Here is a 72089-nt window from a genome sequence, read left to right as displayed (position 1 = left end):
TGGCCATCATTAATAAATCCACAAATAACAAGTGCTGGAGGGGGTGTGGAGAAAAGGGAACCCTCCTGCACTGTTGGTGGGAATGTCAACTGGTACAGCCACTATGGAGAACAGTTTGGAGATACCTTAGAAATCTATACATAGAACTTCCATATGACCCCACAATCCCACTCTTGAGCATCTATCCAGACAAAATTCTACTTAAAAGAGACACATGCACCCACCTGTTCACTGAAGCACTATTCACAATAGCCAGGACATGGAAAAAACCCAAATGTCCATCAACAGATGATTGGGTTAGGAAGATGTGGGTATATATACACAATGGAATACTACTCAGCCATAAAAAAGAATGACATAATGCCATTTGCAGCACCATGGATGGAACTAGAGAATCTCATCCTGAGTGAAATGAGCCAGAAAGACAAAGACAAATACCATATGATATCACTTATAACTGGAATCTAATATCCAGCACGAATGAACATCTCCTCAGAAAAGTAAATCATGGACTTGGAGAAGAGACTTGTGGCTGCCTGATGGGAGGGGGAGGGAGTGGGAGGGATCGGGAGCTTGGGCTTATCAGACACTACTTAGAATAGATTTACAAGGAGATCCTTCTGAGTAGCATTGAGAACTTTGTCTAGATACTCATGTTGCAACAGAACAAAGGGTGGGGAAAAAAATGTAATTGTAATGTACATTTGTATTTGTAAGGATAACTTGATCCTCTTGCTGTACAGTGGGAAAATAAAAAATTAAAAAAATGGAAAAAAGTAATAAATCAGTAAAGAACTTTAAATAAAATAAAGTAAAATAAAATATGGCACAAATGAACTTATCTACATAAAAAAAACAGACTCATTGACATGGAAAGCAGACTTTTGGTTTCTAAGGGGTAAGGCGGAGGGAGTGAGATGGACTGGGAATTGAGGTTAGTAGATGTAAATTATTACATTAAGGATGGATAAACAATAAGGTCTTACTGGACAGCAAGGGGACTAATATCCTGGGAGAGACCATGATGGAAATAATACAAAAAAAGAATATATGTATAACACTTATATACACATAAATATATGTATGTATGACTGAGTCATTTTGCTATACAATAGAAATTGGCACAATATTGTAAACAACTATACATTAACAAAAAAAAATTTTTTAAAGACCAATATATATAAGTTAAAGCAGAGTCTTGTTTGAATGATGGAAAGAGGTGAGCTATAGCTATCATCCAACCATCTCTCTCCAATGATTCAGGGATAAAAGTGTCTCTACAGGATCACTTGGTGCTTACATTAGAATTGTTTTAGAGTCTTTAGGCCAGATTTCACGATTGTATATTTGTATACGATTTGTATATTTGTATTGTATCCCAAGGATGTATCATTTACATTTTAATTTTCTCTATATGGCAACAAATAAAAATGATTGACAGCCAAAGAAGATGTATATGTTCCACTAAAATAAAGTTAAGCCTTTAGCAGGCAGCTTATGATTAGTGTTTAGTGGGTAGATTATGTTCAATAGTTCCAATAATGTGAAACTACATTCACATTACAACACTAAGAGGAGAATGGACTGTGAAAGGAGGGTTTAGAAAGATAGCATGCATCTTTAAGCCTAAGATGATGGGTCCTATAAGAAAGTAAAGGACTTTCTTTACTAGATTATGTTCAATAGTTGCAATAATATGAAACTTACATTCACATTACAACACTAAGGAGAATGGACTGTGAAAGGAGGATTTAGAAAGATAACATGCATCTTTAAGGCTAAGATGATGGGTTCTATAAGAAAGTAAAGTAATTAGACAAGTTGATGAACTTTCTCTAATGCCTCTAGGTTTTAGTATCTCTTTTGCAGTATCTCTTTATCAGTTTTCCTTACAGTTACTGTATGACTTTTCTTTCTTCTTTAAAGTATTCAGTTAAATTGGTTTATTTGCTACCTTAAAGAGAAAAGCTTAGAAGATCGTATGAGTTTTCTGTAGCTGCTGTAATAAATTACAATAAATTTATCTTGTAATTACTTAAAAACAAATTGATTTTTGTATGGTTCTACAGATGAGAAATTCAAAATCAGTTTTAGTGGGCCAAGGTCTGTGTTAGCAGGGCAGATTCCTTTTGGAAGCTTAGGGGAGAATCTTTTTTTTTTTTTGACATTTCTACCTTCTGGTGGCCATGAGCATTTCCTCAGTTCATGACTTCTTCCTCCAATAATAATCTTTCATGGTCGCATCTCCTACTTACTCTTTTGCAGTTAAATCTTCATTTGCCTCCCTCTGGCAAGGCCTATTATGATTACATTAGGGCCCACCACAGTAATTTAGGATAATATGTCCATCTCAAGATCCTTAACTAAATTCCATATCTGCAAAGTCTCATTTGCCATATAAGGTGGTATAACCCACAGGTCCTAAGGATTAGAATGTGGACATCTTTGGGAACTATATACAGCCAACTACAATGATTTTTACCAAGGATCATGTATGTGTGTGTGTGTACGTCCTAATTAAACCAATTTTCATGTGAGGATAAAAAAAGAAGGTTGTGGTTATTTAATCAGGATAACACCCCAAATCTCCAATTTGTTTAATCATATATTTTAAGTAATATCTTCTAAGCTAAATTCCCCAGAATGTCTTATTCCAGATTTCACCATGGGTAAACTCTCTCACTCTGAGACAAATCTGGTAAGTACATGCGATGTTTGTAACAGAACTGCAAAGTGTGTGGATTGTGTTCTATTTCTTTCATTCCTCACATCCCTATATGTTTTCCTGGTTGTTGAATTGCTAACATTCCTTAAATAATTATTTTTTCCACCTTTTCTCTTCATCATAAGTTCTATCTGAGAAAGCTGCCTTTCATACTGACAACTACAACTTACTATAAGAAATAGCATTGAAAAAGAAAATAATGTGTATGTGTTTGTATGTGTTACATGCAACATTAAATACAAACATTTTGTTTTATATTTGCTGAGGATATGGGTAATTGAAATTATATCAGATTCTATTATGTAAAAATTAACAGGTGGAAAACTATCAGGGAAATACAAAGATTCTTATAGCTATAAATATTAAACAAACAAACAAACACCTGAATGAGATTAAATTGAGATTTAATGAGATTTCTTGCTCCAGATACTAGAGGCCTAGGAGTAGGGGTTGATACAGAACTTTCTACTTAGTATTAAAACTCTCAAAGTAAATTTCTTTAGGGCTAGTTTGAAACCAAGGTGGCTGTGAGATGTTCAGACCTCAAATCTCATAAATAATGCCAGAAACAGAGAACATGGAACACTTCCAGATGGTTTCTCAGTAGAGAGAGGAAGAAATTTCCCAGAGACAACAACCAAGAATCTTTCTTATCAGTCAGAGTTGTATCATGTGCCAGAACCTGAGAAATCTTTAAAAAGTGCATGATTCTGATTGTTGGAGCTACAAGATAAATCAGCCTTCACTGCTACGTGAGCTGTACTGGACAAGGGTAGATGTTTGAGCAAAATTCAGCATCTATTAGTTTGAAGAAGAGAAGGGGAAATAAATTCTACACAGTTAACCAAAAATATTCACTATGAGAGCCCCACAAATGGGAATTATTCCAATGAAGACATCTGTCAGAAAGTTTAGTTTAAAAAAGAGAAATCAAAATTATGATTTAATAGTCCAGTTGTATTAGTCAGAGTTGTCCAGATAAACAGAATCAGTAGTTATGTACATAAATAGAGGCCTGCTCATGCAATTATGGAGGATTAGAAGTTTCACAGTCTGATATCTGCAAGCTGGAGAATCAGGAAAGATGATGGTGTAATTCTGTCCATGTTTGAAAGTCTGAAAATCAGGGCTGCTAATGGTGTATGATCCAGTCCAAGTCTAAAAGCTTAGGAATGAGGGAGGAGGAGGAAGTGGGGAGACGGTAGAAGTCATGTTCTGAGTCCAAAGGCCTGGAAAACAGGAACACAAATGTCCAAGGATAGGAAAATATGGATTTTCGAGGTCAGACACAGAGAGCAAATTTTCTCTTCCTCCACCTGTTTGTTCATTTGGTCTCTGATGGATTGGATTATGCCCACCCACAAGAATGAGAACAATCTTTACTCACTCTACCAATTTAAATGCTAATATCTTCCAGAAAACCCTCACAAACACATCCAGAAACAATGTTTTTCCAGTCAGAGAGAGCCTGGGCATTCTTCCTCCCAAGTCAAGTTGAAAATTAACTATCAAAATAGTAGAATTTTATCAATACTGCATTGTTCCAGTGTCTAATATATACCAATAGCCACAGAGAGTATTTCTGTAACCACATGTTAAAAGTGAATTTCTTCAAATTTATTTTGTTAAAAGGAATATGGGGAGTTCCTGTCGTGGCTCAGTGGTTAACGAATCCGACTAGGAACCATGAGGTTGCGGGTTTGATCCCTGGCCTTGCTCAGTGGGTTGAGGATCTGTCATTGCCGTGAGCTGTGGTGTAGGTTGCAGATGCGGCTTGGATCCCACGTTGCTGTGGCTCTGGCGTAGGCTGGTGTCTACAGCTCCAATTCGACCCCTAGCCTGGGAACCTCCATATGCCGTGGGAGCGGCCCAAGAAAATGGCAAAAAGACAAAAAAAAAAAAAAAAAAAAAAAAAAAAAGAATATGGACCAGAGAGAATTGGAGATAGATAATTTAAAAAGCATCAAAGGAGAGTTCCTGTTGTGGCACAGTGAAAACAAAGAATCTGACTAGGAACGATGAAGTTAGGGGCTCAATCACTGCTGGCCTTGCTCAGTGGGTTGAGGGTCCAATGTTGCCGCGAGCTGTGGTGTAGGTCACAGATGCACCTTGATCCTGGCGTTACTGTGGCTCTGGCATAGGCTGGACGCAACAGCTACAATTAGACCCCTAGCCTGGGAACCTCGATGTGCCATGGGTGCAGCCCTAAAAGGACAAAAGACAAAAAAATAATAATAATAATTAAAAAAATAAAGTCAAAGACAGAGAATCTTGAAAGCAGCAAGAGGAAAGTGACTTGTCATGTCCAAAGGATTTCCATTATTACAAGATTTCTTAGCAGAAACCTAACAAACCAGGAGGAAATAGAATGATATATTCAGACTGCTGAAAGAAAAAAATATTGCCAACTAATAACACTATATCTGTCAAAATTGTCCTTCGAAAATGAAGAAGGGATTCTGTAAAGATGGCAGAGTAAGAAGCACAAAAATTTGTCCATCCAGAAAGAAACTGAACTGGCAGAATCCATCTGATGTAACTATTTTGGAACTCTGGAGTCCATTGAAGGCTTGAAACTTCTAGGGGAAAACTTGAACAGTAAATGGTGGTTAATTTTAGACAAGTCAGCTCAGCTCAGTAGAAGCTATTTCCCTCCTACCCACCCATCCCATGGTAGGCAGCTGTGCGTGCATTTCTGGAGCAACTTACACAGCTTGTAGCAAAGAGGGTGGGCAGACAAATTTACATACTGTGGGAGTCCCACAAAGAGAAGACAGAAGAAAAAGGCAGGGAGAATATTTTGAATATTTTGAAACAATAATGGCTGAAAACTTCACACATTTGATGAAGGGCATGAATATAAACACCCAAGATGCTCAGCAAACTCCAAATGGGATGAACTCTGTTACACACACTGTAATCAAATTATAATCAAAAGGTTGAAAGCCAAAGATAGAAAGGGAATTTTTAAAGCAGTGAGAAAGGCTATTTGTCACACCAAAATATCCTCAATATTTGATACCAAAGATCCTCAATAAGATTATAAGGAAATTTCTCATAAGAAACATGGGAGGACAGAAGGTAGTGGGCTAATATATTCAAAGTGCTAAAATTAAAAAAACAAAAAAAATTTAATCAAGAATCTTTTTATCTGGTAAAACTGTCTTCATGAGTGAGGGAGAAATTAACACATTCTCACATAAACAAAAGCTAAAGGAGTTCATCATCCCTAGGTATTCTCTGCAAGTAATGCTTTAAGGAGTCATAGTCATGCAGGTTGAAGTGAAAATACATTAGATGGTAATTAAAAGCCATATGAAAAAATAAAGATATCAGTGAAGGTAAATACAAGGCAATTATAAAGTCTAGTACTGATGTCACAATGACATTTAATTCCATCTTTTGTTTTCTACAAAATTTAAGAAACTAATGCAGAAAAAAATGCATTATGATTTTGGAAACACAATGTACAAATGTACAATGTAATTTTGTTATATCAACAATCAAAAAGGGTGGGACAGAGCTGTTAAAGCAGTAGCTTTTGCATATGTTATTAAAGCTAAACTAGTATAAATTCAAATTGGGGTGTTACAGTTTTAAGATGTTATAAGATGTCCCTGGAGTGACCACAAAAACAAAGCTAAAGAATGTACGAAGACAGAGTTCCTGTTGTGGTTAAGTGGGTTAAAGAACCAGTGTTGTCTCTGTGAGGATTTGGGTTCAACCCCTGACCTTGCTTAGCGGGTTAAGCTTCCGGCTTTGCTGCAAGCTGTGACATAGGTTATAGATAATGCTTGAATCCAGTGTTGCCATAGCTGTGGTGTAGACCTCAGGAGCAGGTCTGATTTGACGATTTGACCCCTGGCCTGGGAAATTCCATATGCTTGCAGGTGCAGACATGAAAAAAAAAAGAAGAAAAATACACACACACACCCCTACAAATAAAAAATAAAAAAATGAAATAATGTAAATATTTTACTTCAAAAAATCAACTACCTACAAAAGAAATCAGTAATTTAGGAAGTAAGGGACAAAAAGAGATATAAAGCATATAGAAAACAAATAGAAAAATAATATCATTAACACCTTCCTTAACCATAATTACTTTAAATGTCTTATGGACTAAATGTTTATGTCCCTTTCTCCAAATTCATATGTTAAAGTCTTAATACATAGGCAAATACATATGCAATTACAATGTAATAATATTTGGAGGTAGGACTTTGGGTGGGAACTTAGTTTTAAATGAGGTCATGAAGGTTGGGTCCTCGTGATAGAATTAGTGCTCTTATAGGCAGAGAACAGAGAGCTTACTTTCAATCTCTCTCCGCCATGTGAAGACATAGCCAGAAGACAGCCTTCTGCAAGGCAAAGAAAAGGATCAGGAACTGAATCAGCACTTTACACGTGGATTTCCCAGCATCCAGACCTGCGAGAAATACATTTTTGTGTAGTTACCTGGTCTACAGTATTTTGTTATAGCAACTCGAACTGACTAATGAAAAATGTAAGTGGATTAATATTTCTAATACAAAGGACAGAGATTGGCAGAATGGACAAAAACCATGATATAGCTGTATGCTGTCTACAAGAGATTCATGTTAGATACAAAGACAAGAATAGGATGAAAGTTAAAGGATGGAAATTGACATTCTATGCAAATAAGAGCCAAAAAAAGAGTACAGGTAGCTATATTAACATTAGACTTTAAATAAAAAAGCTTACTAGAGATGAAGAAGGACATGATATTTTAGTGAAAGTTTTAATAAAGCAGTAAGAAATAATAACTATAAATATTTATATGCCTAGTAAAAGACCATCAAAATACAGGAAGCTGGAGTTCCTGTCGTGGCTCAGTGGTTAATGAATCTGACTAGGAACCATGAGGTTGCGGGTTTGATCCCTGGCCTTGCTCAGTGGTTTAAGGATCTGGCATTACCGTGAGCTGTGGTGTATGTCGCAGATGTGGCTTGGATCCTGCGATGCTGCGTCTCTGGTGTAGGCCGGTGGCTGCAGTTCCTAGCCTGGGAACCTCCATATGCTGGGGGGTTCAACCCTAGAAAAGACAAAAAAAAAAAGAAAAAAAAAAAAACCATGAAGCTATAATTGACAGAATTGAAGGGAGAAATAGTTCAACAATAATAGTTGTGGAGTTCAATACCATACTCACAAAAATTCATAGAAAAACCCAACAAAAGATAAGCAAAGGGATAGAGGACATTCACAACAAAATAAACAGATCTAATAGACTTTTACAGACCACTCTACCCAACAAGAGAACACATTCATGTCAAATATATTTGGAATATTTCCCAGGATAGACCATATGTTAGGCCACAGATTAAGTCTCAGTAGATTATAATAATTGAATTTTATGCATCAAAACACACTTCTCTATCAGGAGAGTAATAAGGAAACCCACAGAATGGAAGAAAATATTTGAAAATCACATCTGATAAGCGATAATGTCTAGATACATAAAGAACTTCTAAAACTCGACAAAAAAAAAAAAATCTGATTCAAAAATGGGCAAAGCAGAGTTCCCACTGTGGCTCAGCGGGTTCTGAACCCAACTGTTGTCCATAGGATGAGAGCTTAATCCCTGGCCTCGCTCAGTGGGTTAAGGATCCGGCATTGCGGTGAGCTGCACTGTAGATCACTGACGTGGCTCAGATCCCACATGGCTGTAGCTGTGGTGTAGGCCTGGCAACTGCAGCTCCAATTCGACCCTTAGCCTGGGAACATCTGTATGTCACAGTTACAGCTGGGAAAAGAAAATAAAAGACAAGACAAGAAAGAAAAGGAAATTTGAGATACCACTTCACCCTCATTAGAATGGCTAACATCAATTAGAAAATAACAAGTATGATGAGGATATATAGGAATTGGAATCCTTGAGCACTGTTGTTGGGAATAGAAAATGGTACAGTTACTGTGGAAACAATATAATGATTCCTCAAAAGATTATAATTGGAATTTCCACAAAATCCAGCAATTCTACTTCTGGGAATGTACTCAAAAGAATTCAAAGCATAATCTGGAAGAGATGTTTGTGCACCTATGTGTACTGTGCAAGCATTATTAGCATTATTCACAGTAGCAAAAGTGCAGAAGAAACCCAAGTGTCCATGACAGGTGAATGGATAAGCAAAATGTGGTAAATAGATTACTATGGAATATTACTGAATCTTAAAAGGAAAGAAATTCTGACATATGCTGCAACATGAACCTGGAGGACATTTTGATAAGAGAAATAGTTACAAAAGAACAAACGGTTATAATTCCACTTCTATGAGGTACTCAGAGTAGCCAAAATCATAGGGACAGAAAGTAAAATGGTGGTTTCCAGAGGCTGGGGGAAAGAGGGATAGGTATGTATCGGCTATAGAGTTTCCATTTTGCAAGATGAAAAGAATTCTGAAGGTGGTCACAAAATAATATGAATGTATTTAATGCCAGTGAATTGTACATTAAAACTGATAAAGTTAGTAGATTCAATGTTATGTGCCTATTACTAAAATCAAAAAATGGAAAGAGAGAAGTAGAAGACTTTTAGGGAGAACTAAAGATTTTCCTAGATAACCAAATTCTGAGTAAGTTTATCATGACCAGGTCTATCTTATAAAACATGCTGAAGGGAGTCCTGAAAGTTGAAATGAGAGGAAGTTAGACATTTACCTGAAAGCATGTGAAAATATAAATCTCACCAGTAAAGGTAAATATATTGAGAAATCAGTAATTGTAAAATGTTTTTTTAAAAAAACCGCAAATCAACAACCTAACTTTATATCTCAGGGCACTGGAAAATGAAAACAAAAACAAAACAAAATAGAAACTAAGCCCAAAGTTATCAGAAGGAAAGAAATAATAGAGATTAGAGCAAAAGTAAAGGAAATACAGACTACAAAACAATAAGGAAAAAAATCAACAAAACTAAGAGTTGGTTTTTGTAAAAGATCAACAAAATTGGCATATTCTTAACTAGACAACTAAGAAAAAGAGAAAGAAGACTCAAGTAACTAAACTCAGAAACAAAAGAGAATGTATTATGACTTAAGTCACTTTTTTCCCACAAATTTTCCCTGACCATTCACTTCTTTTCTTAGTAGCCATATGGTGTTTGTTTCAAAACCTTTATTTCCATTCCAGATTTCTTGTGATTTTAATGTGTCCAATTGCATATTTAAGGGACCCCACCAGGAATACAGTAGGTCTCCTTTGATATTATATTCTTCAAATCTGACCCCATTTCATAACTTTCAGATCTTAATGAAAGAGAAAATATTAATATAATTGTTGACTTTGTTTTTTCTTAGCCCCTACATATAATCTCCCAGTAGATACCATTTGTTCTATTTTCTGAATTCCTCTCTTTTATGTCTAATTTCAGTCCACCGTTATCAGACAATTATCATATCTCTGAATTAAAGAAGCTTCCACACTTCTGTTACTGCTTTCATAAATCAGTCTCTATGCTGCAGCCAGAATGATTATTCTTGAGGAAAAAGCATTCCATTATCTCACCTGCTTAACACTTCAGCGGTTTTCCATTGCTTTTAAGATAAAGTCCACTCTGACATGGATTATATTGCATACAAGAGAGCCCCTTTAGCAGCATCCTCTTTCAACCACACTTTGACATCCTTTGCTTCTTCCATCCAACACCTTTCTATGATCCAACCAATCAAATTACTGTATATATTATTGGCTGTCTCTCCTGTTACCTTTTAATAAGTGGTTATGACAATCATGACCCTGCATCACCTACTCTTATTAGTCCACAAAAATTAGCAGAAATTTTAGAAGGTAGTAGAAACTAACTAAATAATTAAATCTGGGTGAATAAATATGAATATATATTTAAATTTTAAAAAGCATACCACTATTTCAGAATGCTTGAGTAATTTTGTGAAAAAAGTTTTTATAAATCTGAAGTGATATCAGTAACATATAAAGCTATGAAAAACTTGCTGAAAAAGTTTTAGACACTATTCAAACAAAATCTGATGCCTTTTATTAAGAGTTTCTCTGAGTCACATATCAGAATATGAATGTCACAGTTAAATCAAGTATATGACATATTTCATAAAAATTGTTATTTATAATATCTATATATATGTCATTTGTTTTCTTTTCCTTTCCCATGTTTGCTTCTTCAAAAAGTAGTTCATAACTCGCTGATAGAATAAGCATAGTTTTTCTGGAGGACTTTTAAGGGAGTTTCTTGAGGACTATTCTTATGTGATAAGGAAAAGAGAAAGAGAAATGATCTTTGTTTCTTGAGTAAATATGAACACATTTGTAGAATAATAAAATAAAAAACAAAATTTGTTTAATAAAACATGTAATAATTATATTGGAATTTTATATTATCTAATTTTAAGGGAAAATTGGAATAAAATTATAAAATCTAAATGTTAGCGTAAAGATTTGTTAGATGCTAAAGACTGTAAAATCACTAATATTTGTTTCAGTGAAATGGTTATTTTTTATTTCTTCATATTCAGTAGAGAATATTGCTTAATCTAGTATAGACTGTTTAAGCACTTGAGAAATATCTCAACATTAAATATATTATAAACATGATGATTATAAGTCTAAAAATAAATGCAGTATTAATGTAATTCTTATTGTATCAAACAAAAAATTAGCATAAAAATTCAACCCAATGAATGAAGATATAGAATGCTGAGGATGTTAAACAAGGAACCATTGATTTTAGGAGAATTTGAAGGCAAGCTGGATAATTTAGATAAGCATTCTCTTCAATCTCCCCTTCTCCATCTCTGTTTTATTTTTCAGAAACAAAGGTGATTTCTTCATTTTGTTTGAATCAACCATGTAATTGTTGGAATCCTTCCATTTCATTTAGCTTTCATATTGACCTGTATTGACAAACTATCTTATGTAGTTTCAACTGATACAAACACAATATGTAGGCTTCCCTTCACAAATACTGCTGTTACTTAGAGCAATGTTTATCCGTAGGGAATAACGGATAAACAGGCTGCATGGATCACAAGTTAATGTCAATTGATCCTCCTTTTTGTTATTTAAAACTGTGAAATTTTCATATGATTAAAAAAATATATAGTGCACCCAAACTACTTATTTTTATAGATATGACACTGTATCTTCCACATTATAAAGTTGGCTTCTCAATTTTTCCAGTGAAAGAGCAGCTTTAAATGCCAAGTAAACATTTTTTGTTCATAGATTCCTTCATATAAAGTTAAAAAAGATTCAGAAAGCTTATGTAATTGTGACACAATTATAACATCGAAAGTATTGTTTTCATTTTAGAAACTCTTTAGAATAGATGTATCGGTTCAAGCTTTGTTATAAAAGACAAAAAATTGCAAAAAATTCCACTTCCAGGGAAATTTTTCCCCTAAAATAAAACTCTGGTTTTCATTTTTATACTGTTTGGTAGTTTCATCATTAGTACATCAAAATTCATGGCACTTATGTTGCTCATAAATATATTATTTCAAATGCAAGTAAAATGAATTTCACGTTAGTTGTTTGTTCACATTTCACACTTTGATTACTCTTCAAAGAGAGATGGAGCTGTCACTGAAGCTAGAGATTTTCAAACCTGGAGTGAGTTAAACTGCCAGTGACCAGGAAGTTTATAGAACTTCTGTCTATTATACTGACAGATCCTCTCTAGCACAACCAGCATTTCTCTTTAGGGCATTCTGATATTTATAGTCCTGTTACAAGGCAGAATATGAAGGTGTTCCTATCTGCCTTTCCTCTCCACCTCTAGTCATATATAACTTCATCATTTCTTTGCTCAGCCATCCCAAATACTGAGAACATTAGAAGGATAAGAAAAGGTTTGGCCACAAAGCAGTTTAATGGTTCAAAATATTGAACTAATCAAAGTGAATTAATTTTTTTAAAAGTAAATTCAAATACTTACAATTAAGCTGCAATTACATTCTCTGCTAGTGATCAAAAGTGTTCAGGTAGAAAAGGACAAAATACATTTTTGAAGTGAAGAAACTTCTGAACTGTCATTGGTTAACTAGATTAATTTGGGCCTTTTTTTATCAAACATATAATAGTATTTTCCCATCATGCCATGGAAAAAGATATTATTTAAAGAAAAGTTGTTATTTTATATCTTAAAAAAATTATTTTTCCGTTACAGCAAGCACAGTATCTTGAAAAATAGGGCAAAAAATTTTGCCTCCACAAAGTAAATAGTTAAATGAAGGCATTTTTTTTCTTTTAAGTTTTCTGTTTTATACTTCTTGGGATAATTTTTTTTAATCAATTAGGAATAGGTATAATTTGCATCTTTTTCATACCACACACTTTCAATCACATACAGCATATGGCTATGAAGCAATGGGCCGCATTGGAGATTTGTTATGCTCTTGAGAGATGAGCCATGGCTTATAGTTGAAACAAGGGAGTTTGAAGTGCACACTTTTTTTTAACTAAATACACACTATATTACTGTGGAATCAGCAGTTGGTTGACGCCTAGAATGTGGAACCATAGCTACAAAGAGATCTGTCTATAAAGTTATATGTGGGTGGAATTTTAGCTGTATGGAGCACCTTTAGCCTTGTATTTTCACGTGTCAGCTGTAGTCTCATTCTGTTAGGAATGTGTGGCTTGAACCAATCGGTTGGATTCTTTTATCCTATCGCTCTGTAAACTAATGGGATTGATACTTAACCCTCCTTAGCTATTATGAGCAAAGAGATAAATGAAAGTGTGCACATAAAAAAAGAGGATACATTAAAAGTATAAGATGAGGCACAAATGCAGCCATGCTCATTTAAAAATAATTTTTGGTGACTCATGAATCAAATCCTATTTTCAGAAAATTTTAGCTTAAAAAATATAGTAAGAACCTGCAGGTCTAGCTTGATAAATTCTAAAGTACTAGTTTTTCTGCCAAATCAATGTAACTCAACCAATAGTAGAACTAGGCTACACATATCTATAACTGTGCAGACCATGGAACTGAGAAGAGACATTCTAGAAAAAGAGCTAGACATGGTTAGCCCCAAAGATCAAGCTACCCAATAGGAAGGCTGAAGTTGTCTCTTCAAGTTGCTACCACTCTCCATGGTATTTACAAGGAGATGCCTGAGATTTAGTTTCATGATAGAGCAAGTGCTATTCCATTCTAACCTCCAAGCGAACCACAGTAAAAAGTCTCTTGTAAAGTAACTTGGTTTACAATGAAAAAAATTATTGAAAAACATTATCCTCAGTTTGACTAAAGTATAGACAGACTTTTTTCTAACTCTAGGTCCCTGACCTCCAAAAGAGTATTTATTTTAGAAAATTTCTAAATTCTTACCCTATCCTTTTGAGATGTAATTTTTTTTTAAAGATTTCCTTTCAGTTTTATAATCCAGGAATTTCTTTCTCAAGGACCTGAGAGCCATCTCTTTGAAATTCAAAAAAATAATTAAGGAAGATAACACCCCCATATCTTGTTCCAAGTTGTAACACTACCTTCAGTAATGAAGATAGGAGAATATATACTAATGCTACCAACTATCAAACACAGGTGTCTCATGATCTCCCTGAACAAGCTCTGAAACTCTCTATCCTTTTGCTTCTGTAGAGTTGAGCTCAAACTAAGTTCTGGATTTTACCTCCTATTTCAATAGCCTTGAATAAAGTCTTCTTTGACTGCTTAACTTTTTGCGGTGCAACGTATGCTTTGATTCACACCTTCAGTGCTTTATAAATGAGTGTCTCCTATTTATGTTAATGTGATATTTTGGATAGGTCTATGTATGGCTGACTCTAGCAGTGAAAACAAGGGAGAAACAACTAAGGTTTACTCATTGCCCACTAATGATGAATGTAAAAAATCCAGATTGGTGATTTTAGTGTCTGGAAATTTTGGGTTAGACCAATGTATACATATCCATAACACTCGTTAGAAATGAGTGTGTTTTTTTTTCCCTTAACATATTACATATTAAAATTTTAGGTATTATAAAAATAATTTTTTTAGAAGCTCATACAGACTTCTTTTTCTGTTCCTAGATTAAATATGTACATTTATTGTGCATGGCAACTGTGAATTATGAATGAACTCATTAATTAGCATCTAAGTCATATGTGATTAGTTGCAATCAACATCTCAGATTTTTTTTAGCCTTTTAGTAAAGACAATGTTGTTTTTTTAAATTAGTTTTATTGAGATAAAATCATATGCCATAAAAGTCACCCTTTTATTTTTTTATGATTTTTTTAATAGTTATTTCCCCAATACAATTTTTTTTCTACTGTACAGCAGTGGTGACCAAGTTACCCATAACATGTACACATTCTATTTTCTCACAATATCCTGCTCCATCATAAATGACTAGACATAGTTCCCACTGCTACACACCAGGATCTCATTGCTAATCCATTCCAAAGGCAATAGTTTGTATCTATTAACCCCAACTCCCCAACCACCCCACTCCCTGCCCCTCCCCCTTGGCAACCACAAGTCTATTCTCCAAGTCCATGATTTTCTTTTCTGTGGAAAGGTTCATTTGTGCCATATATTAGATTCCAGATATAAGTGATATCATATGGTATTTGTCTTTCTCTTTCTGACTTACTTCACTCAGTATGAGAGTCTCTAGTTCCATCCATTTTGCTGCAAATGGCATTATTTTTTTCTTTTTTATGGCTGAATAGTATTTCACTGTGTATATGTACCACATCTTCCTAATCCAATCATCTGTCAATGGACATTTGGGTTGTTTCCATGTCTTGGCTATGGTGAATAGAGTTGCAGTGAACATGCGGGTGCATGTGTCTTTTTCAAGGAAAGTTTTTGTTCAGATATCTTCCCAAAAGTGGGATTGCTGGGTCATATGGTAGTTCTATGTGTAGTTTTCTAAGGTACCTCCATACTGTTTTCCATAATGGTTGTACCAGCTTACATTCCCACTAACAGTGCAGGGGGATTCCCTTTTCTCCACACCCCCTTCAGCATTTGTTATTTGTAAACTTATTAATGATGGCCATTCTGAATGGTGTGAGGTGGTATCTCATGGTAGTTTTGATTTGCATTTCTCTAATAATCAGGGATGTTGAGCATTTTTTTCAAGAGCTTGTTGGCCATCCGCACATCTTCCTTGGAGAAATGTCTCTTCATGTCTTTTGCCCATTTTTCAATTCAGTGGTTGGCTTTTTGGCTGTTGAGTTGTATTAATTGCTTATATATTTTAGAGATTAAGCCCTTGTCACTTGCATCATTTGAAACTATTTTCTCCATTCTGTAAGTTGTCTTTTTGTTTTCTTTTTGGTTTCCTTTGCTATACAAAAGTTTGTCATTTTGATTAGGTCCCATTGGTTTATTTTTGCACTTACTTCTGTTGCTTTGGGAGACTGACTTGAGAAAATATTCATAAGGTTGATGTCAGAGAATGTTTTGCCTGTGTTCTTTTCTTGGAGTTTGATGGTGTCTTGTCTTATGGTTAAGTCTTCAAGCCATTTTGTTTATTTTTGTGCATGGTATGAGGGTGTGTTCTAGTTACATTCATTTGAATACAGGTGTCCAGGTTTCCCAGCACCACTTGCTGAAAAGACTTTTTCCCATTTTATGTTCTTGCCTCCTTTGTCAAAGATTAATTGACCATAGGTGTCTGGGTTTATTTCTGAGTTCTCTATTCTCTTCCATTGGTCAGTAAGTCTATTTTGGTAATAGTACCATGCTGTCTTGATGACTGTGGCTTTGTAATACCGCTTGAGGTCTGGGAGAGAGATGTCTCCTGCTTAGCTTTTGTTCCTCAGGATTGCTTCGGCAATTCTGGGTCTTTTGTGGTTCCGTATAAATTTTTGGATTGTTTGTTCTAGTTCTCTGAAAAATGTCCCGTGTAATGATAGGGATTGCATTGAATCTGTAGATTGCTTTGGGTAGTATGGCCATTTTTACAATATTAATTTTTCCAACCCAGGAGCATGGAATATCTTTCCATTTCTATGTATCCTCTTTAATTTCCTTGACTAATGTTTTATAGTTCTCAGCATATAAGTCTTTTACCTCCTTGGTTAGGTGTATTCCCAGGTATTTGATTTTTTGGGGTGTATTTTAAAAGGTGTTGTATTTCTGTATTCCTTTTCTAATATTTCATTGTTAGTATACAGAAATGCAACCGATTTCTGAATGTTAATCTTATATCCTGCTACTTTGCTAAATTTGTTGATCAGTTCAAGTTATTTTTGGGGTGAGTCCTTAGGGTTTTCTGTATATAGCATCATGTCATCTGCATATAGTGACAGTTTTATCTCTTCTCTTCCTATTTGGATGCCTTTTATTTCTTTTGTTTTTCTGATTCCTGTGGCTAAAACTTCCAGTACTATGATGAATAACAGTGGTGAGAGTGGACATTCTTATCTTATTCCAGTTATTAGTGGGAAGGCTTTCAGCTGTTCTCCATTGAGTATTATATTTGCTGTGGGTTTGTCATAAATGGCTTTGATTATGTTAAGGAATGTTCCCTCTATACCCGTGTTGGTGAGAGTTTTTATCATGAATGGATGTTGGACTTTGTCAAATGCTTTCTCTACATCTATTGAGATGATCATGTGGTTTTTTACTTTTCTTTTGTTAATGAGGTGTATGGTGTTGATTGATTTGCATATGTTGAACCATCCTTGTGCACCTAGGATGAATCCCACCTGGTCGTAATGTATGATCTTTTTTTTATGTTGTTGGATTCAGATGGCTAAGATTTTGTTGAGAATTTTTACATCTATATTCATCCAAGATATTAGCCTATAGTTTTCTTTTTTGGTGGTATCTTTGTCTGGTTTTGGAATTAGGGTGATGGTGGCATCATAGAATGTCTTTGGGAGTGTTCCTTCTTCTTCAACATTTTCATTATCATTTGTCTCAAGGTATTTTTTAATTTTCTTCTTGATGTCCTCATTGACCCATGGGTTTTTTAGTAGCATGTTGTTTAGTCTCCATTTAGTAAGAAGAGGATATTACAACTGTCAGTATATATGCCCCTAATATAGAAACACCCAGATACCTACAACAAGTACTAACAGACATAAAAGGAGAAATTGATGGGAATATAATCATAGTAGGAGATTTTTAACACCCCACTCACAACAATGGACAGATCCTCTAGACAGAAAATCAATAAGGTAACAGAAATCCTAAAGTACACAATAGAAAAGTTAGACTTAATTGACATTTTCAGGACATTACATCCAAAAAAATCAGAATATACATTCTTCTCGAGTTCACATGGAACATTCTCAAGAATTGATCACACACTGGTGCAGAAAGCTAACCTCAACAAATTTAAGAATATAGAAATTATTTCAAGTATCTTCTTTGACCACAATGGCATGAAACTAGAAATCAACCACAGAAAAAGAAATAAGACAATATTCTTAAGTTCCACTTTCACATTAATTATGCAAATGTACTGATGATTAAACAATCATGGCTCTTGTTTTGCAGAGAAGGAAACTGAAGCCTGTAAGGATTAGATGACTCTTCCAAGTTTGTATTGTTACTTACATGCAGTGTGGGGCCTAGGGCTAAGTTTGTTTTGTTTTGTTTTATTTTGTTTTCAATTACTAGGCCAATAGTGATAAATCAAGGAAGTCAAATGTTATCAATTAATTAACGTAGTGACATGCTTGTCTTATAATCTCAGTGCAGAAAGTCACCATACTGTTTGTTTACATAGTTAGATATTTCCATATATTTAATTTACTCATCAAATCTATTTTGGTAGCAACTATTCTACTGCTAATGGAATTGGTCTAGGCTCAAAAACATTAGACAGACTCATCTGTAAAACTATAGACTACTCAAATGAAATTCTTAGCCATGTCATTTTTTTTTTTGTCAGTCTTATGATGGAATCATATTCCTTACTTAAAAACCTTTTATTGTCTTTAACCCTAGTCACTCAAAGACCTGCTAAGGTGATGAGTTTATCTAGCAAAATAATTCACATTTCAGCAGAAGTTATGTTACTCAAAACAGATTAAGAAAGTTCCTTTAGAATGTATTGTTGTGGGCCTTCAAATCTTACTGCTGCTATACAGCAGTATAATTTAAGAAAGTGAAGAGCTTGTACTAAGATGTTCATAACACTCTGAGATCAAGTAAGTGTTAAAGATAAACAGAAATAAGAATTTTCTTTTAAATTAAATGTATTCAGTGACATGTCATTTCATTTTCCTGAAACTGACTCATCCTTATACTGTAATACCAACTATGGTTTTTCTACCAGATAATAATCTATAATTTGAAATATGAATGTTGGCTATAAATAGCCATTTTCTGTATCTTTTATAAAGTTTACATTTATTGAAGTTTATTCTCCATGTAGTGGTGATGCTGGGTGATGGCTGGAGGGGAGAGAAAAATATTTCAATGTTTTTGTTTGTGAAAGGATATTGAGACTATCCATATTCTTTATTTTAAAATATCTAGTTGACTTGAGAAGAATGAAAAATTACACATTTTTTTCAATTGTAAATACATCTTTACATTTCTAATGTAATTTTATGAATAATGTGACTATTTTACAATAAGCTCCAACATTTAACAGAAGTGACATTTAAAATGAAATAAAATAGTAGTTAAGACCATGGCTATAATTTCTGTATGACTAACATTACCTTTTATTTGCCCCAGCATGTCTTTTTCACACTTGATATTATTTGTTTACTCACCTTAGTTATGAAACCAAGTGAGAGAACAAATACACAGTTATATTTATACTGATTGAATAGTTCAGGCAATATGTTTTCAGCAGAGAGGTTTTGGTAACTAGATCCTTAGGTTGCTGCAATAAAATATGAGGATTCTGGATGAAAAAAGATTTTTTGAAACACTGTAGAAATGATAAAATCTGTAGAGATTTTGAAAAGAGCCCCCAAACCCAGCCATCTGGGTCTTAATCACAATAATGTTGCTTTCCTAAATGTTCTTACTACTTACTCACTCCTCCTCTCTCCCCTTCTCCATTCTGTTCATCTTGGTCTTTGCCTATGGATCATTTTATACTTAATCTCTGTTTCGTATTTTTCTCTTAATGAAAACTTTCTCCTAATTGAATATATTAGGGATTGTTAGAAACACTCAGAGTGAACAGCTACCTTTCCTTGATTAATAAATTACCAATTTTTCTAGAGATTCTCATTCTAAGTGAAGTAAATCAGAAAGAGAAAGAGTTCCCGTCGTGGAGCAGTGGTTAACGAATCCGACTAGGAACCATGAGGTTGCGGGTTCGGTCCCTGCCCTTGCTCAGTGGGTTAACGATCCGGCATTGCCGTGAGCTGTGGTGTAGGTTGCAGACGCGGCTCGGATCCCGCGTTGCTGTGGCTCTGGCGTAGGCCGGTGGCTGCAGCTCCGATTAGACCCCTAGCCTGGGAACCTCCATATGCCGCGGGAGCGGCCCAAGAAATAGCAACAACAACAACAAAAAAAAAAAAAAAAAAAAAAAGAAAGAGAAAGACATACCATATGATATCACTTACATATGGAATCTAAAATATGGCACAAATGAACCTATCTACAAAACAGACTGACAGACATGAAGAGCAGACTTGTCATTGCCAAGGGGGAGGGGAAGGGACTGAGAGTTTAGGGTCAGTATATTATATTTAGAATAGATAAGAAATGAGGTCTTTCTGCATAGCACAGTGAACTGTACACAATCTCTTGGAATACAACATGAAGGAAGATAGTATGAGACAAAGAATGTATACATACATGTATATATGTATGACTAGGTCACTGTGCTGTACAGCAAAAATTGACACAACACTGTAAATCAACTATACTTTAATTTTAAAAATTAAAAAAATATCAATTTTTCTAAATTGTTCCATATACTAATACAGTGAGTGTATTTCCCATGAGAGTAAATTTAGTAACAAAAAGAAATCAATAAACTGCCTTCAAAAAAGTGTTAAAACTCATTTATGTTTTTTCGATTTTTTTTCCCAGTGAGAATATTTTGTAACTCACCTCTTAGCCCTGAGGTAACCTCAAACTCTTTGAATCTAAGGTCAACTATGAGCTTTTTGTAAAAATGTAAATTTGTCCATGCTTTTAACATAATAGTCCATTAGACTCAGGCTTGGTACACATCTTTAGAGTCACTCAGATCTGAGGCAGCATAAAGAAGTGTTGGGGGCGATTTTGATTTTTTTGGCACCTTAGTGTAGTCTTCCTGAAATAAGTGAAATCATTGTTAGGCATTCAAAGCACTATAAAAATGGATGAAACTTCCTGAATTTTATGCTTTTTGTGATGCATCTTTGTCAGAATGAGAACTAAGAGAACTTTGTTAATCCTCTCCCAAAATGTTGCTCACAGAAAAGACTGTAATGCAAGAAACTGAATATATTTAACAGAAGTTTTTGGCACTGTCAAAGTGAAAACTGCAGCTCGTCCTTGATTTACAATGGAGTCAGATCCTGATTAAACCTATTTGTAAATTGAAGATTTTGTAAGGTGAACTATCCCAAGACGGGGATCATCTGTACTGGACAAAATTAAACAGGCAAGGAAGACTTGATTTAAGGCCAGCTGCAGTAGGGAAGAAAGGCCATAAGGAGTCTGAATTCAGCTCTATTGAAAGTGCTGGTGTGAGCTAGTTGAAGAGCACTGGAGGATTTAGGAAGAAAGGTGATCAATAGGATATTTCCAAGCACCTTGAATTATTCCTAAGTTTGGAAGTTTGTTGTTTTTTGTTTGTTTGTTTGTTTTTTTGTGATTAGGACATCTGCATTTGCTAATTCAAATTAGAATCCTGTCCTCCCACAGAAACTACAAGATATATAACTATCTTCCTTCACAGTTATATTGTAAAAAGACAGTCCCTAGGTCCTTGAGAAAGGCACTCCTGGATTGTGATGCTGGCAAGAAGCTTTCAAAAATATTTACACCTCAACGGGATAGAGAAAGAATACAATTACAAATTTTCTAAAGTAAACGCTCAAAGAAAAGTGACGCCAGGGAAGAGAGTCTAAGTTTTAGTCAAGCTGAGGGTAAGTTAAAGCCTTCTTGGTAAGTACATTGAAATACTACAGGGCATAAAACAACATTAAGATATATGAGGATCTATTACTCCTCTAGAGACAACATCAGAAAAGGTAATAAGTCTTCTCATAAACTATCCTTTTTGGCAACCATTGTAACACAATCCTGGGCTAGATCTGGTTCTAGAGAAAGATTCCTTTGTTAAACTGAAACTCTGTGGCTTTTTTTAGGACATATCTCAGCTTTGCAGTTTAGAAGAGAGACCAGAGTCACTTAGTGGTCAAAATGCAGCTGCTCAAAGCTGGAAATGTGGTTGATTTCAACTGATAACAAGATAGCCAGAAGCTTTTAAGTCAACCAAAAATCATTTACATCTTTTTGTTATTCCGTTGTACACATGTTTAAGTATAAAAAGCCATCTTATAGTCTTTTTTGAACAAAAGGAACTTTAAGCAACTTAATATATGTAAGCATTTTAACGATATTAAAAAAAGCTTTGCTAAGAGTTTGTCTTGAAAAGCAAATTGAACTTATTTTCAAAAGTCTTATACAAGTTTAATTAGTTTTTATGGGGAAAAAAAGAGGAGGTGACTTCTACATCACTTTTGCTTAATTAATGATCCTGTTGCCCCTTTGTTTAAGTATTGTCTTCATGTAAACACAGATTTAGAGGGAATTTGGAGAAAGGATGGAAACATACCTAATTGTTGTTTTGATTTGAAATCTCTTTACACCACCTGAAGTGGAATAATGCAGTTCTTTATTTATATTCTTTGGATGCAAAGAGATAAATCCTCCTAGATTAAGTTCAGAAAATACAAGGGATCAAGATTTCATTTCAAAGAAATAAATGAAAAGCATAGATTTACAATAGCAGCCATAGAATTTCAGAGAAAACTCTGGGTAAAATTAGCTTTTTTTTTAAAAGGAGGCTAAAAATCATTCAAAGAAATAGTTTTAAATAGTGGAGAATTCAAGTGGGACTGTAATTAACTAAAATTGTCTAAAGTTAACCACCTGAACCAACAAGATCACATGAACATTTCAAATGAAATATCTGAGAGAATATAATTAACTTTCTTTAAACATTCAGATCTGAGAGAAAATAGATGTATGAATTATTATCTAAGTTTTGAAACTTATTCTTTAAATTCTTTCCATTTAGCTAACTGGGAACATTCTAATCTCATAGCATAATAAGACAGAATTTACATTTATATTATCATCAGAGCAAATTCCTTTGGTAAAATGTTGTTAAATACTTGGTAGATTTATATCTTTCTGATTCTAAAATACTGGAAACTCTCTTCTGAATCATGTTTGTAATTTGCATGACAATATTATCACATAAGTAGGTTACTTACAGAAAAAGTGAAACAGTTGCTTCAGTGAAAAAGTTGTATAACATAAGCAGGTTTTTTCATAGAGACTTTACATCTTTTGTATTAGTTTCCTATTTCTCCTGTAACAAATTAGCACAAATGTAGGGGCTTAAAAAAACATACTTTTTTTTTTCCTTTTAGGGCTGCACCTGCAGCATATGGAGGTTCACAGCCTAGGGGTCAAATTGCAGCTATAGCTGCTGGCCCATGCCACAGCCACAGAAATGCAGAATCCGAGCCGTGTCTGCAAACTACACCACAGCTCATGGCAACTCCAAGCTCATGCAATGCCAGATCCTTAACCCACTGAACAAGGCCAGGGATCAAACCGACATCCTCATGGATGCTAGTCAGATTCGTTAACCGTTGATCCATGATGGGAACTCCAAAAATGTACATTTATCATTTCACATTTCTGGAGTTCAAATGGTGTCAGCAGGCTTGCATTCCTTTCTGGATAGCAATGGCCAGTTCATTCTCTCTCACATCCCACACTCTGACAATTACTCTTTGGGCTTCATCTTCCACATTTAAAGAATCCTTATGATTACACTGGACCTACCTCAATAAACTAGGATAATCTATATTTCAAGCTCATCCAGTTAGCAACCATCTGAAACCTAATTAATTCCTAATTCCTTCTTGCCATGTAACCTAACATATGCACAGGTTCTTGTGCTTTAAAGTGTTGACATCTTTCAGGGTGTGCGGTTGGGGCCTTTATTATTTCTATTCTTCACAGATTCTTAGCTGGGCCTAATCCTACATGAACACTTCCTGTTTATAAAGGGGCTGGAGAAAGTATAACAGCTTCATTTTTCCTCAGGGAACAGATGGTTTCTAAGCAAACGGCACTGGAAGTTGACATGGGAGGTATTCTTATGTTGTACAAATTAGGAATCATTTTCCTCTTCCTAGGAAATGGATTTGTTGCGTTATCTCCATTGATACAGGTAAAGAATGACTATCTCCAATCTAGATGGTCTGGTGGGATAGTTAGTGGTGGTGGCTATTGCATGTAGTGGGCATTTACTCTTCACTTTCCAAAATGTTAGTCTTCATCTTTAATTTTGTTCTGCTTTGAGATGTGACTGAAAGTTCTTAAGATCTTGGGTTCTGATAGTGTAAATATTCATAAATCCTGATTTCCTCAGCATTTAATTTTTACCCCTTCTCCTTTCTCCTTTCTTCTTCTTAAAGATTCCATGGCTGTCCTATAACAGATACATTTCTCATATTTTTCCCATTCTCTATTTCTATTTGGGGGATAGTTGCTTAACATAGTGAAAACAAACATAAATGCACAAAGCCTCAAACAACAATAGCAACAAAAAATGCCAGGGGTTGCCACAAGCGATGACAAATAAGATATAGCCTAGATAAAACATCTATTAAAGAATGCCATAAATATTTTTAAATTCTTTGTTTCCTAAATGAGAGAATTGATGCCATTTTAAAAGTCATGTCGAAGTTCACATGGTAAAATAGCAGCCAAATCAGACTTAGACTTCAGTGTTCTTAATTATATGTAACATTCATTTGACAAAATACCAAATTTGGTGAAGTATTAAAAAAAAAAAATGGGCATGGAGAGAAGTGTTGCAAAAGCCTTTACCGTTAGTGCTGCTTCACAACAGTCAATGAAATTCCAGCAACACTGTTTCAGATCTGATGAACACCATATAAATCTGTCTGCACTTGATAAATATTACCATTTTGAAATGATTCCTTTAATGATATTTTCACAGGCTCTTAATGGTTGTGGTTGAAAGAGCCTACTTCACCTCGCCTGAAGTGTCATAATTCATGCCTTAGCCACTGTTTATTCTTCTAGTTTGATGGCCTCTTGTTGACTTTAAGTATAGCCTGCCTGCTTTTTCAAACCTTTCATTTAATATATCACACGGCATGATATGATTACACAATACTGAAAGCCTGCGGTCATAAATGCCACTTCCATAATTATATAACCTGCTGTCCTTCATACATAGGAAAGCTCCAGAAACAGAAACAGTTGAGCATTTATAAGGAATGCAGCACACGTTCCTTTCCAGCATTATTTATGTGACATAAAAGTTAGAATTTATGAAACAAGTTGCAAAATAAAAAATGGAAGGTAAAAGTTTACTGAACATATAACTCTCATGAAAATGTTGATTTACTCCTAATAAGAAAGATAATGGATTAAAATAATTATATTCTGGTTTGACAGAATTAACTCCAAAGTGAATCAATACATATATGTTTGTTATTTGGTGTAGCAATTATGAATTATTTATATAAAACATGGTAATAATTTCCATCCCTTTTGACTGTAATACAGTTTTAGCAGATTTCATTGTCACAACTGTATAATAGCAAATACTTATTTTTGTGGAGAATATTAGCACCATTTCATCATCCTTACAAAATTACTCTTTTCATACTTAACGTTAGCATTTGCTCTCGTGAACATATTGTCAGTTATTTAGTGATATTAAACATAATGCTTATTGTGTTTTTAAAATATTTCACGTCTAAATTTCTCTCCCAGTGACTACTCCATAATTTACTAAAACATTTCCCACTGACTACAAATTTAGCTAATATCTAATTTTTATTCTTATAAAAAATTCTATATTGAATATCTGCATTATTAAAACTGGTCCTTTTATATAAATAATTTCTTATGATGAATTTTCAGAAGTAGTCTACTGAGTAAAAGAGCCTGATATTTTTAACACTTTTAGATTCAGGTTTAGATATTGATTTTCTATTAGTGTTTGAAATAAATTGTTATTTGTTATAAACCCTATGACCTGTTATTCACAATTGAAAATTAGGGTAACATTAAGTTTTCAAAAGAAGAAATGTTTGCAGTTTTTGTTTTACACTTTAAGATTGAAAACATATTTATGTATTCTAGGGTAACTGTAGGAATAGAACTTGGAGCTAAATATCATCTCATTCACATGTAATTAGAGTTGATTTATTTTTGAGTTCAAATATTAATGAGCAATACATATTTTATATCACAGAATTTCTATTGTCTAATACAATTAAAAGATTATTAAAAATAAACTGCAAAGAAGGCTTAGAATAAAATGACCTTTAGGAATTATAGAGACATTAAATATTAGACCAATTTTCCAGATATTAAAAGCAAATGCTTATTTTAGTAAATTTATGAAGTAAAGCATGTATTACCTGATCACTCCACTGCTAGAAAAATCATAAGGAATTAGTCATCTTTTACATGCTCTGGGAAAACCAGGATATATGTACATAGTGTCTTGCATAATTGTGGGATTAAAATATGGACGCATTTTTCATAAAGATTGCTGTTTTTTTATTTTTGTATTCTTTCTTATTCTTCTTTACAGTTTTAAGGCCTGATCACCACAGTGGGTTGAATAGATCCACATAAAATCTCCATGGGAATTGGTAATAATGTGTGACTACATTTGTCTCTAATTTTATTTAGCTAATTTCCCTAACACCTACTTCTTTCTACTGAATAAATTACAAGCCTCCTCTGGAGCCATTAGACAAAGCTTGGAACAAATGATGGATTTTTTATCTGCCATCAATAAGTTAGTCTATGCAGATTTTTTCTTTTTATTTAAATAGAGATCTGCTGAGCTAATTACCTATATATATTCATATATATGTCTAAATATAAAGGGGGATAGGTAATTCCAAGAGAATTTGAAGTGACTCCTTGTTATTTATTGACAATGCCAAGAAAAGTTTTCTAGCTTACTTGAAATATTCAAATTCTGCCAGAGGAAATAAATAGAATAAGTCTTAAGATTATGATGATTAAAATCTAAAGGTGCCCCTAGAATTCAACTAATTTCCTCTTTGCTTGTCCATTTCCTGTTTTTAGGCATTTATCACTATCAGGTTTTGTATTAATTCTATAAGAATGATTTTAGCACTAATTATTTAAGTTAAATCCAAATCATATCAATCTGAAAATATATCAGTTTTATTCAGTGCTGGGAAAGAGTGTTCTAAGTTTCTTTTTGAATGTTTTTATGCATATATTAGGTGGAGTTTCTATTCCACTAAAATTCCTAGGTCTTATAGATTACAACTTTTAGCCCCTACCTTATATCTTTTAGCTTTTCTCTATCCTCATATAATTCTTATAGTTGCTCCTACTCTCTTCTCTACCTCTGGAAAACTATTTTAAAGAATTTGAGCCTGAGAAGGATTTAAAGTCTATATTCTGGAAACTTTGGAGATAAAGGGAAAATCTCATGTATGATTGGCAATCTGGGATGGAAGGCAGAAGATGGATGTTCTCAATACTTACTACTGAAAAATTATATTCATTTTAAAAAAGTATCTTTTGCATTTTATTAGGAGCTTTTTATTATGCATGTGGTTTGTTGTATTCATGCATTCATGAAAGGTATTCATGGTATTTACTGCTCCTTGTGCTTTGCTTTGCCTGTCTTCTCATGTAGAAAGCCAAAGCTGTGCTAAATATATTTTATTAAAAATCCCAAAGAATATTTTTTAGGAAGAGTTTCAGACAACTTTTGTTTGCCTTATTATTTCCTATCAAAATAAAGTAACAATCAGAAAAATGAAAGAATAGTTATTTGAATGTGGGCCAAAATAGTTTACATGTATTTATTTTACTAGATATATAAACCAAAAAAAAATTTTTGATTGTAAATTGCTGTGAACATAGTCTTTTTTAAACTATATTTTGAGTAAGAATGAAGCTTTGACTTATTATTCTTTAATTTGTATGTTAATAGTACTTTTATTTTGGCCATTATGATTATCAATATTTTCTAATATTAACTAATGCAGTATTGGGTATATTGGAGCCCAAAAATTGAATTGATTGCCTAGTGGGTTTTTCATATAAGCTTATCTTATAAAAGTTCAAACAATGAATATGTATAGTGTTTGTAATTCTCACATATGTGCTAAGGCCTTGCAAATTCAAACACTTCTTTTTAGTAATGTTCAGAGTCTCTGCAAATGTTGATTTGCAATTACACATGGAGAAAACAAGTGTCCAAGTATTCTTTTTAATTATATCAGGTTTTTGTTTTGTCATAAATGGGAAAGATTTTATCATGAGACCAGATAAATCTGGGTTCAAATCTCAACCCTACCTGAAATCATTCTATAATTTAGACAAATCATATTACTGTTTTTAACCTTTTATTTCTCATTTATACAATATTAATAAAAATGCCTAGTTTATGGTTTGTTTAAAGGGTTAAGTAAAAGAATTCTCAATGATTATTTTTTCATTTTATTTTCTTTCCAAGTTTCAGTATAATGGTTATCATTTCCCATACAACAAACCATATTAAGTCGTTTAAGTCATTGAGTATTTTCTAGGTGAAGGTTTTCTAATCCAAAAGTTCTTCTACATAGACCTAGGGAGCATCTGGCTTTTATTCCCCATGAGTTTCATCCTGTTTTTTCACAAGGAGTCTATATTGCCTTGGTGAGTGAAAAAGTAACTGCACATAAAACACTCTTTGGCCAAGATTTGTCTTTTCTTAGAAGTGCTACCATCAATTGATCCATCATCATTAGCTCTATAATGACCAGCATTGATTACAGCATGAGGTTTAGTTCTACAAGGATTCAGGTGGTATCACACTTCCTCCTTAGTTAAAAGATTTGAATTTTCCCCTATCTTCCCAAGGGATTTTGTTCAAATGAAAATATACTATAACAGAACTGCAATTGATTTATAGAATTAAGCATTTGGAATAGCTCTGAGCACACGGCTAGAGACGTATTATTTGTGGAAAAAATAGAAAACTATGGTCATTAAAAAGGACTGCGAAGCCAAGGTGCCTTTGCCTTTTCATAATTAAAATGAGTGATTCGAAGAACCTTCACAAACAAGAAAAAAAAAATTTTCTAGATCCCTTCATAAGTAAATTCGAACGCTTTCATACACCTAATTGGAACTGTGGTTGAAATATAAAGAGCTGTTTCCTTTTGTGGACTGTTTTCTCTGTTAGTGAATCTGAACTAATTTATTGATCGAAATGAAAGCAAATAAATTCTGTATTTAAAAAATGGTGGTAGAGGTGCCTGCCAGTGAAGGGAACTGCTGGAAGCCAGCAACAGATTTGATTCACATGGAGAAGCAGGCTTCTTTACATTTGTAACCGAGTTTGAGGCCAGGTCCTGAAAGCCTATTTCAAATAAAGACTGTGTTATTAGATGACTCCTTGATAGAAATTCTACTTGAAGTTTTGAGTCACAATTGGACAGGTTTGTATTTTGACAGGTAACATATGATCCAACTAAACACATAGTCCTGACTCAGACAGACTAGAAATATACTTTTGTTTTTGTGCTATCTGTAACAAAATGAATTTGATAAGGGAATCTAAGGAGACTGCCTTGACAACATCATTTCGCTTTTTTAAAACAACCTCTTTTCATCTAATCTTTTGGAGATCTAGTGTCTCAAAAATGATTTTTTTGGTGGCCATTTTTTCATAGTGACCCTCAACTAACATTCAGAGAATTTTTCCCCCTACCATACATGATAGGAAAATAATACAGCTCTAAATTGTATTTAAGTCATGGATTAAGCTAATCTTGAACCTAAACTGAATTATCTAAATTGTGATCGAGTGAACTTTTCCATTTAAGAGATTTTAGAACCAGATTGAAGAGAGGAGATAGAAGAATTACTTGACGTGGATAAACAAGGCTTGAAAATTTCTTTGCTCTAAAATTTTTCTCCTGTACACTTTAAAGAGATAAAAGTGATTGATTTAGGACTTCCCGTGTGGCTCACAACATAACTACTCGGTGTTGTTTCTACAGTGGCTGTGGCTCAACCCCTGGCTGGGGAATTTCGATATGCTGCAGGTGTGACCACTTGTTTAAAAAGAAAGAGAGAAAAAAAGTGGTTGATTTATATACAATACAAATTTATTAAATAGATTCACTTTTTTTTCCATGTACTTATCAGAGATGAGCAGTCCTAATGAGACATTTGTTGTGACTGCCATGTGTGTAGTCATGTGTGTGGTGCTCTGACTGGGTGGAGGCAATGAGCATTTTTTACCAGGTGTGGCAGTCCTACCTAGTAGTAGAAGGCAGAGACTCATGGGGTTCAGGAATTCTGAGACTGACAATAGAGTACATCTCCCCTCTCCTGGGGCACTACCATTAGCAAAAAGGAAATGGAAGGGAGAACAGAGCATTGGAAGAGGAATAACCAGATCACCTTGTGAAAAAATGTGAAATTATGTTCCAATCTTCAACTTCAATGAAGCCTTTAAGTACAATTACACCATGAGTGAAGTTGTTGATACCACCATTTACCTGATTACTTTCACTAAGATTGTGTCTCAATATTTGGAGGGAGCAGAATGGTGTAGTATTATTAAAATGGCTGAAAATGTAGAGATAGATTTAAACACCATACATATACACACACTCATTCCCACACACATATGTGCTCATTTTCTGATGTGGATTCTTCATCATTCTTTAAAATAAATGTTCACCTTTCCTTTCCTCTCAAATTATTCCCCCTGGTATTACCAATCATCTTCTCTGAATGTGGTATGTTTATCTATCTGGAAACTCAGTTTAGGTGATTTATCTTTTGGCTGGTTTCTCCAACCATGATCATTTCCCCCATTTCCCTCCCTGGGAAATCGTGATTCTATTTTTTCCTGAACCATGGTTTTTGCCCCTCTGTGTTGAGTATCTTTAGTCTTGCTTTTATCAGTAACAAGTATTTGTAACTTTTTTTGATTTTTTTTTTTTTTTTTGCTTTTTAGGGCCACAGCCAGGCGGCATATGGATGTTGCCAGGCTAGGGGTCTAATCGGAGCTGTAACTGCCAGCCTACACCACAGCTATAGCAACATCAGATCCAAGCCACATCTGTGATCTACACCACAGCTCATGGCAATGCTGGATCCTTAACCCACTGAGCAAGGCCAGGGATCAAACCGGCAACCTCATGGTTCCTAGTTCGATTTGTTTCCACTGGGCCACAACGGGAACTCCTGGTCACTTTATGATAAATTTTTCCTTGTCCTCTAGGACTCAACAATGTATCAAAAATAATTTATACAAACTAGTCCAATACCACATTGACCTTATGACTGAACCCAAGGAAAATTTCTACTGGCACTGCTTCAAAGAGCAGATTCTGTTAATAGTGGCAAATATAAGAATTACCATAGTGATAATTACCCTCACACATCATATTATTTTGGATGTAATTGCCATTGCCATAAAATTAAAAAAAAACTACAAAGTAAGAAATCAATTTAACAATCAACCAAAAGTAGAGTTCTATCAACATAAATACAAGGTAACATACTTGGCAGCCAGTAAAAACATGACATCTGAATGAGAAAATGCTGGCAGGGTATACAATATATTATCAAAAAAAAAACCAAAAAACCTTAACATTCTTTGGTTTCTGATATATTGTTTCCACTACAAATGCCATTAAATTGTGCAGAAATAAAATATTTTGAAAATTAAGAAATTTTAAAAACTCAACAGTATTCACTTAGTTTCATGTGGAAATTAGCAATTTGGTATCCTATTTTTCAATATTTTGTCATCAGCTTTTATGTAATCCATGTTGAATTTAACAAATGTGTTGGAAAATAAACTCATAAAGATTACTACTATTAATTCCTTGCTCATAGTATATCTTTAACTTTTACTTCAAATAATTATGAAATTGTCTTTTTTAAATGGAACACTTCAGAAACTATTCTACTTGTCCCCATATAGTTTGAAATAAAATTTATTTTATTTTCCAATATAAATAATAATATTTAGGAGGAAGTACTCCCATTTTTATTATGGACACACTTTCTCATAATGACAAAAACATTTTGCAAAACCACTTTCATAGTATTAATTATTATATAGGTCAGATAAACTTTGTAACTAAGTTTTGGACATAAGACCTCCTTTCATTGAGTCACATATTGAGAATTTTTGGAAATTAAAACAAGTCATGGTGTCTTTGTGACATTAGGCAAGTCACTCAACTTAACTTCCTACGGCTTGGGTTTATTTCCCTAAAACCTTAAAGCAAAGCCAAATAATATATTTAATTGTAAACCCTCACTTTCACATGGAGATCCTGGGCCAGGGATTAGATTCAAGCCACAGTTGCAACCTCTGGCAGTATGCACACCTGTGGCAATGCAGGATCCTTTAACCCAGTATGCCTCGTTGGGAATTAAACCTGCATCCTGGCATTGCAGACATGCTGTAGATCCCATTGAGCCACAGCAGGAACTCCCTCACTATCTTTTCTTGAATTGCCCGTTGCTATCAAAAACTGAATCTATTTTTTGCTTATAACCTGTCCCATTTCTCTCTTATAGTGTCCTGTTTTAGAAATTCCTTTCCATCCACCTGTAAATATTGCTAATTATGTGATGTTATGATAGACTAACCAAACTAAGAGGTTCTTGGCTGTGTGTGTGTGTGTGTGTGTGTGTGTGTGTGTGTGTGTGTGTTAGAAAAGGAGAAAGAGAGAATTTTTACTTCCCCTCCAAAGTTGAGCTCACCTTGACATTAATTCTAAATAAGAAGTGTAAGATGGTTTTACTCTAATCCATGCTCTGCTTCCAAGAAAAGCTAAAGTGAATGTGAAGTGGATTCAGAATGATTTGGCACTAACAGCACGTTTGAAGAGAACCTGCTGAAAGCTGCTGCCAGATCCTATGCAAGCTGGGCATTTTGACTAGGGTTGTGCTGTTGCTTTTATTTCCAACCAGTTTAACATTTAACGACCACTGAAGCTTAGGGCTCACCATCACTGCTGGGACATCCTGAGAGGTTTGATCAGTATTAAGAATTATGTTCCCTTTTTTTCCATTGCATTCTCATTAGTTGTCGAGTCTCTTTCTTAACCTAAATTTTCATTTTACATAATAGTAGTCTTGTGCTTTCTGTTCTTCACTGTTGTTAAGTGATAAATACTAAATTCCTTAGGTATTGAATGATAATAATGTAAAAAATCAAGACATAATGTAAAATTGACTTTACATGTTTGAAAAGACTAGTCTTAGAACTCAAACTATTTTAAAAAATTAACATAGAAGAAAAAGTTTACTTTTTTAGAACAGAAATTAAAGCCATTATTACTTGAAGTGGGATGAAGAAAAATAGAGGACTTAGGGGAAGTAAATGTGGACACAAGTGAAGCTGGGTTCTGTTATAATTATTACCATGCAGATGAAGCAAGACATTCAGTTTTATGCATTTACACATATATATCTTTTTGCTAAAACAAAAACAGTTATCTCTAACCTTCTTCCCTTGTCTGTTGTTTTGAAATATCTCATATTAAGTTTTCTATTTTTTGTTTTTTTTTATCATTTTCCAGAAATTTCATGATTTGGCATATGAGGAATATTGCAATGTCCTTTCAAAGTGCAGATACATATGTATTTTCTGTTGGGTGTAAAGTGCTTTAATATTTGTATTTTTGAAGTTGTTTGTTCCAGGCCTACATTACCAGGCTTCATGAAGACACACAGATTATACTTTAAAGCCTAAGGAAAATAAATTATGGTTGGCCTTCTTCTTTGTGACAGGAAGCTTTCAAAATTTAGTGATCTAGATGTTAGTCCCATTTAATTAAGACTTTTCTACAAAAGTTAACTATGGTGCATACTATTCTATGCTTAGATACTAATTACTACTAATTAACAACTTCCTTCAAAATTGCTTTTTTATATTATTGGATAATCACAAGTATTTGATAAGTGATTTGGACATTGGATAATTTATTTCAGAAATTATAAATACAAATTTTTGGTTTTCTCTTGTAATTATTAAAACATTCGGGTATTTTATTATATATAAAGTGCATTTTCTTTAGTAAAGGGTACTGAAAGGAAACCTAAAATTAGATAGAAAACATTTAATTCCGTAACAGATTTTGTGGTGCTTTTTTTTCCCCTTTGATTCCTCTTTATTCACAAAAATACTTCAAATAATTTTGTGGTTTGAATGCTATGTTTTAAAATGGATAATTTATTAGTTATTACTTTTACTCTGAATAACATTGATTTATAGGTACTTTTTTTTTATTAAAGTCAATTAAATCATCTCAGAAACAACTCTGTACATGAAAATATTAGGGGCTTTCAGACAACTGTAATTGGGAGAATTTCTTGCAGCATATTGATGGTATCATTGAAAACACATTCACATGTGATACATCTCCAAAGCAACCATAGTAATTGGTTTTAAACACTATCAGAAGTCCTTTATTTTCTAGGTCATATTTCTGACTAAACTTTCAACTTCATAATCTTATTTCCTGACTCCTATAGACATACTTTTGCACTGAGTTCTCTTCTAATTAGTTGTAATTGCCATTGCAAAATTTTTCTTCAGTTCTGACCTCATCACTTCTCCTTTACCAGGTTCTCTTCTGATAAAAAGCAAACTATTCTAATAAGCACCAAGTACCCTGGGCAAGTTGAGTAAGCACAATTAGAGTAATTAATTCCAGCTGTAACAACTCTTTTTGCCTGATAGCTCTGAAAAGCTTGTGAGTTTTAAAACCTGTTCAGTCACAGGAGTTAGATTATGTACAGCATGACACATTACAGCAATGAATAAAAACGAAAATGAAAATGAATGCAATGTATGTTGCTTATCAGATTCAGAAGCAGAGGACAGGAGGGAGTATTAATGAAAAAGTAAAAAAAAAAAAAAAAAAAAAAAAACTATGTTGACCACAGCTGAAATAAATGATATATATACCAGATAACATGTGAATCTAAAACTTAGGAAGTCAGTGATATTTTTAATTGTAAGGTTGATAAGGATAAGATCTGGGAAAGGAGGTGTTATGTACTGACTGTACCCCCAAAATTCACAACATAGAAATCTTACCCCTCGATGTGTGGTATTAGGTAGGAGGTGGAGCATTGGGAGGTAATTAGGTTTAGATGAGGTAATGAGACTGATGGGATAAGATCCCTCCTAAGAGAAGGAAAGGACATGTGAAAACTTTTTTCTCTTCCATTTGAGGACACAGGGAGAAGGTAGAGGTCTGCAAGCTGGAAGAGGACCCTTATTGAGAAGTGAATTGGCTGGCACCTTAATCTTGGAATTTCAAGCCTCCAGAACTGTAAGAAATATACTTCTGTTGTTTTAAACCACTGTATAGGGTATTTTGCTAGTGGTAACTGAATCTAAGACAACAGTAGTCTTCTCTATCTTTCTAGGTGTGGTTCATCTGAAGATGCAGTTACAGTCTTAAGTGTGGTCTGTTGTGCTGTTATTTCTTTTGTTAAAAAGTTATGTTTTGAAAATATCATTGAGTATTTTTGAAATCCAGGCTGCTTCATTATCTTATCTGTAAGACAATGGCTTGTGAAACTTGAAAATCTGGGGAATTTTAACCTGTTGTGTTTAAATTTGGAAGACAATCTAAAAGAGATAATCACTAAGATAGTGATCAAATTATTTTACTAATGAAACCATATTTTAGTCAAATGCTGCCATTGGGCTGTGAGTGTATCTGTGAATTTTGTTGGGCCAAATACTTTACTAATTGTATTAGGCAAATGAAGAAAATCAAAGCTAAGTAAATATATAAATAATGCCTTCATTCCTAGTGAAGACCATAAGTCATACTGCTCTAAAGTAAAACTTTCATGGGAGCTGGAATATAGAAATATGATAGGAGAATTGAATCACCCAAGATACTCAAAACAGTTTTGTTGTGCAACATATGTGTTCTTAAAAAATCACTGCTCTATGCAAAATCACAGCATAAAATTTAAAAGGCTTATAGAAAATTGGGATTCGGGACAAAGCACTAAAAAATTTTGTCAATGATATCTAAAAATACAGGATCCTAGTAAAAATAATAGCTTAGTTTTACACACACAAAAAAGTGGTTAAGAAATACACAGTAAATATGGTTCTTTACCTTGGCAAAGATCTGAAGTGTGTGTGTTGAAGTAGGCACCAAAGGATTTCAGTTTGGGAGTTACTATGAAGTAGTGGAAAGAGGTTTAACTGAAATAAATGGGAATTGCAACATCCCATGTGGATGGATGTGACTCACAAGAAATGAGGTGGACTGAGGAAGCTGGAGATGTTTGATGCATACTTTTTATTCATTCTTATAGGGCTCAATTTATCCAGTCACAGTTTTCTGCATTCACTTAATGTTTCTCATGAAGGTGTCTTAAAATCAAACACAAAATTTGTGTTACATTTTCATTTTTTCCCTACTACATGATTCATCTTGTTGGGGAGATGGCTCGGATTATCAGTGTTGGAAAATGAGGCACATGAACATGGGGAGATCTTGACAAGGCTCTTTACTTCTGCAGAAGTGTGTGGGTACTCAAAAAGTGCACACAAAGAAGAAAAGACCCTCCATTTTTATTCCTATCGCAGGCGATGTACCTGTCCCCTTCCCATTGGTCAGGGGAGGGCACACATTCTTCTTGGTTTGCTAATTTGAAACAAATTGTTACTGGGAGAAGAGGAACAGTGGGCATGTTTGCAGGAAGGCAGTTCAGCTGAAATGGGAGCAAAATGGAGTAACCGAGATTTCCTTTCATAGAAAAGACGTTGTGTTACTTTCCACAATCTTGAGACAAATCAGCATTTTAAAAAATCAACATTATAGCAGAACTGACTATACATAGACACACACACCATTATGGCACTCTGTACCTCATTCATGTCTTGAGGTGCAAGCTCGTTTGACCAAAACAGCATCATCTAACTCATTATATATTAACCATTAATCCGTTTTGTTTTAAATTTAAATTTTATTATTTTTATATTTGTTTTGCTTTTCTTTTTTTTTTTTTTGCTATTTCTTGGGCCGCTCCCGCGGCATATGGAGGTTCCCAGGCTAGGGGTCGAATCTCGAATCGGAGCTGTAGCTGCCGGCCTACGCCAGAGCCACAGCAACACGGGATCCAAGCCGCGTCTGCAACCTACACCACAGCTCACGGCAAAGCCAGATCATTAACCCACTGAGCAAGGGCAGGAACCGAACCCGCAACCTCATGGTTCCTAGTCGGATTCGTTAACCACTGCGCCACCACGGGAACTCCTGTTTTGCTTTTCTAGTTAGTTACATAAGACCTTATGTGCATGGAGATTTTAGACCAAGTTTGTTTATTTTTATGTCAATAATCTCCTATTTCAACATAATTGAATACAAGTTTCAAGACAATTTTAAAATTTTCAAGTTTAGGATGTAATATATTAGAGTTTTTGTCATCTGTTCTCATTACTATTTTGCTATTGCTTTGTCTCAAATATCAAGACATCCTACCATGCACCTAACAAATATTTGTGCTGAAATAACCTGGTAGATTTAAACAATATTCATTCATTGAAAAATACATTACCCTCCATCTTCCATATCCCTCTCTTTTGGCTTTCAATACCCCATAAGTATTTAAAAGGAAAAATAAGGAAAAGAAAAATGTGAAGATGTTATACATATGGCTATATTCAATTTAAAATTTCTAGAAGTTAGAAATTGTGTTTTTATATTATTTTTGCAAATGTTAGGCTAAAATCAATCTATTCTCTCAAAGCATATCTAGGATTTCTGGAAGATATAATAACTACTTAAATCCAAAAAGGCACCAAGAAAGATATAGTATACATATCATATATTTGATCTTAAATAGTTAATGCAGGTATCAAATCCACAGGATTTTTTCCTAAGGATTATTACAGAGTCTTTTCCATTTTCAAAGAGAATTTGAGAATTAATAACTTTTGGACATTTGAGCAAGTACAAATGCCTTACCTTCATTTTTCAATATTTCAGTTAAGAAGTATTTCTTGGTTTTGAGTCATATATTAATATTGCTCTATTTTTTCACTCCATTATTCTCAGATGAGATGTGCATTTTGGATCAATATATATTAAGTATCATATATTAAACTGGCCAAGTTTTGTTGAGTTGAAGACAATTTTCTAAGGGAAAGTAATGTATCATCTCATATGTGAGTTTCTGCTAAGAGGTGGTTTAGGTGGTTGTGTTTAACCATCATTGCTGTAAGCCTGATTTAAATTGTTCTAACAAGTAAACCTCACACTTCAACGGAAACATAGAAGTTCTCTGGCATATAAAATTCTAATTTTTATTGCTCTTATTTTCCTGAAAACTAAAGATTGCAAAGCACTCTCCCTTCTTCTTCCTTCCCTCTCTTGCTCCCTCTCTCCTTCCCCTCCTCTTTATCATAGGATATAGAAAGATCTAAATATTTTTGTATATGCTCTAATAGAATGTCTCATATACTTTAGTAGAAACATAAACGTTAAATTATATATGTGTTTATATAAATATAAAACTAGTTTATCTATTTAGCCTCCTTAATTAAAAGAGCATAAACTTTACAGGATGTTTTAATTTAAGGAAGACCTTAAAGGAAAGATACTCATTAAACAAAAAACAAGTGCACTAAATGCTCCTAAGTAAAAATGGATATTAGAGTGAAAAGAATCATATTCTGGATATGAGAATGGTGGTTGGTGAAAGCTGAGATCTGAAACACAAATACATGTTTGTGAGCTTAAGCAGAAGTGAGGTAGAAATCAAGAAAATATATTTCTTACAGATTGAACAGTGTGTATGGATGGCCTTGAGGTAGGGAAGTGGTATAGATAGAAGAACTGAAAGAAATTCATGATAGCTGAGGTGAAGAGAGCTTTCACATGAGTGACATCAAATGAAGCTGAGAGAGGGAGGCAGTATCGAATTAGGCAGAGTTTTAAAGTACAAGGAAGAAATTTGGTCTTTATTTTGAAGACAGTGGAAAACAATCAAAAGGATTTTACTTGGTGGTTGACATGGACAAATATATATATAATAAAATATCACAGTATCAAAAATGGACGGGGAAATAAAGTGAGGAGGTGGGAATATCATTTAACAAGCCATAGCATCAGGAGAATGTGATTGACCTGATCATGGTATATCCATGTAGCATTCTGTGACATAAAAAACACTGTGACTAGACTCATGGAATGGCTGTAGATATGGAGAGCACTAGACATGAAAAAAGATAATTTGCTTTTAAGTCAAGAACTGGGACTTGCTACTGTGTTGTAGAAGCAAAGACACTCTCTATTAATGGTATATTGGAGCCCATATATCCATATATCCTTTGTTGAGATGCAAAGGAAAATCTCAACATCTGTGAGAATAGATGCAAAGGGAAATTCCAAAATATCTTGGAAAATATTTCCTGGAAAATTATTTGATTAAAACTTGAAAATCTTACTGGTATCCTTGGGGTTAATGAATACTAATGTAGCTATAGATACACTAAATGAAATGCTGACCAGCAGCTCCATTTTGAATTGAGGGTCAGTATCTGCTCTTTCCAAGAGACCAGTTTGCTGTGAAATAACTAAGGTGTAATTATCTCTCACTAGCACCACAGATTACTTGCCTATTGTATATTAAAACAACAACAGCAACAACAAAAAACTAGTAATCAGAAAAAGCTCTTCATTTTGTGGACATGGAAAGGAAACATGCAGTTTTGTTTTATCAAGACAAACTATATTGATTTTTAATTTTGTAAATAGATTGTGAACCAAAATCAAATCTAAATTAATGTATCCATAAGATTCAAGTCATTTCTGTTTAATCATCATGCCACACACTACCCTGAAGAATCACAGCATGTTTATGAGTTTGCTTCCCAGATATATTACTATTTTAAATATTTTCTTTAGTGGAAAACTCTTTGTTTTTAGTTTATTTTATAAACAAATTATTCTGAATATGAGTTTTACTGTTGGTCATCTGTTTGAACTTAAAATGCATAACTATAATTAAAGTTGGGCGAAAGTTTATATTGACACTTGTGGAAAAATCCTTAGTAAGGTTTTTATGGAGAGATGAGATGACTGTTTGGGGACTGAGCACAAGAATAATGATAGGTATGAAATACATGAGCATTGTACTGGGGACTAGGTAATACTGGATTCACAGATGTCAGAGCAAAGTGGAGAGAGGAGAATTACTGGGAAAAAACGCCAGGCAGCAAAATGGTAAATCTTATTACTCATCAAACCATGAAATGTTTTGTTCTAATGTGATTGTTATTTTGAGAGTCAGGATGCTTAATCTGAGAAATGGACAATGGTATACTGAAAATAAAGGAAGAGAGCACAGTATAGCAGAATAATTACAAGGAATTTTTAATTAAGTGGAATCATGAGGAAGTTTTCTGGTAAGATAGTCTGGGTTAAAACTAGTCCATCATTGCACAGAGTGGATTTAGTGTAAATAGGAACGGCATCGAATCTAACCTAAATAGTTGGGCCCCACGCATGATCCTTTTCCCTAAATAGCTGCATGAGTATATTGTTCCCAGGCCCATAAAGGTCATGGTTAAAATATCACTTTCTGTCAGCTTGTTATATTGAATTCTATTATTTTTTCCTAAAATGTTTCACTACCTGAGTGAAGAGAATTTGATTTTGAATCCATAGAACTCATGATGTAGCTCAGGAGACACTCATGAAACTGCCAAGTGCAGAGTTTATGGCTAGGAACATTGAGAATTTGCCCCAGTATTAAGATAATACATATGTATGTATATATATATTCCATTGTTATATAGATAGAGAAGATTTTTGTTTTGAAATAAAAATACATTTATATAATAATATGGAAAGAAGTAATAATATGGAAAGAAGACATGTTTTATAATTATGTTATGTAAATAAAGTATTCATTTTCTCTAAATGCAGTGCATATGAGTTAAAACATTTGTTTCTCAGAAACCAAATTAAGCACACTTCCTCTGAGTCATGAATAGAGACCATTTTCCATCCATCTGCATAAGAGTAGAAAAGTTCCATCTATGAGGAGAATGTATAACATACAGCAATTTTTTTAGGTTTAGAGGGAATATCTACATCTCTTTGCTGTGTGGATTTATTTACACATAATCAAAATAGCAAAAGACTGCAGAGGATATTGATATTATGCATTCTAAACTTCTCTTCTGGAACTGATGCTAATGGATTCCTGAGTTGCTGTAGAGTTTTATTATGTCTTTGAAGGTTTCAAATTATTGAAAAATATCTCCATAGTAAGCCAAATGAGGCCTGCCTATAATATTTCCTTTTTGTTTTCAGTTTTTAAAGCCATGCATAGGAAAATCGAATATCTCTTTCAAAGTGGCACTTCACAAAATTGAAGATGGCTATTGCGTATCCTCTAAATTTCACTTCTATAAGCAAAATTTTATTTTATTCAGATATTCCTGTTATTATATATTATTATTTTGCATCAATATTTTTATCATTATCCTGATACATTTCCATTGTGTCTGTATCCTTATTAAAGTGCAAAATTCATAATTGAGTAAAGTACACTAAATGTGTTTTAAGTAGTTCAGAAATTATTGTAACTCATTTGAGATACCCATTTTTTTAACAACTATTTATTGAGCACATATATGTGAGAAGCAGTTTACAGTTTTCAGGCTAGTCAGTGATCCTGCCATCATAGAGCCTACTTCAGCAGTAAAACGTTTTGGGGGTACTCTGCTCACCATAAGTCTTCCCATGGTGTTTCAAAAGTACCTCATGAAGGCCAATTTTGCATCTTCCTTTCCAACATCATTTTTAGACATGTTCTCTTAGTGGCTTGAAATTTGCCATGAAAGAAGTATTTGCACGGTAGGAATCAGTAACACTACAAATAAGTATTTTAGTTTTTTGTTTGCTTGTTTGTTTTGCTTGTTTTTGTTTTGTTTTGGAGAGTTGGTTGTTAAAACAGCATACTACTTTTCTTTTATTTGGAATGCCTCTCTCCCACATTTGTGAGATCCTGGTAGTTTTTTTTGAAGTTGGAGATGCTTCATTGCCTTATTCTTCAATCATAATCACCCGTGAATGGGCTGACAAGTCTTTGTATGGAGGATATTTGCCGCTCCCATTTTTTATTGCTGCTTTCAACTTATGTAATATTAATTTCAGTTTCCATTTACAGTTTAAAGATAAGAACGGAAATTATACAAAGATCTTCAAGAGAACTCTCTTGCCTGCTTGTGGATGGTATTGCCATAATACACATACATATTATGTGGACATCTGTGTTTTCCAGAATTCAGGAAAAACTCACCATTCTGAGAGGACTCAAAAATATTCTAAAGACTTTAATTGAGATTATATAAAATTTTATAATCCTATATGGGAACCTACATGGGAACAAATCAACCTATTTATGCAATTAATAGAGATCTTTATAATTAGAAAGCATCATGAAAGAGGAAAATTAACCCACGGGAGGTCCTCGTAGTAAAACTGGGTCTCAATCAGTATATAGACCGCTTGCCAGATGCTCCATGGAGAGTGTACTGTGCAGAGTATCTGCAGAATTTACTGGACTAATATCTGTGACACCTAATTATATCTGTAAACAAAATAAGAGAGGAAAATAGCTGACTAAAAGGAAAGCATCTTTCATAAACCCTTATATACAGAAAATGTCTCTGAAATTGTTCTGGAGCTGGTGTTGGATGTTTAGTTCTGTTTTACTTGCTAAAATTTAAGGAAAATTATGATTCACCTGTATTGTTTGGCAAGACCAAACCATTAACTGAATTTATCATGGTAGTTAATCAATAGTTGCAAAAATTTCCAGGAAAAGAAAAGAAAACTCACTAAATATAAATTCATGGTTTTATAAATCAAAGGCTTTGAAATTTCAGCAATGAACAAAGAATTCATACAGGTATACAAAAATATAGGATAAAAAAATGTGCAGGATTTTTTTTTTTTTTTTTTTTTTAAGTCTTAAGGAAATAACTGTGGATCCTCTGGGAAGAAAGATCTGTGTTTTTTTTTTTTTTGTTTTTGTTTTTTAAAGTTCAATCTCCCTGTATTCAAAAAGCCTTTCCAGGTCTGTAATCTAGATTGGAATAATGCCCAAAATGCACAACAAATGCCTTCTCCTTTAGGACAGTTTGGGGGAAATTTATTAACATTTATGCTTCATTATTGTCATTATTACCACTAGACCAGATTGGTACTTATGTATTTAGCATACTTAATGTTATTTAAGGCTAATAGCTCTTTATCACAGAGCTGGAGACTTTGGTTCACCAAAATTTTCCAAGTTTTACCACATCTTGTAGTATTCCTATGGTTTCTTTATTTCTTCTTTTTTTTGTTTTTGGAGGATAGGTGATTCTATTGTAGATAGATATGCATGTACTACATGATGTACTCACTACTTCTCCTTTATTTATTATCAGAATGAAACTTCTCTTTTTTAAGTTATATATGTAATCCATTTTACCCCAGATAAAGACTATTTAGACTTTTCTCCTTAGTAGGAATGCTGGATGATTCTGGTTTAATTGCTGTACTTCTCAGAATCTATTCTCCAAATAACCATATTACAAGAGATCTTTTCTGTTGTTTAGTTTTTTCTAAGCACCTAATAAGTTCATTTTTATTCAGTATACATTTATCAACATGATGCTAACTTCTACTAATACACTTCTCAAATTTCCCTAATAGCTTTTCTATGTAGAATCATGAAAAAGCATACATCTCATTAAAAGAAACATGGATTTGTACCACATATGCATATAGTAATTGTGATAATTGCTTTCTTTTCCCATTGAAACTAACTCTCTTAACATGTTTTTATGAAATTGGATGCCAACTAGGCAGTAGCATTAAATACTACCTTATTTTGTAAGTTGATCAGTCAGTCAATCAGTCTTTGTGGTCTATTCTTATGTTTGTTTTTTTGTTTTTTTCCCATGTTAAGTTCTCCAGTAGCTTGAACTAGAATTCCCCAAGGCTACACTGAAAGTTTCTCTTTGTTTTCTCAAATTCTCAGAACTTCGTATGAATCTGTTTCCTGGATATTTCATCTTTTATTCAGTATTACCAGTGACCTTATAATAGCCTTCTCCTTAATATTTGAATTAAAAGAGAGTTCATAATTTTATTTCATTTTTCATACACAGGGACTACAAACCTTTAAAGAGTTACATCAATTATGCTTATCCTGAATGCTTTACTTTGGACAAAATTGCCTTTTGGGAGAACAATGCCTGTTTTCTTCCTGAATAAAGGTTGTCTTCAAAATCATGAGGCCAACTGCAATTTCATAATGCTTACCTTCCTAGGTATGATTGACTGTTGTCAACAATTGATAATGAGAAAGGCATCAAGGACTAGTCCCCTATTACATTTAGTTCAGGCTTACATTTGAGTCCTTAGTCACAACAGCTATACATACATTTTCAACCTCATATAAACCATTCTCAAGCATTGAGATTTAGAATCCTTTATTAAAATGCATTTTCATCTGTTCTTTTGAGAAAGGCGTTGCCTTAGGAATATTCATAAAAATTAATTAGAACAATCAATATTGAGGTAACCTGTAAAACCCACTTTAAAGCAGCAGGCAAAGGGTTTGCCCAACTTATATCCCATGCCAGTTCCTGTGATGGTAGAGGCTTCTTCCTCTTTGTTCTCAGAATCCTCTCTCTAGGGCTATTTCCATTTATCACAACACATCTCCTAAAGTCCAGAGCACAACTGATCTTTAAGGCAGAGGTATCAACATACAGAGTGAACACTGCTTCTTTCTGTTGGCCATAGTACACAAACTCATCTCATTAAATTCTGACTGACAGCTTTCAAAATACACAGACAGAAAACACCCCCTGACTGTTTTTCAGTTATTGCTTCTTTGACAAAATCTTATGGTTACTCAGTGGACATCCAACACATAATTCTGATCTTACTATTTTTTTTTTTCTCTCTAATAGACTGGTTTTGACAGCAAAATTTTTTTTTAAAAGAAAGCTGTTCTCACAGGCTATTGTTGTTTTACTGATATGAAAAGGGAGAAATATTCCCTTTGCCTTCTAGCTGAACTCACTGCCCTCCTTAAAGCTTTATATTCTTGCCTTTTCTAAAACCTGTCGACATTTATACTCATACTTGCTCTATATTTGCTATGGTTCATGGATAAAGAGAACTGGAAGTGATGAATTTCTTATCTAAAAAGGTGAGCGCACTCAAATGGCCCTTAGGTTCAAGTTCTTTAGGATGTCTTACAAGTACCTTATACCACAAAAATACTATGGTGGATGCTACATGTGGAAATGATCTGGTTGATAAAAGTAGAGGTCGTTTTTCATTTGCAACAACATTCATGGACTTTATTGGCATCATTTTTCTTTGTAGAAGTTTTTATTCTTTTAAAATTTAGTTTACTTTATAAACTCAATTTTACCAACCTTTTGCTTTATTCTTAACAAGACAACAAACTCTTTCAAGTAGAATTTGTACCATCTAAGATTTATTTTGTGTGTGTCTGTTTGTTTTTCCATTATATTATATATGCATCATTTGAAATACATCTGGGCTTTATTTATGAAAGATGTAAGGTTGAAACCAGCTTCTATTTTTCCAGATTGCTAAAGACGTTTGAGCTAAACACTTGTGTTGAATAATTTAATTTATTCCTTTCCTTTGATGTTTACCTAAATTAATCATGTTTTAAATTCACATAGATATATGGGTCTATTTCTGCAATTTCTCTTCTGTTCATTATAGCTTTTCTTCATTTTATTAATCAATACCAAAGTGATTCAGTTAATGGATTTTCCTACCAGTATTGATATGTGAAAGGCTAGAATTTTAAATTCCTTTATTGTAAAGTTTTTTTCACCTCTTTTCCCATACTTAACTCTCCAGAAGCTTGACAATCACCCCAATAAGTTAAAAACTAAAGCTTTAGTCATTCTGTGGATAAATTCTATTTATTTATGTGTTAGTTTAGAAAGTATTGATATTTTGAAATATATTCTCCCCACCTAGAACAAGTTCTATGCAAAAGATATTTTCTTTATATGCCTAAGAAAACTCATACCTCTTTTTCCCCTAGATTTCCAACCCATTTCATATAAGGTTTATATTTAGGTATATTTATCATTTATTTATATTTTAAATGTAATCCATTTCTTTAATATATTTCTAACTTGAAACGGTTTATACATAGACCAGTTATTGATTAAATAGATTATTTTTTTGAACAGGCATATTGTTGTTTTCCCATCATTTATTCAACTGATTTTGATGGCTTTTTTTGTTGTTGTTGTTCTTTTCTAGGGCCACACCTGTGGCATATGGCGGTTCCCAGGCTAGGGGTCTAATCGGAGCTGTAGCCACAGGCCTACACCAGAGCCACAGCAATATGGGATCCGAGCTGTGTCTTCGATCTACTCCACAGCTCATGGCAACAATGGATTTTCAACACACTGAGCGAGGCCAGGGATTGAACCTGCAACCTCATGGTTCCTAGTTATATTTGTTAACCACTGTACCACAACGGGAACTCCTTTTTTTAAATTATTATTATTATTTTTTTGTCTTTTTGCCTTTTCTAGGGCCGCTCCTGTGGCATATGGAGGTTCCCAGGCTAGGGGTCTAATTGGAGCTGTAGCCACAGGCCTACACCACAGCCACAGCAACGCAGGATCCCAGCCACGTCTGTGACCTACACCACAGCTCACGGCAACACTGGATTTTTAACCCACTGAGCAAGGTCAGGGATTGAACTCACAACCTCATGGTTCCTAGTTGGATTCATTAACCACTGAGCCATGAAGGGAACTCCTTGATGGCTTTTCTCTTTTTTCATTATAATTGATTTACAATGTTCTGTGAATTTCTGCTGTACAAAAAATGACCAAGTCATATTTTTATTTTTCTCATAATATTCTCCATCATGTTCCATCATGTTCCATCACAAGTAACTAGATATAATTCCCTATGCTATACAGCAGGATCTCATCACTTATCCACTCCAAATACGCTAGTTTGCATCTACTAACCCCAAATTCCCAGTGCCTCCCACTTCCTCCCCCACCCTCTTGCAACATCAAGTCTGTTCTCCACATCCATGAGTTTGTTTCTTTTCTGTAGATAGGTTCATTTGTGCCATATATTAGAGTCTAGATATAAATGATATCATAAGATGGCATTTTAAGTGTAAAATCATATTGTATGGAGAGAGTGAAGATTTAGACTCTTCTAATTTTTAAATTGCATACTTTTTCCTCTTCTAATTATATTGCCAATATTTTCATATCAATAATAAATAATACAATTTTTAGTCATCTTTTTTTCTAACCTTAATGACAAGTTATCTAGTATATGTCACTATTAGAAATGTGAAATCTTTTATTTAAGCATTTACACTTGATTTGGGAATTTTTTTTTCTTTTTGAGAGAGTTATACATTATTCACATTTTAAACTTTTCCTTTTTTAACTAAGCAAAATGTTAAACTTTTCAAAAAATAATTTTGCAGCTTAAATTGTATATTTTTTCTCAATTTTATTAACATGGCCAATATTTCATTTTTGCTTTTTTTGCTAATTTTTATGTGTGGGTATTGCCAATTGAAATAAATTTTAAACTTTTTTCTATGATTTGGAAAGTTTTGAATAACATCTAATTTATCTCACATTTGAATATTACAAAATACTCATAACTGAAAGCCTCTGAGCCTGGTATTTTGTGTGTAAGTTAAGTCAGGGGACAAATCATAGAAGCACTTTATTAATTTCACGAATCTTCCATGCTTACATGTTTATTTTAATTTTTTGCCTATGCAATAATACTTCTGACATTTATGCTTAGAAAATAATAAGTTACTGATCAATTTCAAATATGTTTTTATGACGTTTGGAAAGTAACAATCCTATAGACTTCCTTGGTGTTCACATTAACATTTTGTTTAACAGAGAATTTACTATATTTTCATTTTTACAGTGATTTGGGTTTATTTTTGCTTTTTCTCTTCATCATCTTGACTGTGAATTTATTCTACAATGTTGTACTAGTATTCTATGTGGCTGTAACAGATTGCACAAATTTAGTGGGCTTGAACAACCAAAAATATAGTCATACAATTCTGTAGGTCAAATTTCTGACAAAGATCTATTGGACTAAAATAAACAGTACTCATTTCAGGAGCCCAAGAAGAGAACCTATTTGCTATGTTTCCAATTTCTAGAGACCTCACACATCTTGAGTTTCTACATTCTCATATCCAGAATCTCTCTGATGCTTGATTCACTGGCACATCTGTTTCTGACCACGGTTAGAAATGTTTCTCAATTTTAAGAAATCATGTAATTAATCACATGTGTGAAGACTCTTTTGTCACATATCACAATATTTTTGGGTTTTAGGAATTAGAACAGATACCTTTGGGGACCATTATTCTTCCTACCACAACTATTTCAGATATTTCCTTCTCCCTGTTTAATTTATAATGTTTTCTTCTTTATTTCTAAGTTGTTTTTAGTATCAATAAGATTCTATTTCCTTATAAATAAATCTAGTCTCAATTCATTGAATTTAAGATATGAAAAGTGATTAAAATATTCATTAATTTATCAATTTTTGAGCACCTATCTCTAATTTAGTCTGGATATTAGAATTATACCATTGAACAAAATAGGAAAATTCTGCTCTCTTGGATCTTACATTTCACTGAGTGTATAAACAATAAGCAAGTAATACACAGTATATCAGAAGATAAATGTTATCAATAACAACAAAAAGGGGAGGGAATAACAGGGTGGAGGGCAAAGTCTGCTATTTTATGGAGATGACTAGTTAGGTGACATTTGGTTAAAATGTAAAGAAATTGAAGTAGTGAAACATGAAGATGTGGAGAAGAGTATTCCAAGCAGAGGAAACTTCAAATACTAAGACCCAACAGTTGAAACATGCTTGACAAGTTAAAAAAAGCATAAAGGAGCTGTCACATCCCATGCCACATCCCATGGGGTTGTAGGCATGCTGTGGCCCCTGTGTAAGCCCCGATGCCACCTCCTATGAGTCCCCAGTGCTAGACACAAAGTGGTCCTTCTTGTGCCTGGGAGTCATTGAGTGGCCATGTCACCAGTCATCTTTTGGTCTCCTACATGAGCTTGAGTGTTTCTGCTACTGTTATTCCCACATGGATATCAAAGTGCCTGACTTCTCTGACTATTGTCTTGCTGGAGTGTTAGTACAGAGTCTTCAAAAGAGAGTACTGAGACTAGAAAATGTTTCTCCTATTTGATGACTACAACAACTACTGTGGGTGTTGCATATGCTGCCAAGAATGTCATCTCTTAGTTTGTTTCCAGTATGAGTTCTTCTGCTGATATGTTGGCCAAGTCAAAAATTGAAATCAAGTTATTCGATATTCCACAGGGCGAAAATATAACTTTCAAAGGAAGAAGCAAATCCCTGTTTGTGGCCCTTGGAACCAGGAAGGAAATTGACCCAGAAGCTGCAGTTAAAGTGTCCCAGTGCCCACAACACGTTTTAAAACAAGAAACCTGAATAGGTTAGCTTGATAAGTGTTTGCACTTACCTTGGTTGTGTACCCATTGCAAGTGCAGGAGATTTTGGTGGTTATTGCTGTCCCAACATGGGTCACACTATAATGCGTATGGCAAGATCAGGAACGGGCCTGCACCTCTGAACCTTGGAGTGTTTTCATATGAGTTCACCAGTGATTATATAATAATTGTTGATTAGAGACCTGGACTCAAGTCATAGCCTACTTTTAGTATTTGTTTTACCTCCGAAGAATTATTTGAGAACAAGCCTTCTGTACTTTCAGTTAGTTGACTTGAAGTATTTAAGAATTGCTAATAATGTATTTGCAAACTTGTGAAGTAAGTTTAATTTTATGTTGAATACTTTCAAGCATTGATTTACTAGAACTACTCTTAAACATTTTTATGCTCAAAGACTTCAAAGGTGCAGTGTCTTTGATAGATCATTCTAATTAAAAATTACAGACCAGAGTTCCCATTGTGGTGCAGCAGAAATGAATCCAATTAGTATCCATGAGGGTGAGGGTTTGATCCCTGGCCTTACTCAGTGGGTTAAGGATCTGGCATTGCCCTGAGCTGTGGTGTAGGTCACAGGTATGGCTTGGATCCCATATTGTGACTGTGGTGTAGGCTGGTAGTAGGCTGGAAGCTGTAGCTCCTATTTCACCCCTAGCCTAGGAACTTCCATATGCCACAGGTGCAGCCCTAAAAGAAAAAAAAAAATTAAAGACCAATAAAAAAAAGAAAGAGAGGGAGAGCGCATGAAAAAAAGGAGTGAGTGTGAAAGAAACACTTCTACTGGGAAAGGTACACCAAGAGACAGAGGAGTGGGAACTAGCCCCAGGGATATAGCTGAGGCTAGATCACAGGCCTTTGTTGAATTATTCTAAGCTTTTGTAAGGTGCTTGCTTTTACTCTCAGTAAAATTTTAATCCATAGAGAGATTTTGAACAGAAGGATATCATGACTTATTGTATATTTTAAAGGAATTTATGCTGATGACTGTATTGAGACTAGTCTTTTGGTGAGCACTGAGGGGAAACAAAGATAACAGTAAGGAGGTACTACTGTAACCCACAGGATAGATATTAGTACTGTTGACAACAATGCTAGAGCTACAGAGGTGAGAGAAAGTAGTATGATTCAGAATATATTTTGAATTCAAGCTTACAGGATTTGGTAATGGAACCAATAAAAGGAACGAGAGGATTCAGTGGTAACTTCAAAAGGACCATGGCAGAAGTGGATCTGAGAGATAAAATAGGGGAGAGATACAAGCTGGGTTTTAAAAATGTTTTGTATGAGACACCTATTAAATATCAAAGCAGATTGTAACAAATGTGGCTGAATAGATGAGTCTGGAAGTAAAAAAAAATTAAGTGCTATAGATATTTTGAAAATTAGAAGGATGGATAATATATCTCTAAAGAGGTTAAAGGGGTTAGTGATGTTTTAACTCCTATGTTAAAATATTTGTACATCTGGACAAGAATTAGCTGAAAAAAATAATTCATCAGATTAGAGGAGAATCAATAAAATAAAGAGCGATAAATTGCACACCAAGAGAAAAAAAATTCACATACACACAAAAGAGAATGGTCCTTGGTAAACTACACTGGAAAACACTGTTTTGGTGAATTGGTTTTGGCGAATTAGTATTAGCAAAGGCCAGATTAAAATGGATCCAAGAAATAAAAGAATGGGTGGAATTGAAGACTTGAGTATGAAATATGGATCTAAATAAATTCCTGATGAATAAAACATGGAGTGTGGGAGAAAGAAAATTTGAAATGACTTCAAGAATTTCTTCTTTACGGTTGGAAGGGTAGGGATTCAATTTAATAAGATGGGAGGGTCACATTAGTGGACCACTTTGAAGAGGTTTTTTTTTTTTTTTTTTCTTAAAAACAGCTAGTAAAAAAGGGAAAGTTCCATTCTTCCAAAATTAATATATTTAATTACTGTTTGAATTTTATTATGAGATCAATAGGATGCTCTTCAACCCAGTACATGGCCTATATATTCCTCTTATTGAAAATTGGAACTTTTTTAATATAATGATTTTATTTTTTTTAATTTTTCATTATAGCTGGTTTACTGTGTTCTGTCAATTTTCTGTTGTACAGCATGGTGACCCAGATACACATACATGTATACGTTCTTTTTTCTCACATTATCATGCTCCATCATAAGTGACTAGATATAGTTCCCATTGGCACACAGCAGGATCTCATTCCTTATCCATTCCAAAGGCAATAGTCTGCATCTATTAACCCCAAGTTCCCAATCCATCCTGCTCCCTGTATTTGGTCATCAAAAACCTTCTAATACCTCCCCCTTTTTGTGTGTGTCTTTTACTCAAGGAATACTGGCATTGATGAAAGTACCACATTTTCTTATCTCTTAGCTATGCTTAAAAGTCTTTGATTTCTATTTCTGGGAATACAGTATACATGCCATAACATCATCTCCTAAATTCCTATAAATTCTGGTAAAAATAAAACATTTCAAAATTAAGAGAAACTCTTAGCGGATACTCATGTATACAGAAGTAAAATATATGAGAGCCATAGTAAAAGGCCAAAAGGGAAAAATGGAAGTATGCTGTTGTAAGATTATTTAATGCATTAAGTAGTATCAGCTGAAGGTGGAGGTGCTAAGTTATAGATGTATCCTATGAACCCTAAAGCTACCAAAACAAGAACCACAATGACAAGTTAAAGTGGATTTAGATAGCAAAGTGGGAGAAAAAAAAGTGGAACTGTAAAAACTACTCAACCCAAAAGAAAGTAGAAAAAGAGAAAATAAAGAACTAACAAATATGGGGGAATGGGACATAAGTTGCAAGATGGTTAAGACCTAATTGTATCAATAATCACATCAGCTGTAGCTCTAAAAACCTAATTAAAAAGCATAGATTATCAAATTGATTTAAATATGAGATGTTCCTGTATGCTGCCTATAAGTAACCTACTTTATTTTTTTTTTAGTTTATTTTTATTCATTGAAGTATGATTGATTTACAATGTTGTATTAGTTTCAGGTGTTCAGCAAAGTGATTCAAAGATATATATGTGAATGTATCTATATGCATATATAGATATATAGTTCGGATTTTTTCCATTATAGGGTATTACAAGATATTGAATATAGTTACCTGTGCTTTACAGTAGGTTCTTGCTGTTTATCTACTTTATATATGGTAGTGTATATATGCTAATCCTCCAACTCCTAATTTATCTCTCGCCCACTTTCCCCTTTAGTAAACATAAGTTCTCTGAGAATCCCACTTTAAATATGAAGATACACATAGGTTCATGGTAAGATAATGTCAAAGAGGTATCATAGAGCAATCAAGAGAAAATTGGAATGTCTTTGTTGCTTTTATCAAAAAAGTAGATTTCAGAGCAAAGAATAGAACTGGAGATAAAGGGAATAATTATACAAATGATACAGAGACAAATTCATTAAAATAATATAATCTTAAGCCTTTATGCATTTAATAACACTTCAAAATACATGAAGCAAAAAACTCATAGAGCTGGGAAGAATAGACATATTTTGATGGATCATATAAAAGTCTTAACTTTCACTTCTGTCACCAAAACTAGGAGGAGAGAGGGAGGTAATATTGCCTTAATTCCTGTCAACATGGAAGTGTTAATTGTAGAAATTCAGATTCAGTGAGTTGAATCCTAGTTTCTCCTCTTACCTGCTATATGCCATCAAGACATTTATTTAATATGTACAGCCATGGCTTCTGGATCTATATAGAAGTAGTACTAATGGGATAATACCTGTCTCTCATCAGATTGAAACAAAAGTTAAATGAAATTGTTTTTATTAAAGTTCCTGTTAGGTGAATGTTATATGTGTATTTTCAGCTCCTATCACAAATACAGATATTTTAGGACACTGCAAATTTAAATCTTTCCCAGTGAGTCCATTTTCTTTCTACCTCTGCTATTTCTAGTAATGCCCTATTAGCTATAATTTCACAAGAGTCCTAAACTCTCTTTCATGGGAAAAAAACTGAACAAGTTAAGAGCATAAGATGCTCTGCTTTCAAAATTGAAATCTTTCAACCAAAATCCTTTTAATATATTTAGATTATTTAAATATTTTGTAGAGTGTAACTCATGTATAATGTAAGAAAAAGGCTTGGAAGCATTATATTTTACAATGTTAACATTAAGCATATGATCATAGATGATTTTTATTTTCATGATTTTTTGCATATTTTGAAATATACATTATTCTTGCAATAAGAAAAATTCAACAAAAATATATTTTAAATTGTTGGTTGAATAAAAATGAAATGTTGCAGTCATAACTTTCAAGTTGGACAAACATGCAATTAGTTCAATCAGATGCCTTATTTTCCCCAGATTGACTAATGTTTGGCTCAGCTAAATTGATCAACAATTTGTTCTGGTATATGTAGGCACTAAGAAGTACTGGAAGAAACTGTGTCTTGAACATAGTTTGCTTTATTTTCAGCACTAAGTTTTCAGATTTCATTTATTGCTACAGGTGCTGCTTTATGAATATATCATTTGTCCATTGGGCATTCAAGTAGGTAATAGACTAAATCTCTCTAATTATAGAGGAAATCAAGATGTGTTGACAACTCTGCTATTTTGGGGCGTGACAACCCTGGGTACCTGCCACATTCTGACATTCAAGCTGCACTTGTTAGTATCAAAAAATTCTCTGTAAAAATAATTACTCTGGAGGTGGCTCGCAGAGAAAAAAATTGCATATATTTTATCAGAAATCAATGTGAAATCAATCCCCACATCCTTATAGATTTCAAGTCCCAAGAGTTAGCAAAAGAATAGCACATTAATTACCTCTGTAATCCTCTCCTCTCAAGGCTAATTTGGAGCTGCACAAAGGGCGTAAGGCTGGAAAATAAGAAACTGGATTCTGGCCTTGGTTCTGATTTGTGACCCTATCAGTGAAACTTAAGTATAATTCACTTTTCTGTTAGAGATTTAGACTAAATTTTCTTCATGCTCCATTTTGGATTTAAATTTCTATGACCTTAGTTTTAATTTATTTCTTGTTTAGAAGGGAATTAGTTTAGTAAGCCTTTAGGATATTTCCATTTCTCTTAAATATCAACTTTGATCCTTTTGCAGGGCTAGTTTTCATGGCACATTTTCTCCCTTAGTTCCCAAGTTTCATTTAAACTAACATCAGGAGAAATAGTTTCTCACACAAAAGAGTTTGGACAATTTTTATAAATATTTGTTTATGAGCAATTTCCCATCATTTAATAGATGTGGCAAATAGACATGGATATTATATACTTATAATATTTACCTATTAATACATACATTTATGAAAAACCTTCATGAACCTTAATTTATGAAGCTTTCTTAACAACCTTTTTTCAACAACATCTGTCCGATGAGTTGAAAACTGCATTTTTCCAACAGTGATTCATTTTCTTGCTTCATTAATCAAACAGGAAAATTTAGGAAATATATTCTTTTATGCTTCTCAGATTCCTAATTTGTTTAATGGAGTTTTGAATAATTAATAACAGTTCAGCTAATTTAGCTAAAATAAAGCACACTGAAAGATTTATGTAGAGCTTTCTTTATGGCACACACATGGTCCATTTAATAGAAGTAAAACAATTCTCGGAAATTTGTGAAAATTTTGCAATATAATTTGTATTTAAAGTTACATTTCAGGATTTTTTTAGTTGTTTTTTGTTTTTAAGATCAACAATATTTGTTTAAATCTAGAATACATGTATTGGTTGATTTCCATAAAATTTCAAAATTGGTAAAAAGAGTATATTTACTCCTTTATGTTCTTAGGGATCTTGAATGACTGGCAACATATTTGAACTCATTAAATCAATAATCCATAAAAAAATTGGAAATTATTCAGTACATTTAAAAGCATCCAAGTAGAAATCACTTAATGACTTCAATTAAATGGTGGCTAAAGTCATTTCTTACAAGTCTTTTCCAGGTAGTAACTGTTTATCATCTCTAAAATGTGAAAATTTAAGAAGTGTGTTTTAGTTAGATGTTTCAGTATAAAACTATCCAAATTACAGTCACTTTTATGTCAGTTTTAATTTATTTCCATCATCCCGAATATGTACTATGGCATGAAATTCATGTGTTTTTCAAATAAGAAAAAATTTTCACTTATTTTCCTCTATAGTATAAATATAGTTTTACTAATCAAAGTGTTTCCTACTCCTGTCATACTTTAGCTTGTTACTTGAACTGTTTTACTGAATCCTTTTATTCCTAACCTTTTATGCGTGTCCATCCTTCCTTTACTCGCCATAAAAAAGAGACACCTCTATTATTTATTATCAGAATTATGGCCACCATGACACTAAAACTACCAGCTACCATAACTTCTTTAGTTTACTTTGTACTTTTTCCTGAGCATAATACATTCATGTTTTCGTATCTCACTCTCTCTCTCTTTTTTTTTTTTTTTTTTTTTTTTTTTGCATTTTAGGGCCACACCTGAGATATATGAAAGTTCCCAGGCGAGGATCAAATCAGAGCTACAGCTGCTGGCCTATACAAAGCCACAGCAATGCAGGATCCGAGCTGCAACTGAGACCTACACCATAGCTCATGGCAATGCTGGATCCTTGACTCACTGAGCAAGGACGGGGATTGAAACTGCATCCTCATGGATACTAGTCAGGTTCATTAACTGCTTAGCCACAAAGGGAACTCTTTATATATCTCTTTATCATATGTTTATTTTTTTCAAGATGAAAACCTCCCCTTAGACATGTAGTAGATTTCAGCATTGGACCTAAATCTCCTCTAACTTCTTATCCTTGATCTTCACCTTGTGAATTTGCCTTGTTCTTCTTTTGTGGATGTACATAACTTCCTGTCACTCAGCTCATAATGTTTTAGATAATGTGTTAGTGGATCTAAGGCAAGAAGAGTGTTGAAAAGGGTTTGTGTGATTGGATTTTGTCTCATGTTTTCGTACCATCATAGTAAGAACAATATGCTCAACTTGCCTGCTGCTTACACAAGAAGGATGAGAGACACATAGAGATGTCCTAGACTAAGTCAGCTGATGCACTGACACAAGAATAAGCCTGACAGGGATTTGCCACCTTCCAGCTGATACCCAGACTTGTGAGAAGTAAACACACTTTGTCAGAAGTAAACACTGAGGTTTGTTATGCATTCATTTTGTGGAGATAGCAAACTAATGAAAGATCTTTCCAAAATCATCAGTCTCATCAATAATAGTTATAGAAAGGCTCGCTATCTCAAAGATAGATTTAACAATTGATATTGATTTATTTTATGAAAAATAGGTGCCTGGGGCGACGATGGAGAAACGAGGATGAGACTGCTCTACATACAGACTTTGAATTGATTCTTTTTTTCAGCCACACTTCTGACATGAACTTGCCTTCTTTGTGGGTTCTTGCCCTCTCCAGGTTTCAGTAGGTCAGAATTATTTCCTCATTGTTGATTTAATTTTATTACTTTTTTTCCACTCTAATTCATTAGGTGACACACCCTTACCTGATTCATAACATCTAGAAAATTTCCTATTTATTGCAGCTAGTTGTCTCTATTGTAATTGTATTATATAATAGGAGAGATAAATGAATGTGCTCAGCCCACAGTCCTGAAACAGAGTATCATTAGAAGGTGGATGATCTCTACTATATTGTCATCACTTAAAAAGTTGAATTTTGCTTAACGCACTTTAGTGAAGAAAAACAGGTATAAATTCCAGTTGTTTTAGTCCTCAAGGGCAGAAAGATAATGTTGAAATATAATAATACATTCTTCTTATATTTGCGTTATTGCCCAATGTTCATATTATCTTGTTTTTTTTTTTCTTTTTCTTTTTTTTTTTTTTTTTTTTTTTTGGTGTTTTTGCCTTTTCTAGGCTACTCCTGAGGCACATGGAGATTCCCAGGCTAGGGGTCTAATTGGAGCTGTAGCCACGGGCCTACACCAGAACCACAGCAACAAGGGATCTGAGCCGCGTCTGCAACCTACACCACAGCTCACAGCAATGCCGGATAGATCCTCAACCCACTGAGCAAGGCCAGGGATTGAAGCCGCAACCTCATGGTTCCTAATTGGATTTGTTAACCACTGCGCCACGACGGGAACTCCCCCACAGTATCTTTTTTTTTATTCAAAGTAATACTGCTTTTTGATAATGTCTTTAAAATACTAGTCAAGTTGCTAACTTAAAGACATCTTCCAGTAATGACATGTTTTCCATTCTATCAAACAATAGTGTAATACAACACCATGCATGGCACAAACTACTGCAAAACACTTTAATATATTTCTTTTGAGGATAAGTATATATTCTTTTATTTGTTAATTTAATATTTTATAAAATTAACTGTGTCTCTGAATAGTTAGATTCAAATTAGAGGACTTTTTAACAATAATAAAGAGATTGGTTATAAGGAATAACAAAATTCCCATTTTTTGCAACATAGTGGATCAACATAAATCTGAAATATGTTCAAATTTTATTCTTTTAAAATATCAAAGCGTTTGTGCACAGAAAATTCAACCTTATTATATTTACATAAAGATTTTTGGATAATGCAAAGTAAAACATTAATTATTTAATGAGTGTCGCAGTAGTTATAAAAGTTGGCTTTTATATCATTAAAATTCCACCGAAGGAAATAAAAACTAATAATCTTCCAGAGGTGAAAAGTTTTTTCTATTAGATATACATTAAGCAAAGCAAAGTTAAATGAAATTTAAATGCATGTTATCATTGCTTGCTAAAACTAAATTACCTGATCATGCAGTCATTAGCAGCTTTGAGCAGTTTGCTCAGAATTAATTCTACTCTGTTGGGAGAAAATTACAAAACTTTCTAATTTTTAAGGTACGCTGAGATAGTAAATTATGTTTTTTAAGACATACCACTCTAAATTGGACTATGGTCAGCATAATCAAATGGAACACAGAGGCTATACTTGAAAGTTTAAGGCCATGATTACCTGGAATTATAAACAGTTTACATTTTGATACCAAATACCAGTCTCGTATGTTGGGAACCAGTTTTGTTTAACTTCGAAAATATATCTTGTTGGAGTTCCTGCTGTGGTACAATGGGTTACAACTCTTGCTGCAGAAGCTCAGGTTCCTGCGGAGGTGTGGGTTCATTCATGGCCCAGTTCAGTGAGCCAAAAAGGATCTGGCATTGCTGGAGCTGCAGCATAAGTCAGATTTGATCCCTAGCCTGGAAACTTCCATATGCCACGGATGTAGCATGTGGCATAAGACATGGCATTAAAAAAATTATCTTGGGGAGTTCCTGTCATGGTGCAGCAGAAACAAATCTGACTAGGAACCATGAGGTTGAGGGTTTGATCCCTGGCCTCCCTCAGTGGGCTAAGGACCCGGCGTTGCTGTGAGTTGTGGTGTAGGTCTCAGGCTCAGCTCAGATCTGGCATTGCTGTGGCTGCAGCATAGGCCGATGGCTACAGCTCTGATAAGACCCCTAGCCTGGGAATCTCCATAAGCCATGGGTGCAGCCCTAAAAAGAAAGAAAGACCAAAAAAAAAAAAAAATTATCTTGGTAAACTAATGAGTCTATTAATAAAATGATTTGAGGCTAAAGACACTGCAGTTCCCATTTCAAGTCCTTCAGTTCTTTTAGTAACAGTAATTTTTTAACAGTCTTCTATTAAAATACTGTTTCCAGCTATTTATGTTTTCAAATGTGCAGACATTTTCACTGTCATGAAAAATGAAGTTTGTATAAAATTTATACATTTTCATTTATGACATAGTTATCTTTCTTATAGATACTTATGACTTTATTTTTTAGTGATAGGTGTACACTTTTTTTTTTTTTATTTTCCCACTGTACAGCAAGGGGGTCAGGTTATCCTTACATGTATACATTACAATTACATTTTTTCCCCCACCCTTTCTTCTGTTGCAACATGAGTATCTAGACAAAGTTCTCAATGCTATTCAGCAGGATCTCCTTGTAAATCTATTCTAAGTTGTGTCTGATAAGCCCAAGCTCCCGATCCCTCCCACTCCCTCCCCCTCCCATCAGGCAGCCACAAGTCTTTTCTCCAAGTCCATGATTTTCTTTTCTGAGGAGATGTTCATTCGTGCTGGATATTAGATTCCAGTTATAAGTGATATCATATGGTATTTGTCTTTGTCTTTCTGGCTCATTTCACTCAGGATGAGATTCTCTAGTTCCATCCATGTTGCTGCAAATGGCATTATGTCATTCTTTTTTTATGGCTGAGTAGTATTCCATTGTGTATATATACCCACTTCTTCCGAATCCAATCATCTGTTGATGGACATTTGGGTTGTTTCCATGTCCTGGCTATTGTGAATAGTGCTGCAATGAACATGCGGGTGCACGTGTCTCTTTTAAGTAGAGTTTTGTCCGGATAGATGCCCAAGAGTGGGATTGCGGGGTCATATGGAAGGTCTATGTGTAGATTTCTAAGGTATCTCCAAACAGTTCTCCATAGTGGCTATACCAGTTTACATTCCCTCCAACAGTGCAGGAGGGTTCCCTTTTCTCCACAGCCCCTCTAGCACTTGTTATTTGTGGATTTATTAATGATGGCCATTCTGACTGGTAGTTTTGATTTGCATTTCTCTTATAATCAGCGATGTTGAGCATTTTTTCATGTGTTTGTTGGCCACCTATATATCTTCTTTGGAGAAATGTCTATTCAGGTCTTTTGCCCTTTTTTCCATTGATTGATTGGCTTTTTTGCTGTTGGGTTGTATAAGTTGCTTATATATTCTAGAGATTAAGCCCTTGTCGGTTGCATCATTTGAAACTATTTTCTCCCATTCTGTAAGTTGTCTTTTTGTTTTCTTTTTGGTTTCCTTTGCTGAGCAAAAGCTCTTCAGTTTGATGAGGTCCCTTGGGTTTATTTTTGCTCTAATTTCTATTGCTTTGGGAGACTGACCTGAGAAAATATTCATGATGTTGACGTCAGAGAGTGTTTTGCCTATGTTTTCTTCTAAGAGTTTGATGGTGTCCTGTCATATATTTAAGTCTTCAAGCCATTTTGAGTTTATTTTTGTGCATGGTGTGAGGGTGTGTTCTAGTTTCATTGCTTTGCATGCAGCTGTCCAGGTTTCCCAGCCATGCTTGCTGAATAGACTTTCTTTTTCCCATTTTGTGTTCTTGCCTCCCTTGTCAAAGATTGACCATAGGTGTCAGGGATTATTTCTGGGTTCTCTATTCTGTTCCTTGGTCTGTCTGTCTGTTTTGATACCAGTACCACACTGTTTTGATGACTATGGCTTTGTAGTATTTCTTGAAGTCTGGGAGAGTTATGCCTCCTGCTTGGTTTTTGTTTCTCAGGATTGCTTTGGCGATTCTGGGTCTTTTGTTGTTGCATATAAATGTTTGGATTGTTTGTTCTAGTTCTGTGAAAAATGTCATGGGTAATTTGATAGGGATTGCATTGAATCTGTAGATTGCTTTGGGTAGTATGGCCATTTTTACAATATTGATTTTCCCAATCCAGGAACATGGACTATCTTTCCATTTCTTTACATCTTCTTTGATTTCTGTGATTAAAGTTTTATAGTTCTCGGCATATAGGTCCTTTATGATAGGTGTACACTTTTATACTTCTTCTTTCAAAACAGTGGGATGATAGACCTCGTAGAACATCACTACAGGAGCTGCAAAGACTGCAATCTGACAACCTATCACCTTTCATCCTTGCTAAGAGATTTAATCTTCTTGGAGGTATCATATTCTACTGAAATACTGTATTCTGTAGCACTGCCTAAAGGAACAGTGGCCAATAGTATGCAAATGAAAGTTGATATCCGATTCTTCCAGAAAGTTTCAGAAGACAGATTCAGTCAGCTGGTACTTCTTGTCTTTGACATTTCATTTTTCTTCCTCGTTAAAATGTGGACAGCATGAACCGAAGCCGTAGCTGCCATCTTAAAACTGACCATAAAGAAAAGAACATAGATTCCCAATGATCTCAGCCCAGAGATTTTGAGGTACTAATTTATATGAGACTGCTGACTTCCAATCTTCTAGTTACTTGGGAAAAAAATAAACTTTAATCTTGTTTAAGTCATTATTATTTGGAATTTCTCTTGCATAGAGCTGGACTTAATCCTTAATTACAATATCTAATTCTAGCAGAGATTCTGAACACTTGGGGGGATATTTAAATATACCATTGCCCAGACTCCATCCACACTCAGGAAATTTAACCAGTTAACTCCAGGTGAGATAAATAGCCATCGATATTTTTGAAAAGCTCTCCAGGAAGACCTAATACACAGCTCAGATTGAGAACGATCCTTCCCAAATCTTCACTTCACCTATCCATTATAGAGGTGGTAACTTTTTTTTTTTTTTTTTTGAGATGTACCTTGACTAAAGTCATTAGCTTTTTGTTTTTATTTTTCTTTTTTTTGCTCTTTAGGGCTGTACCTATGGCATATGGAAATTTCTAGGCAAGGGCTCAAATAAGATTTGCAGCTGCCAGCGTATGCCACAGCCACAGCAACCCTGGATCCAAGCTGCATCTGTGACCTATGCTATAGCTCATGGCAATGCTGGATCCTTAAACCACTTAGCAAGGCCAGGGATCAAACCTGCATCCTCATGGATACTAGTCAGGTTCATTTTCACTGAGCCATGGTGGGAACTCCCTGAAATCATTAGTTTTGATTCAAATATCAACTTTGTGAATATTCTAATTTTTTTCTATGAATTCTGTTTTTAAAATGACTGAGCTGCCATTGTAGACTTTTTAATAGAATACTTTTCAATAGTTAATTAAGCAAGATTATAATTTAAAAACTCAAGGTAGGAGTTCCTGCTATACTGCAGTGGGAAGAATCTGACTGCAGTGGCTCAGCTTGACTGCAGTGGCTTAGTGGAGACAAGGGTTTAATCACCAGCCTGACACAGTGGGATAAAGTATCTGGTGTTGCCACAGCTGCAGCCCAGATTCAGTACTTGGTCGGGGAATGTCCACATGATGTGGGTACAGCTATATTAAAAAAAAAAGTCGAGATAATAATGAGCAGTAGTTTCCTGAAGTTATCTTTTAATATCTCCCCACTAACATATAGTGAATCAAAATATTTCTATTCTGATTGAAAATGATATATAAATGGTGTCTATAAATTAAAAAAAGAAGACAAAAGTCATGTGGTGTTCCATGTAAATCAATGACGTTAAACACTCCTTCATACCATACACAAAAATAAACTCAAAATGGCTTAAAGATTTAAATACAAGACATGAAATCATAGAATTAGAAGAGAACATAGGCAAAATATTCTGACATATATTGTAGCAATATATTCTTAGGACAGACTCCCAGGGCAATAGAAATAAAAACTAAAATAAACACATAGGAACTAATCAAACTTATAAGTTTTGTTCAGCAAAGAAACCATAAACAAAACAAAAAAATAACATATAGGCTAGGAAAAAATATTTGCAAATTATACAGATAACAAGCTTAATTTCCCAAATATACAAACAACTCATACAACTTAGTAACAACAACAGCAACAACAAAAGACAACCCAATCAAAAAATGGGCAGAAAACCTAAGACCCAAATAGACATCTCTCCAAAGAAGACATACAGATGACCAACAGGCACATGAAAAGATGTCCAACATTGTTATTACTAGAGAAATGCAAATCAAAGGTACATGAGGTAATTTTTCATACAAGTCAGAATGGCCACCATTAAAAAGTCTACAAATAATAAATGTTGGAGTAGGTGTGGAGAGACGGGAACCCTCCTACACTGTTGGTAGAAATGTAAATTTGTTCAGCCACTATGCATAACAGTATGGAGGTTCCTTAAAAAACTAAAAATATAGTTGCCATATGATCCTATCAGGGCATATATCCAAAGAAAACTAATTCAAAAATATACATTCACCCCAATGTTCATAGAAGCACTGTTCATAATAGCGAAGACATGGAAGCAACGTAAATATCCACTGGCAGATAATTAGCTTAAGTCTTGATACACACACACAATGGAATACTACTCAACCATAAAAAAATGAAATAGTGCCATTTACAACAACATGGATGCACCTAGAGGTTATCATACTAAGTGAAGTCAGAGAAAGTAAAATTCCATGTAATATCACTTATATGTGCAAATAAATATGATTCAAATGACCTGTATCTAAACAGAAACAGAGCCTAGGCATAGAAAACAAGCTTATGGATATCAAAGGGGGAAGGAGATGAGGAAGGGATAAATTAGGAGTTTGGGATTAGTAGATAGAAACTACTATACATAAATTAGATAAAAAGTAAGTTCCTACTATATAGAGCAGTTAACTACATTTAATATCCTGTAATAAACCATAATGTAAAAGAATATGAAAAAGAATATATACATGTATAACTGAATCACTTCGCGATACATATGAAACTAAAACAGCATTGTAAATCAACTATAGTTTAATTAAATAAATATGTCATGCGGCATAGGAGTAAATTCAAGGGTATAAAATATCCTCTGAATCTTGAGTTATGTCTACAAATTTCAGATGAAGCAAAGCAAAATATCGGCCGTATAATTTAATGCATCCTATATTAGAAATTGTATAGTAAATTCCCCTTAAAATTTAGCATAAGATTGGTATACTTTAATTTTTTATTTTATTTTATATTTTTTGCTTTTCTAAGGCTGCACCAGCGGCATATTGAAGTTCCCAGGCCAGAGGGTGAATCAGAGCTACGGCTGCCAGCCTATGCCACAGTCACAGCAATACCAAATCCAAGCTGTGTCTGCTCACTGCAATGCTGATCCTTAGCCCACTGAGCAAGGCCAGGGTTTGAACATGCGTCCTCATGGATCCTAGTTGGGTTCATTACCACTGAGCCTGACAGGGACTCCCAAGATTAGTATATTTTAAAACGAAAATAAAATGTTTATATTGAAAATTATATAGTTTTATTTTCCTTTTTTATTCTTCTGATGAAAGAATTTTGATTTTTAGGTCCTCGATGTTATTAATTTTTATGATGTGGTCATGTAGACAATATATTTTTATGTTTCTACAAAGTTCATGCTTTCTGAGAAAAATCTTACTGAAGGTTGGGACCTAGTCTAAAAGAGCATGTTTTAGAAGTTAATGTACAATTGTGAAAACCCCAGAGAGATTTATCTAACTCTGGAAGTGGTCATTTACTTTTCAAGAGTGCTGACACCTGAGACAGGGCTATATCCCTGGATTGCAAAATTGCAGAAAATATTTTCTTTCCCAAGTAGGGATTTATTTACATCCTGAAAGTTGTAATAAGAAATCAGAATATTCCAAAGGAATACAAGCTTTTCTCTCTCCTTAAAGGAGGATAGAAGGAGAGTATGTACATATGTGCATATTTTCATTTTTGTGGTGTTTGTGGTGTTTGTGGTGTTTTTCAGCTCAGCACAATCCCTGTAACACATGGGTGATTTCTCGTCACATTGCTCTAGGGGAAAGAATTAAGCCAAAGGTGAATCAGTGTAACTATTGTTAAGCAAATATAATAATCTGTCTTTGCACCAGAAATCTTATATATGCATCAGATTATTATTAATATGATAAATGCAAACATAGTACATGACCTGTGGTTTGAAAATGGCTTTTCTATTCATGAATTTTAAGATTTGGCCCATGGTTTTATCAGTTCTAAAATTTCATGCTAATTTGTAGTTTTTTTTAGTAAACATTGTGACAAATAACTATACTATTTTACACATGGCTACCAGGTTGGCCCAACACAATTTTTTAAAGTGTCTGTCTGGTTTTGTTTTGTTTTGTTTTTAATTGTTTTACAAAGATGCACATCTTGTGACTATTCATACCAAACTGAGTGGTACAACTATAAATCCAGCTCAGACTCCCATTCTGCCTCCCTTCCTCCCTCCCTTTCGCTCCTTGTTTTCTTCCTTCCACCCTTCATTTCTTGTATTTTTCTTTTTTATTTCTTTTCTTTTATAATTTTATTGCGTTCCACAAATTTTGATGTATTTTCAGCACCATTCAATTTCAAATATTTGAATATCCCTTATGACTTTTTCTTTGACCTACTGTTTAGTGTGTGTAGTGTAATATTCAAATACTACGAGTTTTCATATATATGAAAGTCAAATATATGTACTATCTCTGTATATGTGTGTATGTACTCTATATACGTGTGTGTGTATATATATTCTAACTGCATTGTGGTCAGAGGATACGCTGCATAATTTTAGCCATTTTAAGTTATTGGTAATGTTTCATAGCCCAGTAAAAGAGCTTTCTTGGTGAAGGTACACTTGAAAAAAATTTGGGTATGGAGTTGTTGAGTGGGGTGTCCTATAAATGTCCATTAAAATAAGATTTTTGATACTGTTTTGTCTTCTATATATTTATTAATTTTTTAGTCTATACATTTTATTGTCAAAAGGCAGATGTTAAAATCTGCTGTGATTTTACATTTATCTTTTTAAAATTCTGTCAAAATTTATTTAATGATTTTTGAAGCTCTATATTAGACACTCTGGTACATTCACAATTTTATATCTTTCTGATGAATTATTCTTATTATTTTGAAAGTTTCCTCTTTATTTCTGGGATTTCACTTTGTCTTGAAGTCTGCATTATTTAATTTATTTACTTTTATTTTATTTCATTTTATTTTTTGACCATCCCCCACATGTGGAGTTCCTGGGCCAGGGATCAGATCTAAGCCACTCCCAGCTCTCCAGAGACATCACTGATCCCATTGCACCATAGCTGGAACTCCAAGCCTATTTTATTTGATAACTAAACTAGCAATCTCAGCTTTCACATTGTAGCAACTTGCAAGATCTATCATTTCCCATTCATTTACTAAGCAGTGTTAGTGCTGGTTATTTTCAAAGGCCCTTCTTCCTGAATTTTTTTAGTTTTAGCTACTCTGTGATTTCAAATTAAAACCTCTCTTTCTTTATCTCCTCTCTCTGGCTCCCTCTGGCTCTCTCTTGCTCTCTTCCGCTTTTCTTTTTTATTCTTAACTAAAAAACCTCCATCTTGGCAGGACCTGAACTCCAACCTCTTTCTCCTCAGACAGCTGATACTCATTTATCCAAGTCCCAGTGCCCAGTACCTCATAATGTAAACATATTTGGAGATGAGGTCTTTAATTGTGAAGTTAAAGTGAGGCCCTGCAGGGGGGCACTGGTCTGATATGGCTGCTATATTCCCAAAAAGAGAGAGGCATTAGAGATGTGCATGCCCAGAGGGATGACCATATGAAGAGACAGCAAAGAGGCAGCCTTCTGAAAGGGGAATCCAACCTTGCTGACAACTTGATCTTGGACTTCCAGCTTACAGAACTGTTAGAAGATAAATTTCTGTTATTCAAGCCATCCAGTGTGTTATTAGCTTTAGCAAACTAATACATGCGTTATGAGCAAATATGAAAAAAATTTTAGTCTCCTATCTATATAAGCCTTTCCTCTAAGACACTTAGTCTATCTGGCTTTCTCCTAGTTAAACTCCATTATTGTTAACTCAGTAAAACTGCAGCAAGACCTGGGATCTCACTTTCCCTAAACCTACTTTTCCTGCTATAACTTAGAAAATCACACAAGGGATAAAGCTGAAGTGACTAAAAGGTTTCAGCTGGGTATGATTCTTCTCTCAATAATTTTTACCCCTTGTTGGAGTTCCTGTTGTGGCGCAGTGGAAACAATCCCAACTAGTAACCGTGAGGATGAGGGTTTGATCCCTGGGCTTGCTCAGTGTGTTAAGGATCCGGCATTGCTGTGAGCTGTGGTGTAGGTCGCAGACACGGCTCAGATTCTGAGTTGCTATGGCTGTGGCATAGGCCCACAGCTGTAGCTCCACTTCAACCCTAGCCTGGGAACTTCCATATGCCTCGAGTGTGGCCCTAAAATGCAAAAAAAAAAAATAAAATAAAAGAGAGAAAAAGAGGTTGTACCCCTTGAATGTGTCTGCTTTGCATATTTTTCTAGGTTTTATAATTGATCTTTTTTAAAAAAAATTAAATTCTATTGGAACACAGGTCCATCCAAGCCACATCTATGACCTATACCACAGTTCACGCCAATATTGGATCTTTTAATCCACTGAGCGAGGCCAGGGATCAAAACCTTATCTTTGTGGATACTAGTTGGGTTCTTTACTACTGATACAATGGGAACTCAGTAAACGAATATTTTTTTTTTAAATTCCATCTTCCTTCAGAGTTTTTTCTTCCATAAAGTTAAGCTCACACTCATCACAAGAGTGATAAAGAGTTGTCTCTATCATAAGATGTAGATATATAGAGAGATGAATCCATATCTTTACATTTATCTTTAATGAGACTATACTAGTATCCAGTTTAGTCATTTAAATATTTAATAAAAAGTTAAGCAAGATAACCTTTTGTGGTATCTTTGAAAGTCCACTATGCTACAACAAATTTTAATCATTGCTAGCTTTTATTCTCTTAAGTGATTTAGGTTGTACCCTTACCTGAAAATTATAAGTGGCAGTTATACATGATATAATTATATATATTTGTACCATATCCATTTATCATCAACTTTAAATGTGCTAAACATTATTTCTAAACACAGCACTTACTGATATTTTATTGAACTTACTATTTATATTTTAATACTCAAACGATTTAAAACTAAGAGAAAAAACAATGAAAGTATATTAATGAGAATTTCAAATTTAGGATCTCACTCTTCTTTAAAGCACAGGCAGTCTAGATGGTCACTATATTTGGTGCCACACTCTGACCAACTTAGTTTCAAATTTGTACACAGCCGTTCCCAAATAATGATATTGGTAACAGCAACTTCATGCTTTATGAGGCTTGTGGAAAAAAGGAAAAGCACAATCAGTCTTCTTTCATGAGATGTTGAGATTTGTGGGCTTCCTTCAAAGAAGTTCTTTGTCTGCACATGGAATGGGTTAGGGAGAAGAGGAAGGGAAAAAAGCCTCACTACCCTTTAATACAAAATCTGTGAAAGTGGTTCAGTGAAGCAGAAAGCTTCAATGCGAGGGCTATGATACAGGTGCTATAACTGGCAACAAAAAGAAAGTCAGTTTCAAAGGTCTTTTCAAAAAAGTAGATTAAAAAAGAAAAAGCCTGAAGAACCAGTTCAAATCAAGGGTTGTACCCTCAAAAATAACAAATATAGAAAAGTACTAAACAATTTTATTAAATAGAGTATCTACTCATGTTGACTTCCTTTTGTAATAACACTATTCCTAAAAATTATTTTTCCAAATACATGTATTTGCAAATATTCATATTCCAAAGCATGAATATTCAGTTTAGACAACAGCAAGATTTTTGTTTTTGTTTTGTTTGTTTTGCTTTTAGGGATGCACATGTGGCATATGGAAATTCTCAGGCTAGGGGTCTAATCAGAGCTGCAGCTGCAGACTATGCCACAGACACAGCAAAGCAGGATCTGAGCTGTGTCTATGTCTTATACCACAGCTCACAGCATCACCCCGTCTCCGACCCACTGAGCTAGGCCAGGTATCAAACCTACATCCTCTATGTATACTAGTCAAGCTCATTACCGCTGAGCCACAATGGGAACTCCTCATTTATTTTTATATTTATTAATTATTTTTTTTTTACATTAGCTGCAGTCTTGCATTCTGGAATCATACTGTTATCTTTCACTATCCACAAAGCAAATGTTAGGCCTGTTTCTTTCTTCAGTGTCATTCACAATCTGTAGGTTAGTTTTCTTGTTTGGCAGTTGTATATTTAAACTGGCTCTGTTACAGTGAAAAGTTCTTTCATTGCATGCTCAGCTCGAGCTATATGGAAGATAATTTATTCCTGGAGAACTAAAAGTTCCCTATAGTCAGCATAAATGTATAAAACAACATTGAATCCATAGTTTATTGTTCCTGTGGCTCTTTCTAATTTTCTCTCTCTGTACTATCTCAAAATGTGGTAACACTAATCATATTGTATAATACCATTTGTATAGCATTACTGGGAAATGTAATCTTGAAATGGATAAGGAAATAAAAGTCCTAATAGAAATGCTGGTCATAGGAATATGATTCAGAAAATAATGTTCCTTTAGTAAGAAATTGTTTCGTTCTCTGTTTTTTTCATTTTCTTTTTTTTTTTTCCTTTTCCTTTTTTTATTTTTCTCTTTTATACAGCCCCACCTGAGGCATACGGAAGTTCCCAGGCTAGGGATTGAATTGGAGCTGCAGCTGCAGGCCTACACACACAGCCACAGCAACACTGGATTCAAGCCCTATCTGCAACATATGCTGCAGCTTGCATCAATGCCAGATCCTTAACCCACTGAGTGAGGACAGGGATCGAACCCTCATCTTTATAGACACTATGTCAGGTTTTTAACCTGCTGAGCCACAGTGGGAAATCTGTATCTTTTTTTTCTTTTTAATCAATTAAGAACCTGTGTCCCTTAAGTAAATCTGTAGATAAAGCAACAAAGTGTTATAGTCATCCCTTATATAGTTCTCATCCTCCACTAATAGTCCTCAAAATTTCTTCCCTGCTTTCATTAATAAAATTTCCTTTTGAAACCTATTACATCTTTGATCAATATACCTAGTTTTCAGTGCTATTGAAAATTTGTATTTCTTTCTTTGTATATTGTTTTAGTGTAAAATCAGGCACTATCTTAAAATATAATTTTATATAAGAAAATTCTCATTCTTCAGCAACTTTGCAACTATTTGAACTATTTGAACTGTGAGATTCCTAAATTCTCTTGAAGAACTTGCAGCAAAAAGTATTAAAAAAATAGCAAAAAAATGTAGAAATGAAAATTAATTCCTAGGGGAAAATATCTGCATCTTGAAAGTAAGAAACACATTTGCGTTCTGTCTTTGAAATTTTAAACATTATTTCTTAAGATCATATAGAACAGTAATATAAAATATGATTTTTAAAAAAGTACTTTATGGTAATATCAATGGCTTTGCTAAAGTATAAAATGACCAGGAAACTTAGTTCCACTGCAAAAGACAGGCAAGGAAAATACCTGCAGTTTCTATTGGCACACTTAACAAAGTACCTGCCAATAAAACTTGGCAGAATCTTTAAACAGTAGAATTCTACCAAAATTTATTATCATATTCTTTTAGATTTGTTTTTGTTTAAACAAATTGGTAGGAAATATCATTGTTTTATGATGATAAATGGTAATCAAAGAACTATTTAAAAATTTTTTTTGAAGTAGGAGTTTTAGAATAAAAAGAGTTGTATAATATATTTCTGTGTTCCCAGAAAGACTGATATAAATTTGATCTACAGGAGTTCCTTTTTGGTGCAGTGGGTTAAGAATCCAGCGTTGTCACTACAGTGGCTCAGGTTGGATCCCTGGCCTGGGAACTTACACATGCCACAGGCACAACCAAAAAAATAAGTAAAATTTAAAAAAATTTTCAACATGCGTATTTTGAAGCAAATGCAAATAGATGCTACTCCCTTCTCTCCCAGGACTGCTTTTCTATTCTGATGCTTAAAACCTACTCTCAAGCCAGTACACATGCTGGTCATTTTAAAGATAGTATGTTTCAATGGCAATCACATTTTTTAAATTACACATTATATCACCAGTTCATCTCATTATTTTTGGACCGTGGTTTACATGTGAGTGGTTATTAAGAATTTCATTGGTTTTATTCTACTTACTTACAAGTTTCCTGCACTATTGACTAATTTATATTATTTGGTCTATCCCATATTCTTTTTTGAAGGAAAATAATGCGTTAATATATACAGAGGAAAATGAAATGGTTCAGTTGTCTAACTTCCTAAAATATTTGTGAGATATACCAAAAAACTTAATATTCACTTATTAAATCATAGTAGAGATATTGTCTAAAAAGAATTTATCCTTGGTCTCTTTTTGAAATAGAAAAATATTCTCTTAAGTCTTTCCCTAAATATTGTTCCTAGGATTAACAGGAATGCTTTCTCTGCCTCTCAATCCCTACCAGGAACATCATGTGTGTTCCCTATTTCTTTTCCTTACCTTTAATTCCAGGTAAAATCCCTCTACTTTGATGAAGACTTCTCAAGTAATAGTGGCAATAGAACTTACCCCTTAAAGACCTGTTAGTAGAATACAAACAGCACTGTAATATATTGTTTGTAATCTTATAAAAAATTCTTCCATTTTGGTATTATAATTACCAATTTTTTAAAAGAGAAATTAAGGCTTAAAACAAATATCTTAGCAAAATTTATATACCATAATTTATATTAATTTCTACTTTGGCATTAACCTCTTGCTTCTAAAACACTATTGATGATATATTCTAATGTACTTATTAAGATCTGAGCATCTTTGAATATATAAAACATACATTTTTTCATATTTCTACCACTATAACACCCTGTTTAGAATTTAAAATTCAGTAAATGTTTAACATATGTGATGAATATAAATTAAAAAAACAAATATTTTTATAATACTGCTTTTTAAAAATCTGAGTGACTGTCATTATAAAGACATGTTAAAATATTTCATATACATAATGTTAATATAAAGTATTTTATTGATTACAAATATTGTTCTTGTTT

The 72089-nt window shown here is 34.0% G+C and overlaps 1 pseudogene; it reads left to right on the top strand.

Annotated features, from left to right (window-relative positions):
* Positions 23947-49702, top strand: LOC100624996 (annotated as a pseudogene).

The sequence above is a fragment of the Sus scrofa genome, chromosome 13, assembly GCF_000003025.6.
Source record: "Sus scrofa isolate TJ Tabasco breed Duroc chromosome 13, Sscrofa11.1, whole genome shotgun sequence".
NCBI lineage: Eukaryota > Metazoa > Chordata > Mammalia > Artiodactyla > Suidae > Sus > Sus scrofa.
This window is presented reverse-complemented; position numbering and strand designations above follow the sequence as displayed.